Here is a 72,089-nt window from a genome sequence, read left to right as displayed (position 1 = left end):
CCACTCATTTAGGAATGTTTCTTTTAATCTTTAGACACTAAATAATTATGCCTTTAACTGCATTTCATGACATGACAAATTAAATTCTATCTGCATTTCATATTATGTGCTTACTAAGTTATGTCTAATTATCAATTCAATGTACATAAAAACTGTTAAGGGCCTTAATTCTTTGGGATAAACTGTTTTAGATAATTTATCAATTTATACTCCCAGAACTAGTGAACGAGAGTTTAGTGGGTTTTTTTGGTTTTTTTTTTTTGCGGTACGTGGGCCTCTCACTGTCACGGCCTCTCCCGTTGCGGAGCACAGGCTCCGGACGCATAGGCTCAGCGGCCATGGCTCACGGGCCCAGCCACTCCGCGGCATGTGGGATCTTCGCAGACCAGGGCACGAACCCGTGTCCGCTGCATCGGCAGGCGGACTCCCAACCACTGCGCCACCAGGGAAGCCCGGGAGTTTAGTTTTAATAACTCTGGCTGGGCTTGGATATTCTCTTTCCTTCTTTAACTTTTTAAGATGAGATGTAACTGATATATCCTTTATAACTTCATTTGGACTTTTTTTTATTCTTTTTTTTTTTTTTTGGCTGCGCTGCATGGCATGTGGCATCTTAGTTCACTGACCAGGGATCGAACACTTGCCCCCTGCAGTGGAAGCGTGGAGCCCTTACCACTGGACCGCCAGGGAATTCCCTGGACTTCTTTAATTACTAAGGTTGATTTTTTTTTTAAGCCATTTGTACCTTTTCTTAGAAATGTACGTTTCTGTTGTTCACATTATTTTGGACTATAGCAAATACATTTTTTCTTTAAAAAAGAAAAAGGAAGGACTTCCCTGGCAGTCCAGTGGTTAAGACTGCACTCCCAATGCAGGGGGCATTGGTTTGATCCCTGGTCAGGGAACTGACATCTTGCATGCCACCTGGTGTGGTCAAATAATTAATAAATAAATAAAAGAAAAAGGAACATTTTCAGTAATGGTCAGAATCAGGTAGTCAGAAACTCCTAGTGCAGCGTTTTGCACCTCCTGTGTGATGATCACAAATTGAGGTCTAGATGTTCTGCTGAGATCTCTAGGCAGTGTCACCTCAAATGTACACTATTCAATATTAAAGCCTCCTGATCCAAAATCTACTCCAAGTGTGGGCTGTAAACCTATGCCTATCTGCAAATTGTTACTTGAGGACACCAGTACAGAAAACAAGAGTAAATATTAAGGAATGTTTAGAGCAATTTGACAAAGTAATGTTAGGCCACATGAATCCATTATTTTTCAGTGGGGCTTGATTTTGTATGTTTTTAAATTTTAATTTCTAGTAATCTTTCAATGTTACCTTGTAAGTATTTTGGTCTGTGATTGGAGATTAAAACAACAAGCTAAATCCTCACCATAGACAGGTTGAGAAGCACTATTCTAAATTGTTTTCTTTTGACTCAGGGTATTAGTTTCTTATTGCCGCTGTAAAAAATTACCACAAGGGCTTCCCTGGTGGCGCAGTGGTTGAGAGTCCGCCTGCCGATGCACGGGACACGGGTTCGTGCCCCGGTCCGGGAAGATCCCACATGCCGCAGAGTGGCTGGGCCCGTGAGCCATGGCCGCTGGGCCTCTGCGTCCGGAGCCTGTGCTCCGCAACGGGAGAGGCCGCGACAGTGAGAGGCCCGCGTAACCACAAAAAAAAAAAAAAAAAAAAAATTACCACAAATTTAGCGTCTTAAAGCAACACAAATTATTATCTTACTGTTCTGGAGGTTAGAAGTCTGAAACAGGTTTTAATGGGTTAAAATCAAGGTATAGCTTAGAGCTGTGTTCTTTCTGGAGGCTCTAGGGGAGAATCTGTTTCCTTGCCTTTTCCAGCTTCTAGTGTCTGTCTACATTCCTTGGCTAGTGACCTCTTTTTCCATTTTCAAAGCCAGCAGAGTAACATCCTCACATAGCTCTGACTCTGATCTCCTTTATCACTTGTAAGTACTTTTGTGATTACATCACCTCAATTGAGGATAATCTTCCCATCTCAAGATCCTTAACTTAATTGAATTGATAAGGTCCCTTTGGCATATAAGGTAACATATTCACAGGTTTGGGGGTTTAGGATATGGACATCTATGGGGGGGTTAGCTATTCAGCCTACTAGTTTTAGCCTCCAAAGCCACATTCTTAAATCCACCTTCAGAGAGCAATAGGGGTTCTTGGTTACACCAGACAGACTTGCTTTCCACAAATACACACGTCAGACCATATGGTCCAAGTGGTAAGTAATTAAGTGCTTTGGTTCTGGATGTAAACACACAAATAAGATCTCTGTTGATTTTCATGAATTTTACTGTCTTAGGTGCTACCCATCAAATCATCTAAAATCACTTTATCTATTTGCCTGTCTGGGAAAAGTTAACAAGTAATACCACAGAAAGATATCACGTTACTACAATGTAACCCAAAGTCAAACAGTTGTGAAACTCTATCAGAATGTACCAAATTTTATCACCAGTTTCAAGGGGTTTTGTGTGTGTATGTGTGTCAATTATTAAAGACAACTTTTTGTGTTTTATCAGCTACCACCATTTGTTATCAGCAGCAAGACCTCTCTGCAGCAGTCGGTATCCACACCACTCAAGTTCTTTCCGACAGAGCTACAGTCAGCTCTGTCCTTAGCATTGTTCTCTCCATTCATTGCAATTCCTTTAGTTTGAAGTTTTTTCTTTTTCCAGGACCAGCAGCCCTAAATAAGGTAGTAATTATCAGCTGACGTTTAGATTTTGGGTTTTTTTTTTTAAGCAATTTTCACAATTATGAACAATGCTGGAGTAAACCACCTTTTACACATCATTGCATGTGTTTGACTTTAGTGTAAATGCCTAGAAGTAGGATTTTCATGGGAATACTTGAAGTCGTTTTATAAATCCTGTATAAGGCTAATATTCTGCCATATAACCTAAAAGGTTTTTCGAGGGAATTCCTTGGCAGTCCCCTGGTTAGGACTCCGCGCTTTCACTGCTGAGGGCTAAGGTTCAATCCCTGGTCGGGGAACTAAGATACCGGAAGCCACGCGGCTTGGTCAAAAAAATAATCAATCAATTAATTAATTAAAAAAATTAATAGATGTTCTTCTAAAAGGTTGTACAACTTACATCCTGTGGTGGGGGGGTATTAACTAGATGCAATGGTAGCCTCCAAACACACTACCAGTCATGCCATCCAAGAGGCTGTAGAAATGAAAGGCTCACAAGCCAAATGAAGATGCTCAAACGGCATTTCTCAAATCAATGTGAAACACAGTGAGAATCAAGGGAAAAGAGATAGAGTGGGTTAACATACTTAAAATGAGGTGTAAAGTAGAGTGGAAGGACCATGCTACCTGACGCCTGGGTTATTCAACGTTCGTGTCTTGTCTCTCACTGCCCCTCTCGGCCACATCAGCATTTTCCACTGATGTATATTCATGAGGACCAGAGTTGAGTTTTGAACAAGGGGGCAGAGCAGATGCCTGGAACGTCATATACCTGCTCTGTCAGGGAGATACAGGAGCAAGTACATCTGCCCACAGCTATGATTGCCACTTAGTCTGCTAGGGTAGAGCACAAGTGGGAACAGGATGGAAACATAATGAGTGTCACCAATGGGTTACCAACTGGGGGATGACATAGCTGTCAGCCTAGAGTTGCCATGACTTCTATTCATACTTGGTCTTTCCATCCCCTTCAACTGTAAGTACCATTTTTGGTTTTTATTTTTCTTTTTTTTTCTTTTTGGCCACACCGTGAGGCATGGGATCTTAGTTCCCTGACCAGGAATCAAATCCATGCCCCCTGCTGGGGAAGCGTGGAGTCCTAACCACTGAACCACCAGGGAATTCCCTATAAGGACCACTTTTGTTTGTTCCATCATATATTCCATTTTTCCATCACCTTTAGTATGTCTTATAGGTTACTAACTTACTCGTATTTAGTGTACCTAATGAATTCTGGGTCTCAGGAGCCTCTTACTTATTCATTAGGTATATTAACACTTCCAATGAGTGTTGTCCACATCTCATCAGTTTCTATAAGTCATATACATATACTTAAGTTATACACTATATACTATTTATAAGTTGCTATCTGGTGATGAGTTTCATGACACAGTACCCCAAAATATGTCACCTTGGCCATATTGAATGTTGTAAGCTAAAGAAATTTGAGAAAAGAGCAGGGAATTTCCTGGTGGTCCAGTGGTTAGGACGCCACACTCCCGGGTTGAATCCCTGGCTGGGGAACTAAGATCCCACTAGCCGTGTGCCATGGCAAAAAAAAAAAGCAAAGGGCAGAAGCAGGAAGGTCACTCTGACCTTCCCCCACCCTTCTTCCCTGAAATAGGTCATAAGACCCTCATGTTAGAAATGCCCTCTCTAGACCCAGAGGAGAGGGGCATCCTTATTTCCTATGACAAAGGAACACCCAGAAGAATCCTAACAGATCTTGTTAAATTCCCCCAGTTTCCTACGTTGACCTCATACTCCTTAAATTATCTTATTTCTACTGGACTGCCCTCAAACTTAGCATAAAAATACTCAGGTCTAACTGTTTCTTTGGGTCTTCATTTCCTTATGAAGACTTCTGTGTCCCATGAAACGTTTTTTTTTTTTTTTTGGTCTCCTTGTGAGGCATGCAGGGATCCCCCATCCAGGGATCCAACCCGTGTTCCCTGCAGCAGAAGTGCAGAGCTCTAACTACTGGACTGCCAGGGAGTCCCCTCACATGAAACATTGATTTATAAATTTGTATGCTTTTCTCCTGTTAATCTTTGTCAGTTTAATTTTAAGACACAGCCAGAGACCATAAGAGTTTCAAGGAAAACTTTTCCTCCCCTATACTGTGCTTAAGACTCTTATCAGTTCTGTTTGTCTTTATTTTGTAATATGACACGTCAATATTCTCAAACAATACAGCACTCATTGCAGAGCCCTCTAACACTACACTAAATACCATTTTTCCCCACCACACAAAATGATGTTTCACCAGTATCATTTTTGTTTTTCCTAATCCATTAGGGAGAAATGCATAATTGTTTTTACTTAATATACTGTACTTTTAACATAATTCACCATTTTTCATATGCTTCATGGCTATTTAAACTTCTTTTAGAAATATTTTTGCCCATTTTTCACTTGGATTATTCATCCGTTAAAATTTAAATTGAGGGGCTTTCCTGGTGGCGCAGTGGTTGAGAGTCCCAGGGCACACGGGTTCGAGCCCTAGTCCGGTAGGATCCCACATGCCGCGGAGCAACTAAGCCCGTGCACCACAACTACTGAGCCTGCGCTCTGGAGCCCGCGAGCCACAACTACTGAGCCCACGTGCCTAGAGGCCATGCTCCAAATGCAGCCAAAAATAAATAAATAAATTTATTTTTAAAAATAAAAATAAAAGTTTATATTGTCCAAAATAGAATTTCTCATCTACATACTTTATCCTGCATCACCACCTGCAGGCTTGTCTACCTCAGCTAATGCCAACCCTGTTCTTCCAGTTCTTCAGGCTGAAGCCTTGGAATTATCCTTGACTCCTGTCTTTCCCTTCTAACTCATATTCAAGTCATCAGGAAATTCTGTTCGTTCTATCTATAAAATATATTCAGAATCCGTCCTTCGCTGCTACCACCCTAATCGGAGACACTATTATTTCTCACCTGAATTATGCCATAACCTTTAAAATGATCTCTGCTTCCAGCCTTGGCCCATCCTCATCCCCACCCATCTGTTCTCAACACATCAGTCCAATTCCTTTTTTTTTTTAAGCTGTGTAGCATGCGGGAACTTCCCCCATCAGGGATCAAGCCCGCACACCCCCTGCAGTGAAAGTGCGGAGTCTTTCCACCGGACCACCAGGGAAGTCCCAACAATGCGTTAAGAAGATCAGTTAACTCATTCACTCATTTGCTCAAAACACTTCCCCGGCTCTCTGTCTCACTCAGAGGAAAAGTCACTGTCAAGGAGATCATATCAGTTACATCAGCTACTAATTTTGCCACTTGTTCACTCTGCTCCAACCAGACTGGTTTTGCTGCTACTCCAATCCTTCACGTGCTTACTGTTCCCTCTGCTGGGGAAATTCTCGCTAGATATCCTCACCTCCTTCAAGTTTTTACACCGTCCTCACCCTCTCCTTAGAGCTTCTCCCTAACATTCTATCATTCTATTTTAATTTCTAACTTGTTCCTGTCTCCCACAACTTGCAGTCTCCTTTACCCTGTTCTATTTTGTCCATAGCATATATCTTCCAACATGCTAATAATTTCATTCATCTGTTGAACAAATATTTGTGCAGGCATTGTCTTAAGCATTTGAAATATATAAGTGAACATATAAAAACTCCTGACCTTGGGACTTCCCTGGTGGCACAGTGGTTGGGAGTCTGCCTGCCGATGCAGGGGACACGGGTTCAAGCCCTGATCCGGGAGGATCACACATGCTGTGGAGCAACTAAGCCCATGCGCCACAACTACTGAGCCTGTGCTCTAGAGCTCACAAGCCACAACGACTGAGCCCCCGCCTGCCACAACTATTGAAGCCCACATGCCTAGAGCCTGTGCTCCGCAACAAAGACAAGCCATCGTTATGGGAGGCCCGCGCACCACAAGGAGGAGCAGCCCCCGCTCGCCGCAACTAGAGAAACCCACGCGCAGCAACAAAGACCCAACGCAGCCAAAATAAATAAATACATAAATAAATAAATGTATAACTAAATACATAAATAAATAATACTTTAAAAAAAAAACATCCTGACCTCAAACTTACGTTCTATTGGTGTAAGACAGTCAGTACGCAATAAATATAATAAAGAATGAATAATATAATAAAATAATATAATATAATAAAAAATGAATAAAGAAACGGATATATCTTTGGGCACTTATCTGAGTACTTCTATAGAAAAATTGTTAGGAATGGAACTGTTGGGTCAAAGATTATGCACATTTTAAGGTTTTTTATAATATGGCCAAATTTTTAATCAATAGTCAACAGGAAAAGATTGGTCTAGTACACCTATGTATATAAACACACATGCATATGTTCATATGTAAATATTTATCATATGACTACCAACTGTCTTTTCCGATCTGACCTATAACTTAATTTGAGAACATCTTTATTTTTTTTTAATAAATTTACTTATTTATTTATTTTGGCTGCATTGGGTCTTTGTTGTTACGCGTGAGCTTTCTCTAGTTGCGGCGAGTGGGGGCTACTCTTCATTGCGGTATGCGGGCTTCTCATTGCGGTGGTTTCTCTTGTTTGTGGAGAACAGCGGGCTCTAGGCGCGTGGGATTCAGTAGCCCATGTGGCTCATGGGCTCTAGAGCACAGGCTCAATGGCTGTGGTGCACGGGCTTAGTTGCTCCGCGGCATGTGCGATCTTCCCAGACCAGGGCTCGAACCCATGTCCCCCGCATTGGCAGGCAGATTCTCAACCACTGCGCCACAAGGAAAGTCCTCATGTCTTTCTCTTTTTTTTGAGGTACGCGGGCCTCTCACTGTGTGGCCTCTCCCGTTGCGGAGCACAGGCTCCGGACGCACAGGCTCAGCGGCCATGGCTCACAGGCCCAGCCGCTCCGCGGCATGTGGCATCTTCCCGGACCGGGGCACGAACTCATGTCCCCTGCATCAGCAGGCGGACTCTCAACCACTGCGCCACCAGGGAAGCCCCCCATGTCTTTTTTTTATGCTTTATAAAATGATAGTGAGCATAAGTGGTGGTATTTTTTCATTAATGTTTTTACTGGGAAAAAATATTTGGAATTTTTTGGGGGGAGGGAAATGGGAGATGAAGTTTTTTTTTATTCAAAGAGTCTGACAGCCACTGACTTAGAACACTTGGTGTTATCAATGTTTCTCTTTCATAATTAAAATGGATTTGAAGAATTAAGACTTCTTAATCTTATCAAGGAAACTGACTTTTAATCTATAAATTATATACTCAGATTTCCATAATCAGAATAGCTTACCTCAAAGTATTAGGCATTCGTAAAAACTAATCTAGGGGGACTTCCCTGGCAGTCCAGTGGTTAAGACTCCGCGCTTCCACTGCAAGGGGGCACGGTTTCAATCTCTGGTCAGGGAACTAAGATCCCACATGCTGCCTGGCACGGCCAATAAATAAATTAATTTAATTAAATAAGAAAAAAAAAACTAATCTAGGAATAAATATAAGCACATAGCAATAGTCAATTATATATTTAGAAAGGGTAAATCTAATTATAAAAATTTTTAAGAGTTGAATAACTTTGTAAATTAAAATTAGGTGAAAGAAAATAATATTACTTATAAAAACTTATACTTAATATTTTGTAAATTATGATTAAGAAACATGTTCTTGTTTGGCAGTTTAAAATTTAAGTAAATGTTCATGAACAACTTCTCTTCTGGATAATAGATTGATGAATCTTTTTGTTTTCTCCAAAGGCAATGAAAATAAAATATTAATGCTTAAATGTCTAAATCGTCTATCTTATCTAAAAGACTGCCCTTAATATCTGGGCTTCGGGAAAGAAAACAAGCACTAGTTCTCCATCCCTCCAAGGCTATAAATTTGCAGTTGAAAAGGATTGGCAGTGTCATTTTTATCACCTTGGATAACAGTGTTTCTTAAGCCTTGCATTCTTAGATAACAAATTCTTAAAAGTGTTCTTGCCTAGAGGTTCAGAAGACAATAGAAAAGATGTTGCTCACGACCTTTACTTTTAGGATTAACTTCTTTGACCTCTTTTGGGATTTAGGAACACCAAGTTTATCTTTGCTGTTTCAAAATTAGAGGGAGAATTTACAAGTTTTAGGGGAGAGGAAAAAAGAACAAAAATCAAAAAAACTTGAAAACTAATGTACTCATTATTTTTGAATACTCTGACTTTTTATATATGAGTATGAAATATACATGCCCATGTGACTTAAGAATGAATGAATGATTAAGCAGATATTATGATGCACCAACTTTGCTCCAGGCAATGCACTTGGTTGGTGCTTTTCAAGCTTTGTCTTGACTCATTAATGAAGCGTGAAGTAAATTGTCTGTCTCCAGGAGCATTTAAAAAAACAAACAAAAAAAACCCCCAATTGTGTTGAAAATACCAGAATGCATTGTGCAATAGCTAGTAATTCTTTCCTGAAACTTTTTAGCTATTAATATTTATCTGGACATGTTACTAGGTGTATTTCCTAATGTGGGTCCCAGGCAAGACAAAGTAAATGCTACCACACTAATGACACTCTTGAACAACAGAGGTTCCCCTTTCTTTCACGGAGTTTACATTCTGGTCAGGTGACTGATAAGAAAACCAACAACGACATTGTGATAGGGTAAGCCCAAATCCTGAGGCAGCAATGTGAAAGACATTTCACCTAGAACTAAGGGATCAGGGCTGCTCCCTGGAAAAATGACATTTCCGTGAAGACCACAGGAGTGACTAAAAGGTGGACTTTGAAGACAGACTCCCTGGCTCCTACCAGGGCTCCACCACGGTTGCACATGTGGCTCTGTGCAAGTTACTTTTAAGCTCTGTGCCTTAATTTCCCTACCTGTAAAAGAAAAAAATGAAGGTACCTACCCCATAGGGTTGTTCGGATTAACTGGCATAATGAAGGTAAAATGCTCGGTCTGACACATCCTTAATATTTGCTGTTACCATCATAGGAGTTGGGGGAGAGTTGGGCCTAGAGGGAGAGGGGGGTACATGCTCCCTCTCGTGGGGCCTGGAGGTACACAGGAATTGGGATGAGGTTGAGAATAGAGCAAAGCATAAGCAAAACCCTGAGAGAATGATAAGGTGGAAAAGTAAAATATAGGCTAGAACATAAAAGGCCTTGTAAATTGTATGGAAATTTAGATTTTAATCTGTGGACAACTGGGGGGCTTTCAAGAGTTTTAAGTGGACTGACCTTATGTGGCCAGGATCTGTGTAATAGCACACAGTAGCTTTTGTACATATTTTTTCAAGGGTGTCCTCTCTGGACTGTTGAATTTTTTATTTCTTTTTTTTTTTTTTTGGCCATACCACATGGCAGGCATGCGGGATCTTAGTTCCCCAACCAGGGATCAAACCTGCGCCCCTTGCATCGGAAGGCAGAGTCTTAACCACTGGACTGCCAGGGAAGTCCCAGTTGTCTATATTATATATAGTAGTGTGTGTGTGTATGTTCAGCTCAAGCTCCTGAGTTATTCCTCCTAAACTAAATAAACTCTTACAATTTTTAATATTTAGTTTATTTTTTTCACAATAAATGTGAAAGGGCCAAACTCATTTATTATGAGACAGAGACTATTAAAATCTGACCAAAGCAAATACTTCAGTTTTAAAAAATTTTTGTACAATTTTTAAAAGTTACTTTCCATTTACAGTTATTACAAAATATTGGCTATATTCCTCATGTTGTATAATACAACCTTGAGCCTATCTTATACTCAATAGTTTGTACCTCCCACTAGTTTATCTTTTAACAGAACAAAATACAAGGAAAAACTGACTTTCCTTTGGGTAAAAGAGAAACCTGAAAAATGTGGTGTTGTGGAAGCCAATGTCTTAAGAAAGGCTTTTTGAACAGGGTCAAATATTCCTGAGACAGACACACACACAATTATGAGGACTACAAGGCTAAGAGGCTAAGAGGGAAAAGCACTCGAAATCTATTTGACTCCACGCAACACTAACAATTCTAATACAAACATATTAGCACTATTAGAAAAATATATAAAATTCCTAACAAAGGTAAAAGCAGCTTGATGAAAGGGAACTCAGAGAGGGCTGAAGCTGCTGACTTTATATAGAGGATAAAATGCAAAAGTCAAACTACCAAGAGCTGGAACCTGGAGGGAATAGGCATTACATACTTTGCTATTGGATGCTTTTACTCAGTGGTGCAAAGCATTATGTTAATAGCCCGGAGATGGAAACAACCTAAGGGTCCATCATCAGATGAATGGATAAAGAAGATGTGGCACATATATACAATGGAATATTACTCAGCCATCAAAAGAAACGAAATTGAGCTATTTGTAATGAGGTGGATAGACCTAGAGTCTGTCATACAGAGTGAAGTAAGTCAGAAAGAAAAAGACAAATACCGTATGCTAACACATATATATGGAATTTAAGAAAAAAAAATGTCATGAAGAACCTAGGGGTAAGACAGGAATAAAGACAGAGACCTACTAGAGAATGGACTTGAGGATACGGGGAGGGGGAAAGGTAAGCTGTGACAAAGCGAGAGAGTGGCATGGATATATAGACACTACCAAATGTAAAATAGATAGCTAGTGGGAAGCAGCCGCATAGCACAGGGAGATCAGCTCGGTGCTTTGTGACCGCCTGGAGGGGTGGGATAGGTAGGGTGGGAGGTAGGGAGACGCAAAAGATATGGGAACATATGTATATATATAACTGATTCACTTTTTTATAAAGCAGAAACTAACACACCATTGTAAAGCAATTATACTCCAATAAAGATGTAAAACAAACAAACAAAAAAAACATTATGTTAGGAAAAAACTGTATATGAAGCAACAATGATTTATATTTTAGTCTGACACCACTCCTTATCTGTTATTTACATATGAGCTTATCTTCCTTTATTTTTTTGTGGCTTTTATTCCAACCTTTTCTCTTTTTTTTGGCGGTATGCGGGCCTCTCACTGTTGTGGCCTCTCCCGTTGCGGAGCACAGGCTCCGGACACGCAGGCTCAGCGGCCATGGCTCACGGGCCCAGTCGCTCCACGGCATGCGGGATCTTCCCTAACTGGGGCACAAACCCGTGTCCCCTGCATCGGCAGGCAGACTCTCAACCACTGCGCCACCAGGGAAGCCCTATTCCAACCTTTTTAATAGACTTTATTTTTTATTTTATTTTATTTTATTTTGGCCACACCACACGGCATGTGGGATCTTAGTTCCCCAACCAAGGATCGAACCTACATCCCCTGCAGTGGAAGTGTGGAGTCTTAACCACTGGACTGCCAGCGAAGTCCTTAGACTTTATTTTTTAGAACTGCTTTAGAGTTACAGAAAAATTGAGAGGATAATACAGAATTTGCATATGCCCCACATCAAATTTCCCCTACTATTATCTTAACTTAGTCTGATACATTTATTAATATTAATAGACCAATATCAGTACATTATTATTAAATAAAGTCACAGTTTATTTAGATTCCCCTAGTTTTTAACCTATGTCTTTTTTTTCTGTTGCAGGATCCCATGAAGGATATCACGTTACACAGAGTTGTCATGTTTCCTTTGGCTTCTCTTGGCCATGGCAACTTCTCAGACTTTTCTTCTTTTTAACAACCTTGATTTTGAGGAGTCCTGTGGAGGTATTTTGTTGGATACTGCATTATTGGAATTTGTCTTCGTTTTTCTCGTAATGAGACAAGGGTTACAGGTTATTGAAAGGAAGCCAACAGAAGTAAAGTGTTATTTTCATCATATCATATCAAAGGTACATACCACTGGGACTTCCCTGGTGGTCCAGTGGTTGAGAATCTGCCTTCCAGGACAGGGGATGCAGGTTCAATCCCTAGTCAGGGAACTAAGATCCCACATGCTGCCGAACAACTAAGCCCGTGCGCCACAACTACTGAGCCTGTGCTCTAGAGCTCCCGAGCCACAACTACTGAAGCCCGCCTGCCACAACTACTGAAGCCCACGTGCCTAGAGCCTGTGATCCACAGCAAGAGAAGCCACCACAACGAGCAGCCCGCGCACTGCAACAAAGAGTAGCCCCTGCTTGCCACAACTAGAGAAAGCCTGCGTGCAGCAACGAAGACCCAACTCAGCCGAAATAAATAAATAAAAATTTAAAATATATAAAATTTAAAAAGGGGTACATACCATCAAGATTGATCACTGTTGATGCTCGCCTTGATCACCTGGCTGAGGTAGTGTTTGTTAAGTTTCTCACTAAAAAGTTACTCCCTTTTTCCTGCTTCCCATACTATGTACTTTGAAATGCAGTCACCATGTGTAGCCCAAACATAAGGAGTATGGACTTAAGTTTCCTCCTCCTTGATGGAGAAGAATCTACATAAATTATTTGGAAATCTTCTGCATGGGAGGTTTGTCTCTTCTCCTCCATTTATGAATTTACTCAATCATTGATTTATATCTTTATAGACTCATGGATATTTATTTTATACTTTGATATTTATTTTACTTTTTAATTTTTTAAACCATTTTTAATTTTTAAAATTATTTGTGTATGTATTTATTTATTTATTTGGCCTTGCCACATGGCATGCAGGATCTTAGTTCCCCAGCCAGGGATTGAACCCACACCCTCAGCAGTGAAAGCACAGAGTCCTAACCACTGAACCACCAAGGAATTCCCTTTGGTATTTATTTTGCAATCCAATACTACTTATTTATTGGTGCTCAGATTGTTGCACCTTTCAGTTGGGTCCTGTACTCCTTTTACATACCTCTAGTGATGTGTGTGTTATGGATTTTTTTTTTAACACTTCCTTACTTTCTGGCCCTACAAAGTGCTCTGAATTTATCCTGTACATTCCCTGCCCCAGTCCTAGAATCAGCCATTTCCCAGAGGAGCTCTGGTTCCTTTTACTGGAAAAGGGCACTATAAACAAAGATCCAGGCGCAAGGCATGATCATTTGTACTGGGAGAGGGGGGTAATGTTTTTTAGGCCCTGTCGTCTGTCAGAGCAAACAAAGTATGTGTTTATACTAATATATGTATATATCCTCGCAGGACATTTGGTCCTTTCCAAAACATCCATTGAGACATTTGGTCCATGATTCGTTAAATAATACAAATATTTAACTTTGTTAAAATTTTACTTACATTATTTTTATTATAAATCATGACGCATTTTGGATTTCACATTTATTCTTGTTCCTCCTTGTCATTAAATTTGGTATGATTACTTTTTTTTTTTTTTGGTATGATTACTTTTAAGTGGAAGATCAATTGCTCTCAAGTATATATTGACCTGTTTATTGGCTTTATATTAATTATACCTGTTAACAATTTTAGTTACACAAATTTGATTTTGTCAATATTATTGTGAAGTTGGTAGCAGTATTGGAGTGTGACCACCAATAACCTGGGTGATAACTGTTCATTGCTTTGCTGTTCATCTTTTAACGTGTCAATAAATCTCCAAGTTGAAGTATGATGTATTACCATCAGCTCCCAAAATTTGCTATGTCAACCTTCCACCATGTTGTTTGTCCTGTGATCACTATTAAGTACTGATGTATAAACATTCCGTGTTTCTGGTGGAAATCTTGGAGCTTCTGGTCTTCTGCCTCTGCCCACCTTCCACAGACAAACACTCTCTCAACATAATCTATTAGGTCATTTAAATTTTCTTCTGCAGGTTCCACAATGTACTCAAAAGTTTAATTTATAGCTTCCAAAGGCACAGATTGAAGTCCCAACAACATGGTGTATATTTATGGGTGTTACTTTCCATTGTCATATATCAATACTTGAGTGTCAGACCCAAAGAAGATATTTCTTTTGGCCACAGTGATTGTGAAAGTGAAACAAGCATCTTTTTACTTGTTCATTTGTTAGAAGTAATTGAATCTCGAATTCACATTTGCAATCTCGAAATCCATCATGCACAAGGAAGGGTTAATGTCAAGATTGCTTTTTCATGCAGATGCAAGTACTTTCTCATTTATATCTGTGTCTTCTTACCTTTTCTTTTGTTTTTTTTTCACTCTCCCTCTTTTCATCTTTTCATTGTTAGTGCATGAATCAATGGCATAGGATAACCCGATACTACACGGTGCACAGTGAATTACTGAACTGTTTTGGTGTCATCTTGAAGGTGCCATCACTGAACAATGCGGTATTAGCACTGGAAGATCAAATACTGTCACACATTGTGTAAATAAGAGTACTCTCATCATTTTGACAGACTCTCCTTCTTCACAGCACCAGTTCATTTTACTCCTATCTCTGTTAAAGGAAGGGAAATGGTAACAAAAACTACTATAATGTAGCATTGGTTTTTCTTTTTTGTGAGTATACTATTTCTGCCATATTCAGCTGAGAATTTTCAAATAAAGATGTCATTCTGCCAAGCAACAGAAGGGTTACTTTTTTCTTTTGTAGCTCTCTGACTAATGGTTGCTGGTTTCCTGGTAGGGAAAAACCTTACTAATGTCTCATGGACATGAGTTTGGCTGGGCTGGATCAGCAAACAAGTAGGTTCCAGACAAAAGCATGGTAGTCCATGCCTAATGGCAGGTAAGCGTAGGAACCACACCCACTAAAACCTTTACAAATAGTGGCAGACAGTTCTTGCAGTCTACTGCCATCATACCTCCATAGGACAAGGGAAACACTGCCCATTAACCCTGAGCAATGAGATAATTGTAGGGGGGTTAATTAGATGCCCAGTATTCCTCTCATGGTAGCTATTACACCTTACTTCTTTGTGGTAGAAGAGCCACACCCATTCTTACTCCTCCCGAACTAATGAGATGCACGTAAAATGTCTACATCAATGCCTTTGCCGCTATGTTACATAGTGGCTGGACCAAACTGCTCCTTTCAAATTCTGCCCTTATTGAATGACCCAGACACATCCAACCAAATGCCCAGTGACATATTAATGCACCACACACTGAGAGATCCCATCCTCAACTTGTCATTCTCTGCATTTCTCTATCCGTAAGACTCTTCCTTGGCGCTCATAGCTAATATAATATAAACTCCACTCTTCTGCAAGATTTGAAACTCCACTCTTCTACCTAACCCCGTGTGCCAGCTGGGCTACCAAGGCAAAAAGGATTATTATTGGCAATACAGTTATACAAAATTATTAGACTAATAAAGCATGATAATATATATATATATTTTTAATCGTAAACCAAAAGTATAAATAAAACTTATGGGCTATTTGAACCCAGGTACATGTTTGAAGCATGGACGTTTTGCACAGGACCAAATATCTGCTAATCATATATATATATAAAATTTGAAATTAGGTTATTTTATGTCTTTTCAGTCTTTAGGGGTAGAAGATCAGAGGAAAAACAATGCATAGTCCCTGGATTTCCTTTCTAAAAATCAGACACCAAGGCAGAATGTCATTTGAACAATTTGTACAGGGGCATACGGCACTGCTCTGATCTCTGGCCAGGTTTTCGGAGTCCTCATTGGTTAATACCCCGATTATTATGCAACGCAATACCTCCTAGCTCTATTTTCACTTCCCTTTTCCAAACGATTTTCTATTTCAAATTGCTAATATTTTATTTCAATTTATTGACAGTAGGTGAATTCCCTGGCAGTCCAGTGGTTAGGAGGCAGCATTTTCACTGCCATGGGCCTGGGTTCGATCCCTGGTCAGGGAAATAGGGAAATAAGATCCCATAAGCCTTGTGGCGTGGCAAAAACAAAACAAAAACAAAACTCTGTGTAATTTATTGACACTAGAATTCTACAACAGTTGCATTCCACGAGACCTAGTGCTTCCTTCTGGGGCCAATAAATAAAACGGAATAAAAGCTAACGGAAATCAGAAAGGCATTCAAACTATATAGCTGGCTTATAAAATGGGGATAATGATGGAGGAAAGACAGAGAGCTGCAGGGAAAAAGACAACTGGCATCATGGAAACTGTGTTATGGAGGAGTTAAAAAGTACTGGTGTTTAATCTACTCACCCTGTTCTCCTTCTGGTGGAGGGGATGCTTGGTGGGTACCAGCCCTGAGGCCCTCTGTCAGCATGTGCAAGGAGCATAAGAGGCTGGTGGAAGAAGACAAAGTAAATAAGAACTATTAGGGGCTTCCCTGGTGGCGCAGTGGTTGAGAGTCCGCCTGCCGATGCAGGGGACACAGGTTCGTGCCCTGGTCCGGGAAGATCCCACATGCCGCAGAGCGGCTGGGCCCGTGAGCCATGGCCGCTGAGCCTGCGCGTCCGGAGCCTGTGCTCCACAGCAGGAGAGGCCCGCGTACCGCAAAAAAAAAAGAACTATCAGGATGAACTGCATGGTCTAGAAGCCCCCGCCCCTCTCTCAAATCAGAAACCTTCTTTAATAAGTGAACAAAGGGCCGAACTGGAGGTCCTTCAGGGGCAGACAAAAGAAAGACCACAATCCTGTCTCTGGATTCCCTTTCTCCTAAGGAAAAGCCAAGGCAGGTCAGTGAAACAACAGGGACAAAGGCAAAGGCACTCCTTCGCTCTCTGGACTGAATTTCCAGAACTGAAATGCAAAGTGGAAACTTAAGACAGTGCCCCACCAGCATTACCTACTGCACGTTCCGTGGAAACCTATAAAGAAAGAAAACATGTCCTTCTGGAAATCTCATACTTAAGCAAACCTGGGAATGCCGACAGTATTTGCTACTCTCTTCTGATAGGCCTAATCGACTTCATGTTTCCAGATACCTCCATTCAAACTGCGAAGTTTGGGAAATTGATCAACCATACTTCTCTCTTCCCCTCTGAACCCCAGCTGGTTGTCATATTGTAAAGTCATTAAATGTTGCCCACTAAACTGTTAAAAAATTGATAACAGAGGCAGGATTCTACCCCTGGGAGTATTCTTTTCTTTTTCTTTAAAAACTTTTTTTAAAAAATATAGTTGAGGGACGTCCCTGGTGACGCAGTGGTTGAGAGTCTGCCTGCCAGTGCAGGGGGCACGGGCTCGAGCCCTGGTCCTGGGGGAACCCACGTGCTGCAAAGCAACTAAGCCCATGCACCACAACTACTAAGCCTGCCCTCTAGAGCCCACGAACCACAACTACTGAGGCCTGCGTCCCTAGAGGCCGTGCTCCACAGGAGGGAGGCCACCGCACTGGGAGGCCCTTGCAGTGCAGTGAAGGGTGGCCCCCACTCACTGCAACTAGAGAAAGCCTGCTCCCAGCAACGAAGATCCAAGGCAGCCAAAACTAAATAAATAAATTTATTTTAAAAATATATAGTTGATTTACAACGTTGTGTTACTTTCAGGTGTACAGCAAAGTGATTCAGTTATAGGTATATTCTGTTTTTACATTCTCTTCCATTATAGGTTATTACAGATATCGAGTAGAGTTCCCTGTGCTATACAGTAGGTCCTTGTTGCTTATCTACTTTATAGATAGTAGTGTGTATATGTTAATCCCAAACCCCTAATTTATACCCCCCTGGGAGTACTGATTCTTCATTGCATAATTTCAAGAAATAAATTGGATCCAGGGAAAGGCAGGCACCCGTGGGCGGTAGGGGCCAAGCAGAGTCAAAGCGAGGGGCAGTTCTGGGCCACAGTGTGTCGGGCTGCAGCCGATGGGGGCCCCATAGCAGCGCCGGTACCGGGGTGCCCACTGCAAGCCCGCACCCCGCCCTGGGCCTCAGCGATTGGGATCCAGGGCGGATGCCTTGGAAAACTGGTGGAAACAGGCTTCCCTACACAAGGGGGGGTGGAGAGTGAGCGCAAAGAGAGCCCAGGGACAGGGTGGGCCTGAGGTTGGAAGGACCCAGGCCACAGGGGGCGGGGCGGCATGGGGAACCCAACAGGGCCCGAGAGAGTGCAGTAATTCATCAACTGTGTGTCTGGGAGACTTTTCCCAAACCGCAGCCCTGGACTCTCCCTTAACCAGGCCACACCTCTCTTTGGAATACATTTCACTACCCCACCCTATATTTTGGATTCATGATTCATTGTCTGCTCCCTGAGGGCAAAAAGTTTATTTTGCCTGGGCTCTCTGGCCCGCCTGAAACCAGCTGGGCACAGCTGCATGGGAGGAAAAAAAAAATCATTCAACTGGAGAGAAAAGGTGGGCTCAACAGATAAGAGAGAAAGTGGAGCCGAGATTATCATCTGTATCCATCCTAGAGGCAGATTCGAATTTTAAAAGTATTCAATACTGTCTCGGGTCTGAAAGACTTTGCCCCTCCTCCAGCCTCTGGCAGATGAAGCCATTTCACTGTTTAACATTCCTAAAGGGTTAATTTGGTTATAAAGTCAATCTCACAGAGGCGAGTGAGACGTTAAGACGACTTCTAAATTCAGTTGAAGTTTTTTTGGGGTTTTGTTTGTTTTTGTTTTGGCCACAGCTGAGTGGCACGCGGGACCTCACTTTCCTGGACGGGGGATGGAACCCGCACCCCCTGCATTGGAAGCGAGGACTCTTAACCACTGGACCGCCAGGGAAGTCCCTCAGCTGAAGTTTTAAACTTGTATTTTGTTCCTTTCTCTCAACCTTGACGTTTTTTGATGCAAAAAAATTGATGCAAAACTGGTGCAGTCTCCCAGGCCATCCTAGGTGGATTCTGAATGCCCCTTCCCGGAAATGAATGAGTCTGGAGACTCCAGGATTCCGTGCTAGTAAAGGATAAACTGAGGCATGTTAAAATGTTTGAGTTTATCTGAGCAAAAATCGATCTGAATAGGGCTGCATCCAATCTAGCAGGTAGGAAGAAATTTCACGGAGTTGTTTGGTTACGGCCAAAACGGAATGGGAACAAGGAACTTATACTAGGCAAGAAAGTGGGCTGGTTAGTACAAAGTTACATTCCTTTAGCGGGTGGCAGATCACCGAACTAGTGCCGATAAGGCGACTCCTGATTGACTGGTTCAAGATTTTATTTCCAGGAGAGCCAAAATTAATAGTCGCAGTTTGGTGACGTGGGGATTAGCCCAACCAATTCCATTTTGGACCTGTTGTCATGTTTTTAACACTCTAAATCTGTTACTTTGCATTCCTTTTGCCTTGCTTTTTGCTGTGCATTTTAAATTTACTTTAAAAACTGAGTGAGATGAGCTTTTAAATATGGTCTGTTGGCCTTTCCTTTCAGAAACTTTGGAATAGCTTACCTGGTCATGTTCTTGTAATCAAGTTAATTTCCCACAAGACAAAGGAATCTATATGGGTGGCGATGTTTTTGACAAATTGAAAATGTTCTACACTTGCTCAATAATTTGGTTGAATACAGGATTCTAGGTTGGAAATAATTTTCCTTCAGAATTTGGAAGCTCCCTTATCTTCCAGCATCCGGTATTGTTGAAGAATCTGAAGCCATCATATTTCCTGATCTTAGATTTTCATTATCTTATATTTTCTCTTCTATTTTATATCTGCTTCTGGCTTTGCCTTACTTACTAAGGGAATAGCTTTGATTTTATCTCCAGACCCTTCTTTTCTGGTTTCTGATATCAAACTTCTGAATTCCAGGTAGTCTTGTTTTTTTATTCTCTTGAGTTTTCCTTTTATTAAAAGAGCATACTGTTTGTTTCAAAAATATTATATCTTCCCAGAAAAAAAAAAAGGTATTATATGATTATTTTATCTCTGGAGAAATCAGTGATAGTTTTCATTATGAGTTCTTTTATAGTCTTTTTTCTAATTGCCTCATTCCACTTGGCTTTTTAATCTCATATATCATACTATAAAGATGTTAACTAAAATGGTGTTATAATTTTAAAACACGGATTGTGTTTTCTGAATGCTCAGCTTCCGTCAAGTTTAAGCAAAGAGAAACTCCACCATCATCTACATCCCATACCGCCCTTGAGCTCCGGTTCTCTCACCATTTTCTTTTTTTTAACTTTCTATTTTATGTTGGAGTAGAGCCGATTAACAATGTTGTGATAGTTTCAGGTGCACAGCAAAGTGACTCAGCCATACACATACAGGTATCCATTCTAACCCCAAACTCCCCTCCCATCCAGGCTGCCACGTAACATTGAGCAGAGTTCCCTGTGCTATACAGTAGATCCTTGTTGGTTATCCATTTTAAATACAGCAGTGTCTCACCTTTTTCTTAAACCTGGATTTCTTGAGCGAGAGTCTATGTTGGCCCTTTTCACAATCTCACCTCTTAATCTGATTTTTGCCCTCACTTCTCCAAGGGCTCTCTGAGACTGCTGTAGGAGAGGTCCCCTGCCCCAAAGGGCATACAGCTGAGAGCAGAACCAAAGGAGTAGAACTTGCAGTCAGGAGTGCCAGGAAGAGTTGCTGCTACCGTTTTGAGCACAGGTGGAATCACTGGGGGTGGCGAGGACTTGTTAAGACAAGGGCGGCTGGGTCCCAGTCTTTAATTCACTAGGCCTGGGTTAGAGCTCAACCGTTTCTAATCATATCTAACAAGTTACCAGGTGCCGCTGATGCTGCCTGTCTGCAGGGCACACCTTTGACAACCCCTTAAAGTGTTGTGACCTGACACGCATCTACAGCTACCCCTCATCCCCTACAAAAGTAGTTATTGATCCACACTTCAACTTTTGCTCTTTACTACAAACAAACAAGATTGCTTTTGGTATTTCTTCATAGTTTCCAGCTATGGGGGAGACAGGGAGGTTGCACATTGAATAGGAGACAGTAAAAAAGAAGAGTGGGGCTGCTGAGGACCTTCTCTCCCACCCTCAGCAGTTAATGTTAGGGCTCTTTGCCAGAATTCAATACAAGTTTATTTTGGGGGGTGGAGGAGGGGTGGGGGGTAGCAATTTATAGATGTAGTTAATTTCAGCTGCTCACCAATCTTAAAGGCAATGAAATTGATAGTCTAGAAAACAAACTAAAATTACAGATCCAAAATACACATTCATAAAATACCAAGCTATTAAACTGTTTATAACGGATCCTTTATTTCTCCTCTCCTTTGCCTTACTAGCATCCAAAGGTTTAAGATGAGTCAGGCAAAGAAAACTAAGGAAACTTGCCATTAACTTAATTGGCAGTTAATTTGCAGTTGGAGGGAAACTGCCCTCTCCTCCCTGTACTAGAACACTTAAAGCCCAGTTCACAAACCAGTAGCCATCTCCAGAAGGAGAGTTGGGGGGAAAAAAAGGATTTTTAAGGCAACCTCAGGAAGACACAACCACAGAGGCTCTTTATAAAATTTCCAGCCTACTTGACAGAGGGCATGATTATTTTAATACAGAGCAGATGAAGGATTATCCTATTAGTCCACTAATTGGACTACGCCCACCAACTAGCCTTATCCTTTTACTCCTTAGTCATTTACATTACAACAGGCTGGCTGATTGGCTTATCTGTAGTTTTAAAGAGGAAACACGACCTAGACTTTTAGGTTGGATTCTTCTCTCACCACTGTGTTAGCTTGGATTTTTCTCCCTCTTTCTTAGCCCTATAGTTCTTCCAAGCTACTTTGTAGCAATTTGAGTCTAAAGCATCACCTTCCACTGGAACCCAAAGGTCTAGGAGGAGCTTCAAGCTGTGACAAGACTCCCAATGGATTCATCTGAGGTTAACCCAACCTGGACCCTGGAGTCTTCTCAAACGTCCATTGATGAAAATTCCCAGGCAATTCCAGGTAAGCCAGACTTACCTGGGGTTCAGAAAGGTAAGAGGCTGCCTTCCTTTCTGTTATACTGACTTCAGTCTTTTACAGAGAAATGCAGTTAAGTAAACCTCTTCAGAGCAGAGGAGAGCCAGGGAGTGTAGGGCCCTCCTCTAAAGAAAGAGAGAGGAGAAAGAGAGACAGAGAAAGAAAAAAGAAAGGCAGGAAAAGAGGAGAAAAGTGGGAGGGGTGTGGAGCTGCATTGTTTGCTTACTATGCTCAGGAGTCTGTCAACCTTTTAAGGATATTTTCTGGGGAAGAGCAATCAGTTCTAGACGGTGGCTCACAGTGTCTTGTGCGATCAGTATTTCCATCAGCGATAGACTCCAATCAGGAGTTGTAAAGGGAAAAGAATACAGGCAACCTAAACTTCAATTTGACCTAAAGGTTTTCTTAATTTCACCAACATTTCTGGGATTGGCTTTCCAGCTGAATTTACGCTTTGGGAATGTTAATAAAGAGGGAAATGGCTTTTCAGAAGAAATTGGAGGAAGGGGCGGGTTTATAAAAGCCAGTGATTGTGCTCTGTAATGTAAATAAGTAGTAGTAAAATTTACGATGGAGAGCTTAGAAACCGTGCTCCAGGAATACTGCTAATTAGGTTCCCTGCCTTCCAGGGTTCTTCCCAAATCATCTCTCCTCAGAGCCGCACACGATCCCAGGCGTGGCCTCCCAGGCTTGGCCTCCCAGGCTTGGCCTCGCATGAAATCTTATTACCCTAACCTCGGGCGGGGAATGGATGGTGTAGGGTGGCCGCAGATGACCTGGAGCCAACCAACACCCTCTGGGCAGCTAGGAAGTTGGGTGGGTCCTCACTGGCATTATATTCTGCCCTCTGCCTCCGAGATCTAAACTGCCTCCCCTGCATCTTGAGGATAAGAACCCTGGTCAAAGGGAAAAACATTAATGAAGAGTATATAATACCGCCAGTTTCTCCCATTCCTGGAATCTGCCTTAGTGCCTGACAGTTCCACAACTTGGAATCTTTATTTCCATATGCACAAGTCCCTAGAAGTTGAATGGATCCTGACTCAATATCTAATACTCTCACGTACAGGGAAAATTACTGCTAACTGCCTTGTTGTATGAGATGTTTATGAAATTTACATGATTGTTCGGATGGGAAGAGGCAAGAGTGGGTGGCTGTTTTTGTTTTTGTTTTCGTTGGCTGCGCAGTGCAGAGGAGGGACCTTAGTTCCCCGACAGGGATGGAACTGGTGTCCCCTGCACTGGGAGCGCAGCGCTTTCATCACTGGACCCCCCCACCCCACCCTGGGGAAGCCCCAAGAGTGAATGATTTCTCAAAATACTGCATTTGAGTGGAAAGCTCTAGCAGCACGAAAAAGCTGGGTAGAACTGGTGAGGGTAACAGCCACTTTGACATACTAGTTAAGGATAGGGGATTTCGCGAGAGGCTGTTATATTTGGGGTTTCTTTGTCTATTTCATAGATGTTCATTTTCTAGAAGAAAAAAGGTTTGTTTATAATTGTTATAAAGGTGAACTGCTGAAACTCGCTACACTGAAACATTTTGACTTGCATTAGTGCTTTATGTCCCTGCATTTATATTAAAAATCACACAAATGAAAATGGAAAAACTGTCAATACCTGGTTTCTGTTCCATGTTTTTCCACTTGGAATCATACTTAAGTACCTTTTGACCCCATGGGAAAACATCTACCATTCAGAACTACCCATAACGGAAAGAAACCACTTTTTTTTCCCCCTTTTGACACACCCCAGGGCATGTGGGATTTTAGTTCCCTGACCAGGGCTCTAACTGCGTCCCCTGCATTGGAAACCCGGAGTCTTAACCACTGGACCACCGGGGAAGTCCCATAAAGAAAACAACTTTTTATTGTGAGAAGTGTTTCCCATTACAGTGGATTCTTAGGCTGCTCTCAAGGCATGCGGCATGCTGGTTAATGCCCGAGGTATCTGGGATCTTCACCCTGAGGAAACTTCCAGGGTCCGTTGTTGAGCTGCTTAAGAGCAGACCTAGTCTGAGCAAGAGATAAGTGGCTTCTGGATATTGCACTTCACACTAATGGATCTTAAACTTTCTTTCTTTCAGTTGCCTCTGAACCTATGTCTGAAGTGTTAATAAAGAACCTCAGTAAATTGACGCTCAACCCTAGTATCAAATTGCCATTCATTCTACCAGAATGTCTACCTCAACCAACTGGGCGGTTACTTGGTGAAAACATACCCTATAGGAGAGGGGTGAGGACCGTGTTAACCGATCGGAGGGATAAGATGGAACGGTTGATTCAATCCATTAAAAAACGCTACGGCAAAGGAGTTCCTCGGGTGAGTTTATGTGGTCTGGGTAGGCAGCACTGCCCCACTCTAGGGGTTGGGGGGCACTCACGTAAGTCAAGATGTAAATAGTGATGGGGTGGCAGGGAGGATTCCCCGGTGGTCCAGTGGTTAAGACTCCAAGCGCCCGCTTCCACTGCAGGGGGCAAGGGTTCGATCCCCGGTGGGGGACCGCGGCCCCTCCAAAACATTAAATAATATAAATAGCAACGAGCAGCAGTGGTCACTCATCCACTGTACTCATGAGTGCGGGGTGTGAATAACACTTAGGGTTTTAAGACTCACCAACTCTTCTTATGTTAGATGGGTAGCATTAGTAATCCAAATTTTCCTTGATAGTTTGTAATATATGTATTTTTTTCTTCCCACGAAGTCGGACTCTGAAAGAGAACCATGGCAGAATGATGATGAGGTAACTAGAAGTTCCCTTACTATACAAGTGGGTGGGTGTGTGGTTTGGGGGGGGAGGAGGAAAGGCAAATTGGCTTGGACTTTCTCAATCCTCAGAAACCTTGGAGCAATCAGTTCATATTTGTGCTTTTTTAAAAAAATATATAAAGTCATATTTTTCAAGCAGTTATAGGTCTCCAGCAAAATTAAGCAGAAAGGACATATACTTCCTGAACCCAGACATTCATAGCCTACTCTGCTGTCAACATCCTCCAGTTACGCGGTGTTAAAGCGATGAACCTGCATTGACACGTTATCGCCTAAAGTCTGTAGTTTCCATTGAAGGTTCACTCTTGATGCTGTGCTGTATTCAATACCATGTAGTAAGAGGGCAAACACCTGAGCACAGAGTGTCCAGCAGCTGGTTGAGTGTCTCACGTTTAAGGCATTCAGAGAACTGACACTAGGTATATATTGATATATATGCATGTATGTGTGTGTGTGTGTGTGTGTAATTTTCCTTTTAAATTGAAGTATAGTTGATATATAGTATTATAAATTACAGGTGCATGACAGAGTGATTCCGTTTTTAAAAGTTATACTCCATTTATAGTTGTACAGGAATATATTATTGACAATCAGTAGCTGTTAGCATTACAAAATGGCAATCTGGTATTCTTTGGCAGCCATACATTTCGATCCATTTTTCGCAAAGTTTTTTGGTTTTGGCCTTTTTTTTAGTGTTCCATATTCCAAAGTCTCTTCTAATAACCAACATTAGATTTGAGGGTTGTTAACATCTCTTTGGTGTACAAGTGCTTTATTATTTTAAATTATTAACCAATTAATCCAATTCATTCTTTTTTCCAGACTCAATCAAGAGGGCAAAGATTTAGATGTAGCTGTCGTTTTTGCCGGTTTCATAGAGATCCTTCTGAGGATAATTATGAGAATTATTACAACAAGAAGTATTACAGTAATTATGACACGGAGTCGAAGGAACCGTAAACCTTATTCTTGTACTATTTTTTCGTCCTGGTAATTTTAGGATCATTATGAAACTTGGGAAAGATTGTGTACCAATATTTTGATAACCTATAAGTTCTGTGTTGTCTTTTTCTCTTGCATCTCTTTTCTACCTTAATACAGTAACTTATAAGGAATCTATGTAGCTTGCATTTGAATGACTTGAATATATTTTAGTTCCACTCTGTGAAACAAATTAATTTGTGTGGAAGGAAAGTGAAGAATATAACATTGGGTGGCTTGGCCACAGCATTGTTAGAACAGCACGTTGAATTGCAATAAAAATTTTTGTGCTGTTTCAATTTTCAGTAGCAAATAAATGTCTTTATAGAGGATCTTATTAAAATTTGAGACTTATTTGAGTACCTTTTAAAAAATTCTTATTTTAGACTTGTTTTTGCTGGCGATGTATTAAATGAGTAATACTTATCCCCATCACATTCCCAGGGTGTAAATATCTGGCATTCTAATATTTTGTGATATTGTCCTGTTGGGAAGGAAGTTTATACATTTGGGTAAGGTTAGAAAACAAGGGCACAGATATTTGCACATATTAACCTCCTGTAAGAAGTTATCAGTTGGTCTTGGTTGGAGGGAATTGAAAGAATGATAGTGGTATATAATACTAAGGGAAGATGCAGCTCCAATGGTGTTTTAGTTCAGTTATTTTCTTTCATAACCTAAGTGTACACAGACCTGGATTTATTTGTGGGATAAAAGAGATACATAAAACTCATCTTCTGCCCTCCAACTATCTTTTGTTCACTTTAGAAGGATATTAAAGAATTGGGTACATGGGACTTCCCTGGCGGTCCAGCGGTTAGGACTCGTGCGCTTTCACTGCCCAGGGCCTGGGTTCGATCCCTGATTGGGGAACTAAGATCCCACAAGCTGCGTGGTGTGGCCAAAAAAAGAAAGAATCCAGTTGCAAAGCAACTAGAGACCTGGTGGTATTCAGAATGATGTAGAAACAGAACGAGCCCAAATCTGGAGGACTGTGCAAACAAATGGCAAAGAAGTTCAACAGTGATGTTAAAAAGGAATATTAAATATTAATATCCACCGAAGTAGGTCTTCAGAGGTTGTCCTACTTAGAACTACTCAAATCATCATGGTCTACAGCATGGGTGAATGTGGGTGGTCTTGAGGTTTTGTTAAACTTGCAAGATGTTCCTAGAGGCAAGGCCCTCTTGAGTACTGTATGCATTTGAAAATCACTGACCAGTGAGAAAACTTATTTGTTGCAATCGCGTTTATACGCTTGTGAGGTCTAATAATGCGAAAACATGGGTGAACAAAATACATTCTACTTTAGCGTCCTTTTAAAGTTTTCATACTTTAAATCCTATGCAATGTTCTAAGTTTGTTTTATATGTATTAACCCTAATCCTCAAACAAATGAGGCATGTTATTTTTAATACCTTCGCTTTTTTTTTTTTAACTTTTTAAAAATAAATTTATTTTTTGGCTGCGTTGTGTCTTCATTGCTGCACGCAGGCCTTCTCTGGTTGTGAGCAGGGGATACTCTTCATTGTGGTGTGTGGGCTTCTCGTTGCAATGGCTTCTTGTTGCAGAGCACGGGCTCTAGGCGAGAGGGCTCAGTAGTTGTGGTGCACGGGCTTAGTTGCTCTGCGGCATGTGGGATCTTCCTGGACCAGGGCTCGAACTCGCACTGGCAGGGAGATTCTTAACCACTGCACTACCAGGGAAGCCCTGAAGGCCTCATTTTAACTTAGTCACCTCTTTAAAGGCCCTATTCCCAATACAGTTACATTGTGAGGTACTGGGGGTCAGGGCTTCAACATATGAGTTTTGGGGGACACAAGGCCGCCCATAACAAGTACCTAACTCCTTCATAGAAATTAAGCATTGGAGGCCCATGACCCTTCCATCTGTCTGCAGAAGGACCTCTCCAGGACAGTTCCTGGCACATGGAAATAAACTTCCATTTTATGAATGAAACGATGAATGAGTGTGTGAACTGATTCTAGCATCAGTGGAATAGGTGACAGCCTCCTGAAAACGTTCTGCTGGCATCTCTTATGCAAGATTTACCCATAATGCAAAGAACTCACTTCTGTGGAGACTTCCATTCAGAAGTAGATTTTCATCACCTTGCAAATTGATTTGTGAGGAACATGACAAAAAGTATCGTTCCAGCCCCAGCTTCCTGGTGCAGGACGAAAACCTAGTGAAACACACCCACATTACTGGGTTCACCTGAGTGCCAAAATCTGTGAGGGAGAAAAATGATGAGGGAGTTTTTCCGGTGTTTTGGGAAGGGTTAGAGGCTGTGAAGGGGCTAGGGTTGGACAGTGTAAAAGTCAAAGTCACATGGACCCAAATTATCCCGTCCCCACTTCACCGAATGCAGGGGGTGCTGGTTCGATCCCTGGTCAGGGACCTAATATCTCACATGCTGTGGCACAGCCAAAAAATTTTAAAACAAAACCTGTGGATCTGCTGCTTACTCCCTGTTGTTTCGGGCAAGTAATTTATTCTCCCTGGTTCTGTTTTCCTATCTAAAAAAAAAGGAAAAAAAAAAGGGACTTCCCTGGAGGTCCAGTGGTTAAGACTCTGTGTTTCCAATGCAAGGGGTGCTGGTCGGGGAACTAGATCCCGTGCAGTGCACCCAAAAAAACAAAAATGGGGATCAATTTCCCCATATAGCTTACAGTTATATGTAAGTCAAAGGTGGTAATGTATATGAAAATGATTTAAGGTTTTTAAGTAACCACGTAAGTAATAGTTATAAGACCATCAGAATTTAGCATTTTTGTTTTATGAAAAATATTGTTTTATTGGTTGATTATAGTCTTAATTGATGTGATTCCTTGTTTTGTTTTGAGATATAAATGTGCTTAAAAGCACAGACTCTGGCGTCAAAAAAATTTTTTTAAGAGCTGTGGGGTGTTTTTGGTTTAATAGCTGGTAACTGGAACATCCTGCAGGATCCAGGACCCAGGGTTCCTTAGTCTAATTCTATACTCACGTGGCACTTCCGCTGTATGGTGTCTGGTCAACCTATTGCCAATATCTTTTCCCCTGTGGGTCTGACAGCCCCACATAATATACAGTATCTTTTTTTTTTTTTGGCCGCACCATGTGGCATGTGGGATCTCAGTACCCCGACCAGGAACTGAACCCGCATCCCCTGCAGTGGCAGCAAGGAGTAACTTAACCACTGGACTGCCAGGGAAGTCCCAAGTCCAGAATATTTTACTCCTTCATGTTCCCTGGAGAAACAAAGTCTAACTCTCCCAGTACTCTATTTTTACACATTTAATACTATGATTAGAATGTGAACAGATAATCACCGAGGAGTAGATTTAGGAGAGATAAGGAAAAAAAGAAAGCATGTTTTTATTAGGAAAGGGTTGGGGAGACTCAGGGATATTGACACACGGTTAAGCTCATATACGCTCCAGAATTGCTTTCAGGTATTTGTCGTGAGTTTATGGTAGCACAGAAATTAAAATCTCCTCGAGAGCAGAGGAATAGGAATTATCACATATTTATATCCTGGTTTATTCACTGATTTGGGGAAAACAGACATAATTTCAGAATCCTTAAAGCAAACAAACAAACAAAAATCCCAAGAGAATGGAATCCAGAATTCGAGCACTGGAAGTGGCTTGGCAAGAAGTGGACACTCCCTCCAAAGTCACAGAGGGAAGATGAGGTGACTTGATTGCTTTCATTTTCAATCAATGGCACGTTTCCATAATATGGTTTTTGAGTACTGTAGCTGGGTTATCTGATAGGATGATCGGAAACTACCCTGTGATAGGTGACAACAAATATACCAGGACTCTGCCAGCCACTCTCTGTCACACTGATGCCAAATCAGGCCTAGCACCAAATTTAATCTTGGAGACAAGAGTTCTGGGTGAAGTGGAAAAAAATAGTTTTATTGCTTTGCCAGGCAAGGAGGGCCACAGCGGGCTGATGCCCTCAAAACTGAGTGTCCCAACCAGGGGGAGCCTGTGAGGAGTCTTATAGTCCAGGGGCCGGGTGCTGATAAGGATCAGTGTGTGTGCAAGGCCTGCATTCTTTCAATCCAGAGATCATCTGGCATCAGGTGGTGATGGGCAAACTGTGACCTTCTCTCTGGAATGAAGGGTGTGCTTCATCAAGCAGTTAACATCTCCCATTTGGTGGGAGTTTTAGTTCTGCAGAAGAGCTCAAAGATATTATTATGTATATCCCTTGAGGAGGAATCAGGACCCTGCCCCAAGGCTTGCACCATTGTTTCTTGACTCTTCCTCCCTTGTCTCTGCATCCCCTCCTTTCCCTAATTAGCAACTGTTTGAACCTGCCCTTTGGAACTCAGGGAAGGTCATGCAGGCTGAATGAAGCCTACTGCTTACACACAAGAAGTGGGGGACACAGAATGGCTTTTGTGCCCAGGAGCCCCACAGGGTCCTGCTCAGTTTCAATATCAAGAGTTCTGGGGCTTCCCTGATGGAGCAGTGGTTGAGAGTCCGCCTGCCGATGCAGGGGACACGGGTTCGTGCCCCGGTCCGGGAAGATCCCACATGCCGCGGAGCGGCTGGGCCCGTGAGCCATGGCCGCTGAGCCTGCGCGTCCGGAGCCTGTGCTCCGCAACGGGAGAGGCCACGACAGTGAGAGGCCCGCGTACCGCAAAAAAAAAAAAAAAAAAAAAGAGTTCTGCATCTGGCTTCTGTAAATCTGGAACACTATCTGACACTTCGGGAAAATCTAGCTTCATCTTCCGGTTCAATGCGTTTGGAGAGACCTCCCTGGAGCCATAGCAGAGTTCTGATCCGACTTTGATTTGGGAGTTTCTCTGGGTTCCGATTTGAAAACATTCACAGCAAGATTTAGTAAAGCCTAATGCCCACCTTGAAAGCTCTACCCCAGCGCTCCTCAAATTTTAACCTGCACACAAATCACCTGGGGATATTGTTAAAATGTCGATTCCGATTCAATAGGTTTGACAGTGGGTCTGCTTCCACATGACGCTAAATGCTGCGGGTCAGTGGACCACATTTGGGCTGACCTAGAGAAAAAATGTTAGGGCTGGAAAGAAAGGAAACCTGCTGAGTCACTGTTTTGACAATAATTCAAAAAAAAAAAAAATCTGGAGGACTCATTAAAAGATTACCTCTGAGACCATTCTGTACTAGAGTGTAGGGTCTTCCAGTGGGAACACGCTGAGGGACAAAAGGAAAGAAACCGAGGTGAGGATGCGCCACCTGCTGGGGCGAAGACTCCATTACTCCTAGAACATCTCTGGGAAGAGCAATCTCTATCCCCGACGTTGGTGTTGAGGCAAATCCTCCGTCTCCTGAAACTTCCCTTATCATCAATAAAACTCTAGGATGGTGGAAATGTTCAAATTTCAAGGTATGCAAAATTCTAACTAGCCTCGAAGTCCTATTTAAGTTTTTAGCCAACATTTTATTTCCTGTCCCAAACTCTCCTTAGCTGCCTCAGGTGCCGAAGAATAGTGAAATGGCTTAAATCACCCAAGGAAAGAGAGGAGGGAAGGATCTGGAAAACAGGATCCTGGTAAAGTGCTTTGAAAATGTCACTTCCTTCAGGAATGTAAAATGTAAATGTAAATGTAAATCAAATAATTATAGATGGTATTACTATAACTCCTGCCAAATTGCCTCTTTGGGTACTTGTGCTAACTTCTGATGCTTCGTTCCATTGTTCTCAATGTCTGCTACTGGGGATCCTATTGTCTTAAGAACTTTACCAAGTATTATGCTGTTAATATTGAACAATGGTATCTTTCAGTTTCAAAGCAAATTATATTGAAATTCTTTCCTGTTTTGAATTTATTTTTTTTTTTGGCGGTACGCGGGCCTCTCACCGTTGTGGCCTCTCCTGTTGCGGAGCACAGGCTCCGGACGCGCAGGCTCAGTGGCCATGGCTCAAGGGCCCAGCCGCTCCGCGGCATGTGGGATCTTCCCGGACCGGGGCACGAACCCGTGTCTCCTGCATCGGCAGGCGGACTCTCAACCACTGCGCCACCAAGGAAGCCCGGAATCGCAAAGTCTTAATTAACCACTGGACCACGAGGGAAGTCCCTCTATCAGTTCTAACTAAACAAGAGTCGTATAACTGAGCAGGACCCAATGGGGTCTTCCTGGGGACAGGTCCTCCCCCCATATCCTCTGCTTTAGCTCCTCTCTGAAGTACCTAGATAACAGTATTTGATACACATTTTCTGAGTTGTTTTATAGATGTGAACATCCCCCACCAAATGGAAGGTGTTAACTACTGGATGATCTGAGCACATCCCCCCAGGCCTCCTGGAGCCTAAGGACTGATCATGTGAACTCCTGTGACACCACCCTGTTACCTCACCATCAGCCAATCAGAGAACTGTACATGAGCTCATCACATACCCTGCAACACCCCTCCCTCACCTGGCTTTTTTTTTTTTTTTTTTTGCCTCGCCTCGAGGCTTGCAGGATCTTAGTTCCCTGACCAGAGATTGAACCCAGGCCCTCAGCAGTGAAAGTCCTAACCACTGGACCGCCAGGGCACTCCCTCACCTGGCTTTTAAAAATGCTTGCCGATTCATCTGTACCAATTTTCCTAGACTGCACATATATGCATTAATATACGATATTTGTTTTTGCACCTATTTGCAACGCAGAAATAGAGACATGGATATAGAGGACAAACGTATGGACACCACGGGGGAAAAGCGGGGGCCGGGGTGGGGTGGGATGAACTGGGAGATCGGGATTGACATGTATACACTAATATGTATAAAATAGATAACTAATAAGAACCTGCTGTATAGCACAGGGAACTCCACTTTGCTGTACAGTAGAGACTAACACAACATTGTAAAACAACTATATCCCAATAAAAAAAAAAGAAAGAAAATGGTGAAAAAGAAAACGCTTTGCCGAAACCCTTCAGAGCGCTTGGGGGTTTTTTAGAGCGTGAGCCACCTGTCTCCTTGCACGGCCCTGCAATAAACCTTTCTCTGCTTCAAACTCCAATGTTTTGGCTTGTTTGGTCTCACTGGGTGTTGGGCACACAAACTTGTGCTAACGGGGGGGGGATATACTTTGGATTCTAGCAGTCAGTCATTCGTCCAGGGTGCGAGGTTTGCTAGGCAGATGGAATGGAAAGAATGGAATGCAAAATCTTTTTAAGCACTGATGAAAAATACAAAGAAGGGGTGTCTCTGGACCTCTTCAGCATCAAAGGAAAATCTTGCCAAAATGCTAATACCCAATTTTCTGAATTTTCTCTGAAACACATTGGTTCAGGGAACTAATCTGCTCAATACCTATCTAGTAAGTGTGTCAGGTGAGTGAGCAGACATAGAGGTTTTTGAGTATGTTTTCCTTCCTTTGTCTTTCTTTTATTAGAGAAGACAGAGTAATATGGGAAGAGCCTAGTAACATGCCCTCTGGTAATACACATGCTCTTCCAGACCACTTCTCCACTTTACATGCCTGATAGGAGTTATATAAACGGATAGGCTGATTGTTTAGGGAGAGTGAGTCATGCTTTATTCAGAAGGTTCTACTTAGGCGAGCTGACTTCAGCTCCCAATAAGGCGCCATGGAGAGCTTGTCTGTGGCTTGAAGGCCATAGAATTATAACCTCTAGGGAACACAGAGGTTTTTCTGCATATGAACGTTCTAAAAAAGACACAGCACTCTGCTACAATTAGACAAATCTAATGAAAGATTTTAAAGGTCTGCACGTTAGTGACCTTCTCTGAAACATCCTGGTAAGCTCCTTAAATTCCGGTAAAAGTTGTTTGGTTCCGATCCATCCCCACCCTCAAGCTGCCTCCTTCTCCCAGTAGCAAGCAGAAATACCAGGTGATGTATTTTCACAGGGTGGTGAAAAGTGCCTAGTGAGATCTTACGGCAAAACACAAACAAGCTTTTGGGCCAACTCAATATTACCGATGCCGTTAGCTTCTGTTTGAGGAAGTACTACAACATGATCCTCCCTGAGATCACTTTATAGAGAGATGACGCCATGAGCTCTTTGATGACAGTGAGTGAGCTGTTTCCAATGGAAAAGGAAAACTTTGTAATAGCTTCAATCTCAGGTCTGAACGAGAAAAAGAGAAATTCTTTTAAAAACTTCATTCACTACAAAAAGCTCTTCATCTAGTTTCCTGAGAAAATGTCCTGATTTAGTAACGGAAAGGCACTGGGTTACCAGGCTGAGTGCAAACTATATACAAAACCCTGAGTACAAATGCATAATCTTACTTGACTCTGGAACGCACCCTTTTCGGTTAGAGGTGGATGGTGCAGCTCTATGGGTCAGCAGTGGTCCCTAGACCAGCAGCATCGCTCAACTTGGGAACTTGTCAGATGTGCAGATTCTCCTACTAAATCAGAACTCTGGGGAGGGTGGTGGAGGGAGCGTGGAGTCCAGCAATCTGTATTTTAACAAGCCTTCCAGGTGACTCTGATGCCCCCTGAAGTTTGGGAACTGCTGGTACAAAGCAGATCCTTTGGATGCACCTGGCAGAGTCTCTGCAATTTCTCTAAAGTTCCCACAATGTCTCTAAAGGGCATGTGGTCACGCAAGCATCGTTTACATATATTGAGAGGAAATGGTTTTGTTTTCCCTTTTTTTTAAATACATTTATTTATTTGTTTGTTTGTTTATTTATGGCTGCGTTGGATCTTCTTTGCTACGTGCGGGCTTTCTGTAGTTGTTGCAAGCAGGGGCTACTCTTCATTGCGGTGCATGGGCTTCTCATTGCGGTGGCTTCTCTTTTTGCACAGCATGGGCTCTAGGCACATGGGCTTCAGTAGTTGTGGCTCGCGGGCTCTAGAGCGCAGGCTCAGTAGTTGTGGTGCATGGGCTTAGTTGCTCTGTGGCATGTGGGATCTTCCCAGACCAGGGCTTGAACCCATGTCCCTTACATTGGCAGGTGGATTCTTAACCACTGTGCCACCAGGGAAGGCATTGTTTTCTTTTTTATAAGAAAATTTTTTTTTGCTTGTTCCAGTCCAAGAATTTCACCTCTGGAGATGCAAGACAGATGCCCCCCTAGGGACATTTAGAGGGATGCCACTTAATCATGGCCTCAGTTCCCAAAACCAACAAAATAGATTCCTGGTCCTATTGCATTATTCCCAGAGGTCGTACCCAGGTGGTTCAGGCCTGCTTTGAACAGTCTTTTTTATTTTCTCCAAAGTAAATGCTTTGGGACATTCAGCTAAGAGTATGGAGGCAGGATGGAGAGGCAAGGGGTGGGACAGGCGGCCCCTCTGCCTCACTGCCCTACTCCCCACCCTGCCACTCCCAAGATCCAACTGCAGCAACTTTAATATATGCTGTTGGAGCTGGAATTACCTCGGCTGCAGTCACCAGACTTGCCCTCCAAAGGATTCTCGTTAAAGGATTTAACATGGGCTCATTTCAATTACAAGGTCTCTAAAAGAGTCCTGTATTGTTATTTTTTCTCACTACCTCCCTTCTACGAGGAGTGGGTAATTTGCCCACTGGCTCCTTCCTTGGATGTGGCATCCATTTCTCAGTTCTCCTGTCCCCAAACAAAACCTGATTTCCTATCACCTATGGTCTCCAGCGTAGGAGAGAACATTTTAAAAGGCCGGAGGGAAAGAAAACCTTCATGGTAACTCATTTCGTGTGGTTGGATATTTGTTTGTTTGTTTGTTTATTTATCTATTTTCTTCATTCTTTTTATATTTTTCAAACTTTCTACAAGGAAATAAAATACATTTACTTAAAAGGGAATGCAGGGCTTCCCTGCTGGTACAGTGGTTAAGAATCCGCCTGCCAATGCAGGGGACACAGGTTCAAGCCTTGGTCCGGGAAGATCCCACATGCCCCAGAGCAACTAAGCCCATGCGCCACAACTACTGAGCCCGCATACCACTACTACTGAAGCCCACGTGCCTATGCTCCACAATAAGAGAGGCCACTGCAATGAAAAGCCCGCGCATCACAATGAAGAGTAGCCCCTGCTCGTGGCAACTAGAGAAAGCCAGCGTGCAGCAATGAAGACCCAACGCAGCCAAAAATGAACAAATAAATTAGGGGAAAAAAAAAGAAACAGAGTAGAGCAGTGCTGCCAGGGGCTGAGGGGGTGGGGAATATGGTGAGATGTTGGTCAAGGGTGCAAACTGTACGTTATAAGTTAAGTCCTGGGGATCTAATGTGCAGCATGGTGACTATAGTTAACAATACTCTGCTGTATACCTAAAGGTTGCTACAAGGATAGAGCTTAATGTTCTCGCCATAACAACAAGGGAATTCCTGGTGGTTCAGTGGCTAGGACTCTGCGGTCTCACTGCCAAGGGCCCAGGGAAACTAAGATCTCGTAAGCCATGTGGCGAGGCCAAAAAGCTAAAAATAAATAATTTTTCTGAAAAAAAAAAACAAAAAACGGTAATTTTGTGAGGTGAAGGATGTAACTAACCTTATTGTGGTAAACATTTTGCAATATGTACACGTATTGAATCATCACACTTTAAACTTACACAACGTTATATGTCAATTATACCTCAGAAAAAGCTGGGAAAAAAAGAATTGAAAGCCCATATAAAAATGAAAAAATTCCTAGGAAATCACAACATACCAATAGTGTCTGAAGCAAAATATCTGAAGTTATGTATGTATTTTTCAGAACCATTTATTCCTTTAATAACAAATTCATTCATTAATGCATTCATTCAATAAATTCAGTGAATATGAACCGAGGATCTATTATATGTCAGACACTGTGCATTGTAATGGGGACCCACAAATGAACAAAACACCATCGCTGATTGCCGTAGACTGAATGAGTTCCCCCCAAGTTCATAGGTTGAAATCTAATTCCCCATGTGATGGTATTTGGAGGTGGGGCCTTTGGGAGGTGATTGGGTCATGAGGATGGAGCCTCATCAATTAGATTAGTGCACTTATAAAAGAGACCCCAGCGAGCTCCCTTGCCCCTTCTGCTACGAGAGGATGAAGTGAGAGGATAACTGTCTAGCAGACTCTCATCAGACACTGAATCTGCTGGCATCTTGATCTTGAATTTCTCAGCCTCCATAGCTGCTGGTCTCAGAGAGTCTCCTGGGGGCAAGGGTGGTTGGTGGTGGCTGACTTCGGCTCAACCTGGGGACATAGACACTGGTGGCAGACACACTTAGGAACAGTCAACCGTGCAAACACTGCTGCAGGCTGCTGCCATCCTGGCCCATTAGCCTACGTATGGTATTTTTGTGTGTCTGAGGAGGGCCGCGCCCCGCGGCATGCGGAATCTTAGTTCCCCGACCAGGGATGGAACCCGTGCCCCCTGTAGTGGAAGCGCAGATTCCTAACCACTGGACCACCAGGGAATTCCTACATATGTATTTCTAACTGACTCTAAGTAAAACCTTGTCATGAGGGAAAAAGAAAATAGGTTGGAGTACCATTGATATAACAGCAGCTGCAGACTCAAAGTATAAACAAACAAACACTGAGCCACAAATGCTACTCACTCAGTCCTCAATCCAGGAGGATTCTGATTGAACAGCAGCAGAAGGAGGCAGGTAGCTCTTAATCATCACTGACTTTGCCCCGCCCCTCTGTCTAAAATGTGAAGGAAGAAGTGCTGTTCCTCTTCCTGGCAGCAGATGGCGCCATTGGGACATGTACAACTTGTTAAAGGTAAAACGCTAAATGCATCTCAGAGATTCTTCTACGATCGATTTAAAAGAGGAAGGCAAGGGGTCCTTCGTGATCGAAACTGGCAATCCTGACTCTAAGGCATCAAACCTGGTAGGAATTGTAAATCCTGGTATGTCCAGATCCCAGGCACACGAAAGCTTGGCTCAGCTGTGCGTACTGCGGAGAAGCAGGGATTTTATTTAGGTTTCAGGATTTGCACCCCAAGAGAACTTAAAAGTGAAGCCTTCTTCATGCCTGAGACATCTGTGACTAGAGATCATCTTTCACTCCTATCCAAGAGAAACACAAAGATGTTTACCAGGGAGCCTGTCCACAGGCAGGAAATGAGTTAGCCAAGAGGCTCAAACAACCTAGTGAAAATATGATTTTTAGGACTTCCTGGTGGTGCAGTGGTTAAGAATCCAGTTCTTCCTTGAGGCTTCCCTGGTGGCGCAGTGGTTGAGAACCCGCCTGCCAATGCAGGGGACACGGGTTCGATCCCTGGTCCGGGAAGATCCCACATGCCACAGAGCAACTAAGCCCATGTGCCACAACTACTGAGCCTGCACTCTAGAGCCCGCGAGCTACAACTACTGAGGCCGCGTGCCACAACTACTGAAGCCCGCGCACCTAGAGCCCGTGCTCTGCAACAAGAGAGGCCGCGATAGTGAGAGGCCCGCGCACCGCGATGAAGAGCGGCCCCCCGCTTGCTGCAACTAGAGAAAGCCCTCGCACAGAAACGAAGACCCAACACAGCCAAAAAATAAAAAATAAATAGAGAAAGCCCACACACAGAAGCGAAGACCCTATGCAGCCAAAAATAAATATTTTTTAAATATGATTTTTAATTAAGGAGAAATGTTTCCACCACTACTTCCACCAGTGCTGCAAACCATCCTTGGGATGAGGGCTACTTTGTGCAGAAGAGAATGAAAATATCTGCTTTAAGAGAAGGAAAATCATCCTCTGATCAAAATACCTGTGTTTGAATTGGGTAAGAATGCAAGACATGGGTCACTAAAGGTGTCATTCAGGTTTCGTTCTATGTTGTTGTTTCCCTTTTTATGAACCATCTCGTCACTTCACTCATTATTAACAAAATATGTGATCTGATTATAGAACACCCTTACCCAACACACACACACTACTGACAAAGCAAAGTACAAAGTGATGGCCATGGGTGGTAATCATGATTCTCTGGTGCTAACTGTCCGGAAACAAAACATCCACAGCTTTATGATTTTTTTTTAAGTATAAGAGTCATTTGATAATGAACACGTTCTAGTGGAGTGGTGAGTCTAGAAAAGGTTTTTTTTTTTTTTTTTTTTGCGGTACGCGGGCCTCTCACTGCTGTGGCCTCTCCCGTTGCGGAGCACAGGCTCCGGACGCGCAGGCTCAGCGGCCATGGCTCACGGGCCCAGCCACTCCGCGCCATGTGGGATCCTCCCGGACCGGGCACGAACCCGCGTTCCCCCCATCGCAAGCGGACCCTCAACCACTGCGCCACCAGGGAAGCCCTAGAAAAGGTTAAAAAAAAAATTAAATGGCTTTTTCATATGTAACACTTTGTGCAGTAAATATTATGTTGCCTGTTACACAGAGGTAGAAATGAAGTCTTAGAAAAACTACAGTTTTGACTAAGTCACACAACGAGAGAGTGGAGAAACCGAAACCAGATCTGACTGTTAAGAATTATGCTGTATAGACTCATTCTCTGGGCCAACTCCTAAAGTACATGTTTGGAAGTCAGGAGATGGGGTGTGCAGGCAGGCACTCTCTTATCTAGGATGGGTACCTGCTGACATCGCCAGAGCTCTCATCTCATCCATTCCTGCAATTAGGAGGCTCTGCCAACAATCCTCTTTCTCAGAAGTTAAAAGGCTTTGTCCGTTATTCATCCTCCACCAGCTGAGAAATACATTCACTTTTTCTACTCCTGGGACCAAATAGAGAAGCAATTTATGGTGCTAAAAACCTGGTTGATCTGGTTGAAAGGGAGTAGAGGGGATGGTTGAGGGAATCAGAATTCCAGACAGAGATTCAGTTGCTGTGTGAACCAAGAAAGCAACATTTAATACCATTAGAGCAGTGGTTCTCAACTAAGGGCAATTTTCCCCCAGGGCATATTCAGCAATGTCTGGAGACATTTTTGGTAGTTATTGGGGGAGGGGTTGCTGCTACTGGGTATCTAGAGGGTAGAGGAAGGACAAGGAGTAGCACGGGGCAAGTAAGACCAGGGCAAATGGAGGAAGAACTTTAATTTTCAAAAAAGATTTTTTTGGATAAATTTATTTATTTATTTAGGCTGCATTGGGTCTTTGTTGCTGCGTGCGGGCTTTCTCTAGTTGTGGTGAGTGGGGGCTATTCTTTATTGTAGGTTGCAGAGCATGGGCTCCAGTAGTTGTGGCTCACGGGCTCTAGAGCGCAGGCTCAGTAGTCGTGGTTCATGGACTTAGTTGCTCTGTTGCATGTGGGATCTTCCCGGACCAGGGCTCGAACCCCTGTCCCCTGCATTGGCAAGCGGATTCTCAACCACTGCGCCACCAGAGAAGTCCCAAGGAAGAACTTTAAAACCTCAGTATTCAAGATAAATGTTTTCAAACTTTATTTTTCTTCCACATTGATATAATCCACTAGCTTTATTCAGATTTCACCAGTGTTACATGTATTCAACTTGTGTTTATGTCTTTGCATGTGTGTTTAGTTATATGCAATTTTTTCCATGTGTGTAGATTCAGATTCAATCACAGTCAAGATTCAGAGTGATTCCATCACAAGCTTCCATTTTATTTCATTTAAATTTTTTTTAAATTTTATTTTATTTGGCTGCACGGATCTTAGTTGCCTGACCAGCCATCAAACCCATGTCCCCTGCATTGGGAGTGCGAAGTCTTAACCACTGGACCACCAGGGAAGTCCTTAATCTTTATTTTATATTGGAGTATAGTTGATTAACACAAGCATTTATTATTATTATTTTATTTGGCTGCACCAGGTCTTAGTTGCAGCACACGAGCTTCTCTCTAGTTGTGGTGAGCAGGCTCTAGAATGCACAGGCTTAGGTGCTCCGCAGCACGTGGGATCTTAGTTCCCTGACCAGGGATCGAACCCGTGTCCACTGCATTGGATGGCAGATTCTTAACCACTGGACCACCAGGGAAGTCCCACAAGCATTATTTTTAAAAATCTAAATTAATGCAAAAAAATCCATGATGGACAAAATATCAAAATTTTAAATAAAGGCAGGATCAGTAAAAATGTTGAGCATTGGGTTAAATGGAGAGCACGTGTTGAAGAGGGGTGGGAGGTGTTGTGAGTAGATCAGTTAGGAGGATTTTAGAGCATTCCTTGCAAGAAGTAATGGTAGACTGGACCAGGGACGGGGTGGACATGGAGCAATGTGGGCAAATTCAAGAGATGTTCACGAGGTTAAGTCCACATGACCTGGTGATAGACTGGCAATGGAAGATTGGGGGAAGTGAGGTTTCTAGGACAACTTCCAGGTTTCTGAATGCATGACCAGATGGCAGGGTTTGCCTTTTATAACAGAGAACACAAAATTGGGTAAATGACATATACAGTGGACACTAGAGTGTACAGTGAGAAGAAGAAAAGTTCAATGCTTTTATGTCGTTTTTTGGTTTTGGCCATGTCATGCAGCTTGCGGGCTCTTAGTTCCCTGACCGGCTATTGAGCCCGGGCCCTGGCAGTGAAAGGTCCTAACCACTGGACCACCAGGGAATTCCCAAAAAAGTTCAATGTTTAATTTTTAAAATTCCGACCTTAAATATATTGTTTTAGGAGGATTAGAGGAGACAAAACTTTCTGAGCTACATTGCAGAGGATAAGGCTACATACAAAGGAGACAAACAAGAAATGTTGAGAGAAGTAGGAGGAAAACCAAGCTTCAAGGAAGCCAAGAGCAAAACTAAGGTCTCACATCGATAAAAATGTTTCCATATTTGTATGAACAGCCATGTTCAAATATAGTAATATTTTTCAGCTAGTAAATTTTTTCTTCACTTAGGTGGTTGCCTTAAGTAAACCTGTATGCTGTGTTTCACAAAGAGCACCAAGACTTACAGATCTCTGCCATCCAAAACTATGCACATATAGTTTTTGTCTTAATGAAAATGAAATTTTATAATAAAGCATCATTAGTCTAATATACATATGCTGGTGGATATAATTACAGCATCTATTATTTTATAACTTAGAGAGGATTAATTAATGATGTCTTTTGGTGTTCCTGGACCAGATTCCAATGTCGGGGTGTACAGGATGCATTTCCTCACACCCACAACAAGCAAGTCTCAGGACATCCACTGGGTGTCTGACAATTCACCTCAGTTCTGACGCTATCCACCCCAATTCCACGATTTAAGAGCTCAGTCCTACAAGATCGCTCCCATGCCCCCGACTCTCCAATTTCAGAAGCCAGTTGTTACCTGGGCTTCTGATGGACCTGCTGTAGATTGGAGGTTCCCACAACCCCCTCCTTCGGTTTGATTAATTTGCTAGAGCAGCTCACAGAGCTCAGAGAGACATTTTAGTTACTAGATTGCTGCTTTATTACAAAGGATATACCTCAGGACCAACCAGGTGGAAGAGAGGCACAGGGCAAGGTCTGTGGGAAGAGGCTCCAAGCTTCTGCACCCTCTTCATGTGGCGATGCTCCCTGTGTTTCCACTTATTTACCAACCTGGAAGCTCTCAGAACCCCTTTCTTTGGGACTTTTGGCGGGGCTTCATAGCAGACATGATTAAATCCTTGGCCACTGGTGAGTAATTCATCCTCCAGCCCCTCTCCCCTCCCCAGAGTGTATGCATGTTCAGTGTGTGTGTGTGTGTGTGTAAATCATAATACACACACACACGGCCCATATCATAAATACAGGCTATTATTATAGGAGAATTTTTAGTAAATATTTTCCTCCTTTTAAGTGATGAGCAAACACAAGGAATATGGTTTCCATAGGAAAGAAGTAATAACATTCATATAATATGGAAGAAATATATTTCGATGTTTTTTTTCTAATAAATTTATTTATTTTATTTTTGACTGTGTGGGGTCTTTGTTGCTGCAAGTGGGCTTTCTCTAGTTGTGGCGAGTGGGTTTCTCATTGTGCTGGCTTCTCTTGTTGTGGAGCACAGGCTCAGTAGTTGTGGCACACGGGCTTAGTTGCTCCATGGCATGTGGGATCTTCCCAGACCAGGGCTCGAACCCGTTGTCCCCTGAATTGGCAGGCGGATTCTTAACCACTGAGCCACCAGGGAAGCCTATTTTGATGTTTTTGTTTTACGTTTCTTTGTGTGTCTCTAAAATGGGAATAGAAGAAAGAAGGAACATATTTCCAGGATTTTTATAACTAGTTGACCCCAGAGAAGAACTCTGCAGAAAGAATGTTTTTCTTTACACTTTTCAAAGTATTTGAACCCAATATCTTCCTAAGTGCTCCACATGTTAGAGGGAGCAGATACTACTAATCTTGTTTGAACACATGGGGTTAACAAAGAAAAAGTAATTGACTTCTTTTGGACCAGTTTGACTAAGTGAAAGGGATAGACAATATGTTCAGAGAACCTTTTCTCTGATATCTATTTTACCGCTATTTTGATTATAAGACACCAATCTGTCCCTTCTTAATTTAGTATAAAAGTGAGAGAAGGGCTTCCCTGGTGGCGCAGCGGTTGAGAGTCCGCCTGCCGATGCAGGGGACACGGGTTCGTGCCCCGGTCCGGGAAGATCCCACATGCCACGGAGCGGCTGGGCCTGTGAGCCATGGCCGCTGAGCCTGCGCGTCCGGAGCCTGTGCTCCGCAACGGGAGAGGCCACAACAGTGAGAGGCCCGCGTACCGCAAAAAAAAAAAAAAAAAGAGAGAGAGAAGATTACACAAAAAAGTTCTGAGAATAGTGCCAGACCCATAATAAACAATAAATGTTAACTAATACTATATAATTTAATATCTTATATGTTATTAATTATCATTTAATGGATCACTAAGAAAATAAAGATGAAAATAAACTCTGATGCTCCATCCAATTTCTGAGTTACTAAAACATGAAATATAGTACTATTTTTAATATTATTACTCACAAACTAAGTTACTTTGTTTAAAATATTGCTTTAAAGTTGTCTTATTTTGGACTTCCCTGGCGGTCAAGTGGTTAAGACTCCACGCTGCCACTGCAGGGGTCACAGGTTCGATCCCTGGTCAGGGAACGAAGATCCCATACGCCGCGCGGTGCGGCCAAAAAAACAAAAAAAATTGTCTTATTTTCCTCCTTTTTTTCCCTTGCCATATATTTCCTGTCTAAAGGAAACCCACCCAATGGCAGTTGGTTCCAAAACTGTCATAACCAAATTGAAACCTAATAAACAAATTAATCCACATGTCTCTTTTCCAGAATGGATCAATAAATAAAGGAATAAAATGTGAAAACGTATGTTGCCAATATAAGATGAATAATCCTGAAAGCAATGAAGAGGGAAACACTAAAAACTATGACTGATGGAATTAGAGAAAGTAAACACATCTGTGTTAGTTCTCATTTTAGTACTTTGTTTTCCTGCTCATACAGTTAGGATCATTATGGGATATGCCGAAAGGAATTTACTCTATCAGAATAAGTAGACTAGATACCAGTGCTTTTTTCCTTTCCCGTAATGTGATTTCGGTCACGTCATTTGTCTTTTTCCTATTTGGCTCTCTAACTGCTCCCTACCTAGTTCTTTATCATTTTTAGCATCTATGTAATTTTTTAATCTGATTGATGTTTAAAACGCTACCACTCAATTATTGGCTGGCCCTAAGGAGAAGCCCTGGGACTCGTGGAAAGCGTGAGTATTTCAGAATTTTGAAATCAATGAGGAATGGAAGGCAAATTCAAAAATGAGAAGCAGAAGCTTCAGGCTAAGATGAAGATGAGTTGCTGTGTCAGGCCAATCATCTGCTGAGGACAACTAGGAAAGCTGGATAAAATATAAAGACAACTATTTGAAAGCATCAGAGAGCTTTCACTGGAGCAAGGAATGTAAGGGACCGAGACCTCAGAGACAAGGGAAGTCTGAACATGGCATCTGCTGACTCTTAAACAGTGCCTGAGAGTCTGGATATCTGCAAAGAAAGGGGCAACCAGGAGACTGATAAACTGTCTTCAGAAGTCTCACGGGGCAACAGGGAAAAACTGGAGTTTCGGACCCAACAAACAGCACCCTAGGAATAAAAGAGAACTGAAAATAGACTCTTACTTCCTAAGGACTGACAGAAGCAAAAGTAAGTCTTTCTCTGGAAAAAGGTGAGACCATCTAGCACCTCATTTCTGCAATTTTTAAAAAGAAACTTAATTTTTTAGAATGGTTTTAGATTTACAGAAAAATTGAGAAGGTAGCACAGAGGATCCCCTGTATATATTATACATGCAGTTCCCCTTGTTATTAAGATCATATATTAGTGTGGTACATTTGCCACAGTGAATGAACCAATAGGGACACATTTTTATTAACTAAGGCCAAATTGTATTCAAACTTCTTCAGTTTTGCCTAACGTTCTTTTTCTCTTCCAGGATTTAAGCAGGTCACGTCTAGTCCCCTTAGACTTCTCCAGATGATGACAGTTGATCAGACTTTCCTTGTTTCTGATGACCTTGACGGAGAGACATTGGGCATGTATTCCATAGAATGTCCCTCTGTTGGAATCTGTTTGATGTTTTTCTCATGATAAATTGGGCTGTAGATTTTGGAAAGGAAAACCAGAGGTAACATGACATTTTCATCGCAACACATGAAGGGTACATATTATCCACTTGCTCATTGCTGTTAATGGTGACCTTGATCACCTGGCTGAGGAAGTGATGGTCAGGTTTCTCCACCATAAAGTTACTCTTTTCCTCATTTTTACTGCACCCTTGGAAGTAAGTCCCTATGCACAACCCACATTATTTTTTTTTAAGATATACAATTTTGGGGGGGCTTCCCTGGTGGTGCAGTGGTTGAGAATCTGCCTGCCAATGCAGGGGACACGGGTTCGCGCCCTGGTCTGGGAGGATCCCACATGCCATGGAGCAACTGGGCCCGTGAGCCACAACTACTGAGCCTGCACGTCTGGAGCCTGTGCTCCACAACAAGAGAGGCCACGATAGTGAGAGGCCCGCGCACCGCGATGAAGAGTGGCCCCCACTAGCCGCAACTAGAGAAAGCCTTCGCACAGAAACAAAGACCCAACACAGCCAAAATAAATAAATAAAATTTTAAAAAAGAAATACAAATTTTTTCTCTTTTTTTTGGCTGTGCCACGCACGGCATGTGGGATCTTAGTTCCCCGACCAGGGATCGAAACCATGCCCCCTGCAGTGGAAATGCGGAGTCCTAACCACTGGAGCGCCAGGGAAGGCCCGGATTTGGAGCTCTTGATGTTCCTTTGACAGATTTCTGTGGCCCTCTCACCCCTCCCCAACCACCACCTGTTGCCCCTGGGCAGAGACTATAAAAACCGCATATGAATAAAGAGAAAAAGACACATACAGGTAATATCAATGAATCATTCCATGAACAAAACAGTTATCACTTCTGCCAGTGTACTGACTAGATTGCATTTACTATTTTCCCCTTGTATAGGGCATTTCGAATTTTGATTCCCATCCTTAAAGAGACATGTCAAGAATGGAGGTAGTTGAAGAGGATTATGATTTGAACCCCTCGGGGAAAGCTACTGATGGGCGGGGAAATAGACAACAACATGGGAGAGGCTTGAAACATGGTCCAGGAGTGTTATACTCAAATTATTAAGTATGTGTTTATTACCCAGAACCACTGTTTCTATGTGGGATAATAAGTATTCTGAGATATTTGTCCTCAACAATCTTTCATTATCATGCAAAAGCTTTTAGCATTATCTTGAGACTAGCTCTGTCTTGATAGATTAGGAATATTTCCCAGAAGTGGAAAAGGGGAAAAGTGTGTGTGGTTGAGCCTTGAAGATCATTAACTGAGAGGCAATAATATTTTACTCAGGAAAAGTATGAGAATTTTTGGATATGTTGGAAATACCCCTATTGATCTTCCTTGATGATGAATTTGATGATGAAGTAAATAACTATTAGGCTTGAGCTGAAAGCTTTGCTGGTGGTATTGAGGACTGACTAGTTACAGAGGAATAAACCCTTTCAGACACCTAACCTTGACACCTAACATAACCCCAACCCAATCCCATCAAAGCCAAATACCTGGGCAACTGTGGTTCACACAGCGAGTGTTAGTTACTCTTCAAACAAAACTATTTTGGAGGACAGCTATACCTATCAAAATGTAAAACATGCCTGTCATTTGAGGAAATTATGCTCCTTCCATAAAACTATCTTAAACATGTGCAAAAAGGACTCATTTCAAGTATTTTCGTTTCAGCATACTTTGTAATAGGAGTATTATAAAGTGAATGTTTTAACAAGGTAAAGTATTTTTATATTGTGGAGTTACCTTCTGAACTTGTAGAAATGAGTTAGACTTTCCAGAACGAATTGGGCAGCGTACCCGTAACATTTGTATTTCTATTTTTTTAAAGTTATATATAAATGCTTTTAAGAAGTAAATCAAGCTGATTTACTTCTCTCTTTTTTTTATTTTATTATAATTTTTTTTGGCTGTGCCATGTGGCATGTGAGATCTTAATTCCCCTGCACTGGGAGCACGAAGTCTTAACCACTGGACCTCCAGGGAAGTCCCTCACATCTATCTATTGAATGGAGAAGACTCTTACAACCTAACTTATCAGCACTTCTACTGTACTTGTACTCTGACTTTTCTCCTGTTACAACAGACAACCTCTCTGGGCTCTTAATGCTAAATTCAGCATCTGTGCATTGGATCCCATCGCCTCCTGCTCAGTCAAGTATGTGGCTCTAACAGTCCTCCCCTATCTCCTTCTTTATCAGTTTTTTCCTCTCTGTGGATTATAATCTATGAACATCAATTTTGTTCTCATTTCTTCCATTCTAAATAGGCCTTCTCTTAAAACTCTTTCATCATCAGCTACTGCCCTATGTCCTTGCTCCTTTTCACAGTAAATTCCTCAAAGACTTCAGTAGTCCTTGCCGCTATCACAGTCCACCAGGAGCACCCTCGGAGAGGTGGCTTTCCACATGCAAGACCTAGGCTTCTTCTAGCCTGTGTGCTGCCATTTTCTAGGTTGTAAGAGTCTTCTCCATTCAATGGATTGATGCAGAAAGAGAGAAAGGATCATGCATGGGAAGGTTTTTAGAGCCCAAAATGGAAGTGGTGTCCATCACTTCCGTTCACATTTCATTGGCCAGAATCAATCACATGATCATCTTTAACTTCAGGGAAGGCTAGGAAATGTACTGCAGCGATGTACCCCCAAAGAAGAAAACACAGATACTGGTGAAATTAGCAACAGATGTCTTATCCCTATCATCCAGGTTGCTTTAAAAAGGGCAAGACCCTTGTGTTAGCAACAATTTTCCATACCTTTGCACAACCTCTAATCCTCTAATCCCTCAACATTCTCTCTCTCCTTTAGGGCCATCTTGCTGCATTCCCCTCCTTAACCATGGCCTATAATTACAACCACTCTTGCAGACAGTTTAGCATCCTGGCCTTCCTCTTTCAGTCATTTCTACTGCATAAAAATCCATCCCTGGGACTTCTCTGGTTAAGACTGGTTAAGACTCCATGTTCCCAATGCAAGGGGCCTGGGTTTGATCCCTGGTCAGGGAACTAGATCCCACATGTGGCAACAAAGACCCTGCCACAACTAGGACCTGGCACAGCCAAATAAATGAATAAATAAATATTTTAAAAAATCCATCCCTCCAGATCAGTCTGTAATCCCACCAACCCAGGGGTCAACCTTAGCCATATTTATTGTGGGATGACTAGAAATTCCACTTGTCCTGATATGAAGCTATATAACACTGGCATCCATGATTTTATATTGTTGTCAATAAGATTATAATATTACCAAGCTTATTTAACTTCCAGTTTATAGAAAACATAGGGAATATAAGAATAAGCTATATGATATCAGGAGGAAATGACCAGAAAAAATCCAAACTATGAGACATTAAAGAGTATCCAGTCTCTTCAGCATGTCAGTGTCATACAAACACACTGTCCTAGATGACAAGAGACTTAAAAAGGATGTTACAGACAAATGTAATGCCTGGTTTTAGATGGGATACTGGATTGGATGGTGGAGCTGCTGGACCAGGGATTCTGAACGAGATCAAACTCCAAGAAATGGATGGAGATAACAATCTTCGTCAAGACTGAGGAGAAGTGGTCTGATTTCCATTGTTTCCTGACTCACTAAAACCAAATATTTCAGATGAGGTAGAAGCAGTAACTAGAATGATTGTTGAAAAACCACTGGACTCCTGCGGCTCCCATGAAGCACTTCATTTCTTGGTCAACTGAAACAGACATGGGCAGAACTGTCAACTATTAACCATTAAAAACGACCCTAGGAGATAGGTAGGTACTCATTTCCCTCTGCCAACCCCCTAGCCACCATCTACCCCAAGGTCTTTTTTTTTTCTTCCTCATCTGGTCATTTGTATCCCTGAATATTTCTTCCTTATTGTTGCTGTATACTTAGGTGTTATGACTGCATATAGCAGTTAGTGTGGTTTGGTTTTTCAGCTTCTCATTCTTGAAATGAAGCCTCATTGGCCCTCCTCTGGGCCAATCTTAAGAAATATGTCTTGAAAGTCAGGACATATCTTTTTTGTTTTTTTAATATTATTTATTAATTTTGCTGCACCGGTTCTTAGTTGTGGCATGCGGGATCTTCATTGCCACGTGCAGGATCTTTAGTTGCGGCACGCAGGATCTAGTTCCCTGACCAGGAATCGAACGCAGGCCCCCTGCATTGGGAGCATGAAGTCTTAACCACTGGACCACCAGGGAAGTCCCGGAAGTCAGGACAGACCTTGTCTAGCCAATGCTGATACCATGTAAGATACCAGCAAGTGTCTCTATCTTTTCCTGGGGTCAACATGACTTCAATCTTCTTTCTCTAGAGAGATTGCACAAATAGTCAGTCAGTGACACAGGAAAAGAAGGTCTATCTAGTCCAGTGGTACTCAAATTTGGCTACACATTGGTGTCATCAGAAGGAGCTTTAAAAAACACAGACCCCTGGGATCTACACACACCCCCAAATTCTGATTTAATTGGTCTCTGGACATCAGGATTTCTTAAAGTTACTCAAGTGATTCTGGTGTTGAGAACCACTGATCTAGTCTAGTGCTTTTCAAACTTTTATGAATCACCCAGGGATCTTGTTAAAATGCAGACGCTGATTCACTAGGCATGGGGTGGGACCCAATTTTGAGATTGTCTCATATGAACACAATTACATCAAGAATTTCAATTCTCTCATTTTCTAGAGCAACTGGGAAAAAAATTAACAGCGTAAGGAATTTTAATGCCTACTATCAGATATCCCCAGAGGGCTCAAGAATTCTGCGTTAATAGCTTGTTTGTATGCTGACGGGAAAGATCAAGTTCTGAGGGAAATAGTGATGATGCAACCGAGAGCAATGAGAATTCCCAGAGTTATGACCTTGAGCAGTTAGGGAGGATGAGATTAAGTGCAAAACACGAGGTTCTGGCCTTCCAAAGGAGTGTGGACATGTCATGCAAGGACCGTTTTATGATGCAGAACTGTACCGGCTTTTTAAAAATGTTTTATCAATAGATCAATCTATCAGTTGATCGGATAAATAGGTATATCAGAGAGTTTTTTTAACAGTTGGACTGGAGAAAGAAAATTTTTGATTCTCCAACTGAGAAATGAGCAAATGGTTGCTCTGCATTTTGTACTGAATGCTGAGATTCATAGATAATTGCTTGAGAAAAAAGATGATCCTGCACCTCTGTGTACAGAACTCTCCTTGACGCCATCGGTGCCTCTCTGCTAAAACAAGAACCCAGGCAGGGGGCTGCTTAGAACTGATCAATAGCCACAGATCTATTTGCTTACAGTTTGCTTCTCAGATACACTCATTGTTTCTGTTAACGGTATTTCTGGGAAGATCTTAAATTTAATTCATGTCAGTTAATAAAAACATGACCTTGGGCTTCCCTGGTGGCGCAGTGGTTGAGAGTCCGCCTGCTGATGCAGGGGACACGGGTTCATGCCCCGGTCCGGGAAGATCCCACGTGCCGCAGAGCGGCTGGGCCCGTGAGCCATGGCTGCTGAGCCTGCGCGTCCGGAGCCTGTGCTCCGCAACGGGAGAGACCACAACAGTGAGAGGCCCGCGTACCGCAAAAAAAAAAAAAAAAAAAAAATGGTACCAGTTTCCAGAAAAAAAATCCTGCCTATGAATTTTTTTTTTTCTGCCTATGAATTTAAAAAGTATTTAGAAAATTCTCACCCATTCTAAAGGTTAACTGTGATTCCTATGCTTCTTGTTTTCTGGAGAAAGTTCACCAGTCTTGCAAGTATCTCTCTTTTCTCACTACAGTGTAAGCTCTACCAGTTCTGGTCCCTGTCTTCCTTGTTCACTAATGTATCCCAAAGACCTAGAAGATTGCCAAGCACATAATGGGCCTTTAGCAAGGACTTGATGAATGAATTAATCAATAATGACTTCTAATGCAGTCCTGTCCTCTTGCCAGATTTAGGAATTTGCAATAGTGACAGTATCGACCAATAGGTTTTCCCTGGAAGTTTCCTTCATTTTTTAGTGTCAGTATCATGTACATAAAAGCTCTCTTTTTCCTTTTACTTCTCTTTTTGATCCCTGGCTCCCCAAGGCTGAAATGAGCTTGGACTACTCCCCTCTCTCTTATGAGCAATTATACTGCATTGAAAAACGCAAAGCTTCCAAGCTTTGCTTCCAAGCAAAGTCCTGCATGTGTGTTGCTCACAGGCCCGATGGTCCTTCCACACACGTGTTCATTTCCCTGCCTCACTGCTTCCTGTGTCCGTCTCCTATCCTGTCATTTCTTTTTTTAAATTAAATTTATAATTTAATTTAATTTTCCACTCTTTTTTAGATTCTTTTCCCATGTAGGTCATTGCAGAGTATCGAGTAGAGTTCCCTGTGCTGTACAGTAGGTCCTTATTAGTTATCTATTTTATATACAGTAGTGTGTATATGTCAATCCCAGTCTCCCAGTTTATCCCTCCCCACTATCCTGCGGTTTCTTAGGAGAGTGACCCCCACCTGTCAGAGAGACATCCCCAACCTGTTCCCAAATGTACTCTGAGCAGAAAATCTTCCCCCAAACTATCAGAAAGGTACCTTGAATTGTTGGAATCTGTCCAGTAAATTCGCAGCTGAAGGAAATGTCTCCGAGTTGAAGCCAAAGAACTGAGTTAGACTAAGAAGTTGTTTTTTTTTTTTTGGTAAGCGGGCCTCTCACTGCTGTGGCCTCTCCCGTTGCGGAGCACAGGCTCCAGACGCGCAGGCTCAGCGGCCATGGCTCACGGGCCCAGCCGCTCCGCGGCATGTGGGGTCCTCCCGGACCGGGGCACGAACCTGCATCCCCTGCATCGGCAGGCGGACTCTCAACCACTGCGCCACCAGGGAAGCCCAATTTTTTTTAAAATTTCAATAAAAATGCTTATTAGAACAAACATAATTACAAAATATACGATAGTATTTTAAATTGAAAAAGCATTAATGACTGCAATGGATTGAAAAATATCAAATATATAAAATTCTTTTTTTCTTTTTGGTTGAAATAGTAAGTTTACTGTATATTTTACCACAATTTTTTAAAAAAGTTTTTAAAATAAGGCATTTGTTGAGTGTAAGGCCATCTCTAATTACCTTAGAAAGGACCTGGTATAGGTTTGTTTCAAATACATAAAATTCTTATAATGATAACACTAGTAACAAAGCCCACTGATTGTTACTAGGGCACCAATATACTTTTAATGATTTGGATTAAATGAGGCAGACTTTCTACCACTTACCACTGTGACACTCCTACTATGTGTTAGGGTCAGGCCAGGTCCAGGGGGCTCACTATGTCCATCTTCTTAAGTTAGTTCAGCTTGGCAGCCTGCATAATATCTAGCTTTGGGGATCGCGATTCCTTGAAAGCTAGACTTTTTGGCTGGTGACTTCACCTCTTTTAGCCCTTCATCTAGGATTGCTGGACAGTTACCTTTTCTAATCTAACTAAAGCCAGTGAAGTTTGTAATTCACTGGACGTGTGAAATGACTTGTCACCTTTGAATACCCCACTGTAGATCCAATTTTAGGAATTCCTCAAGCCACTAATCACTGGCAGAGATGAAGGACTTCCATGGTAATTTGGTAACTTCCGTGGTCAGTTAGCAGTGGGGCTGTCCATGGTGGCACAATTGATGCCCCTCACCCTTTAGTCTGTCCTTGTAACTCCTAGGAAGTGACATAAAGAAAGAAAGAGAAGAACAAGTTTTGAAGATGTGTGAAAAATTCTTGAGATGATTCATGAGGGCATTATGCTAAGTGAACTAAAAGTTAGACAGAGAAAGACAAACACTGTATGATGTCACTTTTATGTGGAATCTAAAAAATACAACAAACTAGTGAATACAACAAAAAAGAAACAGACTTACAGATATAAAGGACAAACTAGTGGTCACCAGTGGGGGGATGGGGGAGGGGTAATATAGGGTTGGGGGAATGAGAGGTACAAATACTGGGTGTCAGATAGGCTCAAGGATGTATTGTACAACACGGGGAATATAGCGAATATTTTGTCATAACTATAAATGGAAAGTAACCTTTCAAAATTGTGTAAATGTTTTTAATTTTTTAAAAAAATAAAGGGGGGTTTGATAGGTCTAACCCCCCGACACACACAGTTCAGGTATTACTATACAATTTATACATGAGAAGACAAACAGATGGCATAAACTTATCCAAATTCACAAAAGTAAGTCAATAATATTTGAATCCATGGCTTTACCTCTTGACTGGGTTCTGGGCCATTATATAAATGGTAGAGTTTTTAAATTGTTAGAGGGTTGTTTGAAAGGACTAATAAAAATTAAGTAAGATTCTTCCTCTGAAAAACAAGTGAACAAAAAACCTAATCAAAAAATGGGCAGAAGATTTAAATAGATATTTCTCCAAAGAAGACATATAGATGGCCAAAATGCACATGAAAAGATGATCAACATGGCTAATTATTAGAGAAATGCAAATCAAAACTACAATGCAGTATCACCTCACACCAGTTAGAATGGCCATTATCAAAAAGCCTACAGGGACTTCCCTGGTGGCACAGTGGTTAAGACTGCGCTCCCACTGAAGGGACCCAGGTTCTATCTCTGGCCTGGGAACTAGATCCCACATGCATGCCACAACTAAGAGTTCACATGCCACAACTAAGGAGTCTGCCTGCTGCAACTAAGAACCTGTGCAACCAAATAAATAAATAATTTTTTAAAAAGTCTACAAACAATGAATGCGGGAGAGGGCATGGTGAAAAAGGAACCCTCCTACACTGTTGGTGGAAATGTAAATTGGTACAGCCACGATGGAAAACAGTATGGAGGCTCCTCAGAAAACTAAAAATAGGGCTACCATATGATCCTACAATCCACTCCTGGGCATATATCCAAAGAAAACCATAATTCGAAAAGAGACATGCACCCCAATGTTCATTGCAGCAGCATTTACAATAGCTAAGACATGGCAGCAACCTAAATGTCCATATGTCCATTGACAGAGGAATGGATAAAGAAGATGTGATACACACACACACACACACACACACACACACACACACACACACAATGGAATATTACTCAGCCATAATAAAGAATGAAAAATGCCATTTGCAACATGGATGTACCTAGAGATTATCATACTGAGTGAAGTAAGCCAAACAGAAAGACAAATATCATATGATATTACTTATATTTGAAATCTAAAAAAAAGATACAAATGAACTTATTTACAAAACAAATAGAGTCACAGACGTAGAAAACAAACATATGGTTACCAAAGGGAAATGGAAGGAGGGATAAATTGGGAGTATGAGATTAACAGACGAACACTACAACAAGGTCCTTCTGTACAGCACAGGGAACTATATTCAGTATCTTGTAATAATGCATAATGGAAAAGAATCTGAAAAGGAATGTGTATATATAGTGTGGATCACTTTACTGTTGACCTGAAACAAACATTCTAACCCTCCCCCGCACCCCAGCTTCTGATTAAATGGCTCTAAGATGTAGCCCAGGTGCCCACGGGCGACTCTAATGTGCATCAATGGTGGAGAACCACCGGTGTAAGGATGCTCTGTTGCTGTAGGTGTGGGTGTCTGGGGGTGGGGAGGATATGAGGGAGTGTCTGCTGCTCACGTTACCTAGGGAGTCATTAGATCCCTTGCACAATGCACACTAGATAATCTGTACAGTAGCTGCATGTCCAATCAATACACTTTCATAATCATCTGAGACAGAGATCAAATCATAAAGAGAATTTTCATACCACATTACAAAAACGATTTATAGTCTTTGTTTGCTGGGAACTTTTCTACTTAGCTGAGGAAAAATCTAACCCTTAATATTACCCTCATTTCTTCCTTTAAAATTCTCCCAGAATTGGGTAACTGGGTGTGCCAGATGCACCATACGCATAGCCTATGTTTTCCTATTTATTTGTACTACCCCAGTGGTCCTGTACATTACAAGCAAAACAATAAAAATTAAAAGAATCACTTCCAGGGCTTCCATTTTCATATTAAAAGTTAACTTGTGGGCTTCCCTGGTGGCGCAGTGGTTGAGAGTCCGCCTGCCGATGCAGGGGACACGGGTTCGTGCCCCGGTCCGGGAAGATCCCACATGCCGCGGAGCGGCTGGGCCCATGAGCCATGGCCGCTGAGCTTGCGCGTCCGGAGCCTGTGCTCCGCAACGGGAGAGGCCACAACGGCGAGGGGCCCGCGTACCGCAAAAAAAAAAATCACTTCCTGCAGAGACTTCCGGCTGTGTGTGTCTGAGGATCTGCTGTCGCCGGAGCTGCAGCCAGTTTGCCCGGGGGATAGTGTCCCTGCTGAGACTCATGCTGCAGTCATGTCCCGGTACCTGGGCCCCTCTCCCTCTCCCCCCCAACAAGTCTCTCTTTGTAAGGAACATGGCTGATGATACCAGGTCTGAAGATTTACAACATGAATTCGGTCGTTATGGTCCTGTAGTTGCCGTGTACGTTCCACTTGATTTCTACGCTCACCCCCAAGAGGATTTGCATATGTTCAATTTGAGGATGTTCGTGATGCCGAAGATGCTTTACATAATTTGGACAGAAAATGGATTTGTGGACACCAAATTGAAATACGGTATGCACAGGGGGATGGGAAGACTCCAAATCGGATGAAAGCCCGGGAAGGGAGGAAATGTGTATAGTTCATCACTCTATGATAATTATGACAGATACAGACGTTCTAGAAGCCAAAGTTAGAAAAGAAGGCGATCAAGAAGTCAGTCCTTTGATTCCAACCATAGAAGATCTTATAGTCCTAGAAACAGACCGATTGGAAGACCACGGCGTAGCAGAATCTACTCCAACAGTGATAGAGGCCAAACTGCAGCAGGAGTACCCAGTACAGTTCTGCTTCAAGAAAGAGCTGAGAAAGCAGAAACAGAACCAAAAAAGAGCAGTTCAGGCGACCAAAGGGTGGGTGGAAAGTGTTCAGTATGAATACTGTGCGGATATTTGGACTCTGGTCTGGAAAGATAAAAGAATGTTATCGAAACTACATGGAATCATTGAAAATAAGCATTTTAGGACAAATAAAAGGTAATTTGGGGTGGTGGTGGTGGTGGTGGGATGAATTGGGAGATTGGGATTGACATATATACACTAATATGTATAAAATAGATAACAAATAAGAAGCTGCTGTATAAAAAATAAATAAATAAAATTCAAATTAAAAAAAAAAAGGTAATTCAACTTTGTACTTGTGGAAACTAATCCTAAATCTGATTTGGTTTATATTGATTCATGGGTAGCAGGTCCATGTTAAATTATTGGAAACTAGGACGTCTGGGACTTCCCTGGTGGTCTAGTGGTTAAGACTCTGTACTTCCAATGCAAGGGGTGCGTGTTGGATCCCTGGTCAGGGAACTAAGATGCCACATGCCATTCCACATGCCATACAGCATGGCCAAAAAATTAAAAAAAAAAAAAAAAAAAGAAGGAGACTAGGATGTCTGAAAATCAAGGAAGACATCCATAGTCTCTCACAGTGCCTCTACTGGTTTGTCTCAAACTGAATGCAGTGAGAAAAGGTATGGTCCAACATAAACTTTTCCTTGGGTATCTCTTAAAGTCAGTTCTACTTTCACTATTGGCAAATCTTGCCTTTGCTTATTCCAGTGCCAGTGTTTTCTGCTTAATGGTTTGCTTTGTTGGCATTTGTTTCCTTACTTGTGTGGCACATGTGGTTTACATCTTAAACATTCTCCCACTGTAAATTCCAATTATAATACTTGACATCCAGCTAAGAGGGTCCATCTCTTCTCCCCTCTCTCCTAGTCAGCATGTTCAGCAAACATTTACTGAGCCCTTACTGTGGGCAAAAATTGTACTGGGTAATTAGGGAGAAAAATAGATAAAATTCAGTTATTCAATAACTGTCGACAGAGCACAGTCTAGTGAATCATTACACTGTGGCCTCATTGCTTCGTTTGAGATATATTATTCATAACAATATTTTACACCATTTATATCCTATGTAATTATGAAACCCAATATATTATCACAGAAAAGTCACTTTGTGGTTATTTACCATTTAAAAGTATCCAGTATTTGCATCCCATTAATACAAATAATGAAAAAATGATCTGTTTTAATCTGTAATAAACTGATTTATTGTACAGTGACTGTAATATACTAGAGTTATATTAAATTGTTAACTCTGCCTCAAACACACATTAGGAAACAATTCTCACAATAAGTATTTAAGGACTTCCCTGGCGATCCAGTGGTTAAGACTCCGTGTCCCCAATGCAAGGGGCACGGGTTCAATCCCATGTCGGGGGACTAAGATCCTGTGTGCTGCATAGCACAGCCAAAAAAAAAAAAAGGTCCCTGAGTCATCATTCTCATTTATTGATTCACTCAGCAATACTCCCATTAATTCAGTATTCTTTTTTTTTTTTTCTTTTTAAGTATTTAGGGACTTCCCTGGTGGCGCTGTAGTTAAGAATCCGCCTGTCAGCGCAGGGGACATGGGTTCGAGCCCCGGTCCGGGAAGATCCCACATGCTGCGGAGCAAGTAAGCCTATGCGCCACAACTACTGAGCCCACGTGCCACTGCTGAAGCCTGCATGCCTAGAGCCTGTGCTCCGCAACAAGAGAAGCCACCGCAATGAGAGGCCCGTGCACCGCAACGAAGAGTAGCCCCTGCTCGCCGCAACTAGAGAAAGCCCGCGCACAGCAACAAAGACCCAACGCAGCCAAAAATAAATAAATAAATAAAGTATTTAATTTTGCATCAGATATAAAAGATACTCTGGGTACTATAATTAGATTATTTCGAGGCAGACAGAGAGCTGTTATCCCAACTGATTTAGTATGTTCTGTAATCAAGAAAATGTTCACCAAATTATAATTTTAGTGTTTTTTATGTACATTTTATAGGGGACATGTTCTGTGTATAGTGAATAAATAACTTTTATAGTATCACACACACACAAAAAGAATCACTTCCATATCTATCTGCCAGAAAAAGACCCTATTTTAATATTTTGGTATATAACCTAGACTTCCCAACACAGTTTGCTGATTACCTAAGTGGTAAATAAATATTTATGGAATTAATATATTTTTAAATAAAATTGCATCATAATGCAAATAATTTTTTTGTATATGTACATCTCATTATTTAAGATTTTGTTTCTTTGCACCTTAATTAAATTGAACATTTTTCATGTACCAGTTGGAAACGTGTTCTTTTTGTGTTTTTTGTTGTTTATACACTTTGCCCACTTTACCACTGGGGCTCATTTTTGTGGCCCATTGACATCCAAGATTTGAATGACAGTTACCTTAGTTCTAGTCGCCATCATTTCTGTAACCTCCCCACCAGCAAATTATTGGTCTTTCCATCTCCTTCACCCAATCTGTCTCTACCCTAGAGTTCTCCCCATCACTTCCAGCCCTTTTAGTACAAAATCCATAGCCTGAATTGGAAAGTCTTCCGGCTGGTCTCCAGTATAGAAGAACTCTCATCAATTCTCAAATCTAAATTTTACCTAATCAGGGCTTCCCTGGTGGCACAGTGGTTGAGTCCGCCTGCCGATGCAGGGGACGCGGGTCCCTGCTCCGGTCCGGGAAGATCCCACGTGCCGTGGAGCAGCTGGGCCCGTGAGCCATGGCCGCTGAGCCTGTGCGTCCGGAGCCTGTGCGTCCGGAGCCTGTGCTCCGCAACGGAAGAGGCCACAGCAGTGAGAGGCCCGCGTACCGAAAAAAAAAAAAAAAAAATTTACCTAATCACAACCCAGAATAAACCCCCCAGGAGGTTCCATTAACTCTCATACTCTAATCCCAAATCCCTAACTGTCTTCTCTAACACTGACTGCAGCCTCATTTTTGGTCACTGCCTTGTCAATAAGTGTACTGGAAAAGAAACCAGAAGAAGGTAAGAGAACAAGTCTTACTTTTATCTGGAGAAATAACTTTCTAGGCAGAGCAAACAGCAAGTGCAAAGGGCTCAGTTGGGACCATGCTTGGCTTGTTAACTGAAAAGCAAGGTAACCAGAGGGGACGGAACAAAATGAGTGAAGGAAAGTGTTAATAGGAGTCAGAAACGTAGCAAGGGATCAAGCCAGATTTTTTTGACAGGTTGAGTTTAGACCAAGAGTAAAGAAGCAGAGTCATGATGTGAGGTTCTTGACTCAATCAACGGGACTAATGGAATTGGCTTTACTTGAATGGTGAGGAGTGAGAGTGGGGCAGGGGTCAGTGCAGGGCATCATGGTTGGGGTTGGGAGTTTTAAGCTTGACTTATGACCTATCAGACGTCCAAGTAGGGATACTGAACTGGGAGTTTGGATATGTATAAACCTGGAGATTAAAATCCAGACCTAATCACTGTGTGGGTGGTAGCAAAATCCTTGTGATTAGATTTCCGTGCTTGGACAGTATATATAGGAGCTCAGAGCTCTCGGGCTTTAGCTTTGAGAGACATAGTAGGTCCAAAGTCAGGGAGAGGTAGAGAGAAGGAGAAGGAAGAAGCAAAGAAAACTCCCAAGGAGCAGCCATTGACATAGAAGGAATCTCGGGAAAGGATTGGGTCCTGGGAGCCACGAGAAAGCCTTTAAAGTGGAGAGATCTCCGGATACTTCAAGTAAGAGAGGGCTGGGAAATGATCACTAGAGTTTTGTAATGTTAAGATCATTAACTGGTGACTCTGACAAGAGGGGTGTCCATGGGATGTAAAAGCCTGACTGGAGTAAGTTCAAGAGACAATGAGCGAAATAAATCACCAACATGCAAACAGCAAAGAGAGAGAATGCTTTAAAAGGGTTTTCCTGTAAAAGAAAACTTAAAAATGGGGTGATAGCAATAGAGCCTTGTGGGATTCAAGGGACTTTTTTCTTTCCTAACCTGGTAATAATTACAGTATGTTTATATTGTGGATGGAAATGACAGAGGAGAGAGGGGGGGAAAGGATGTAACTAATGATTTGAACCTCACACATCTGAAGTTGCAAATTTTAAAATAGAATTAGTAACCTTGAATTTAAATTTTTTAAATTAGTTTATTTATTTTTGGCTGTGTTGGGTCTTCATTGCTGCCCGCAGGCTTTCTCTAGCTGTGGCGAGCGGGGGCTACTCTTCGTTGCAGTGCGTGGGCTTCTCATTGCAGTGGCTTCTCTTGTTGTGGAGCACGGGCTCTAGGCGAGCAGGCTTCAGTAGTTGTGGCACATGGGCTCCGGTAGTTGTGGCGCATGGGCTTAGTTGCTCCGCGGCATGTGGGATCTTCCCAGACCAGGGCTCAAACCCGTGTCCCCCGAATTGGCAGGTAGATTCTTAACCACTGCACCACCAGGGAAGTCCCTTAAGGTACTTTTTGATGTAATTAAAATCCATATCAATTGACTTGAAGTAATAAGATTATCCTAGATAATCCAATAAGCCTGATCTAATTAACTAAGGCTTTAAGAGTAGAGTTGAGGCTTCTCTGAAGAGAACAAATTCTGTCTGTGGAAAGCAGCTTCATCGGTGCCAAAGAGTGCCAGCCTGCCTTTTCTGACGGCTGCCCCAAGGACTTCAGACTTGCCTAGACAGTTCCCACAATCCTGTAAGCCAATTCCTTGCTGTAAATCTCTAATACACATCTCCTACTGGCTCAGTTTCTCTAGTTGATCCCTGATTGATAACACAGGGTAATTAATACTGGCCTCTTAGAGTGAGCTGGAAATGTTCCTTTCTCTTGTGTATTTGGGAAGGGTTTAATTATTATTTTCATGTTAGTAGAATTTCCCAGCGAAGCCGTCTGCTTATGTGAACACTTATCAGATATGCTTTCCAATCTAAGAAATTTATTCTGCTGTTAAGTGTTCATTTGATTTATCTCAAATATATCTGGGATGTCAGTTCACATCAGTATTTATTGACCTACTTCATAGTGTTTTCATTGCTGCCTTATATTCCATGGCATAATACATGAAGTTTTTTAGCTTGGCAGAGCTGAGTGTAGATTCTAACGACAAATCTTACCAGCAGTGTGAGCGTGGGCTGCTCTTTTTCTTGTTTTTCAGGGACTGGGATAGACTGGATAAACCCAGGACTGAGGAGCTTGGGTTCTCTCTGTGGCCCTCCTGTTCTCCAAGGGCCACATCCCCTTGTAAGTTCTCAAGCCTCCTGTTTTTCCTTGGTTTTCTTCACTCTGTCTCACGTTATGTAAACCTTGACCTTTGGAATTTTGTTGAGGAAAAGCAAATGAAACAAACAAAACACAAATGCCCGGGACTGGAGTTGCCTGACCCTATTGCAGTCAGTTACCACAGGCATCCTCAGTGAACAGTAAATTTTCTCTGCTAACACTTACGGATTTCAGTGATAACAGAGTAGGTTCAGCTGCAGCAGAACTGAACAGCTGAAGAGGAAGAGAGGCTTTATTATACAGAGAATATGTAATCTTCTGAGTCACAAATGGGGAATGAGCCTGTGTGTGTGTTATATATTTTTTTCTGTCTGCCAGCGCTTGGTAGGTGAAGTTAAGCAGGCTGTGTAGACTGTAGCTGATTCGGGAAACCAGATTCCATCTAAAGGGGGCAAGTCCTCCTCAGGTCCAGACAATGGCTGTTCACCTGGGGATTTAGGATCACTCATAACAGATTTTATTTTTCACATCAAAATTTGAATTTTAACATTGAGCCTCTCGATTTTTTTTTTTTTTTTTTTTGCGGTACGCGGGCCTCTCACTGTTGTGGCCTCTCCCGTTGCGGAGCACAGGCTCCAGACGCGCAGGCTCAGTAGTTGTGGCTCACAGGTCCAGCCGCTCCGCGGCATGTGGGATCTTCACGGACCGAGGCACGAACCCGTGTCCCCTGCATCGGCAGGCGGACTCTCAACCACTGCACCACCAGGGAAGCCCAAGCCTCTTGATTTTTAAATGTTGGCTGTAATTCAAGATTTTGCTTGAAAAAGAACATTTTACAATATAAACAAACTATGTGTTTGCTGCCTTCTGCCCACAATGGCCAATTTTCAGCCTCTCACTTAGTGATCTCATTAATTTCCTGGCTTCAGTGGTCTTCAAAGGGCAGTAGATTCATCTCGTCCAGAGTACACTTGGGATCTTCTCCACTAAATCACTGTCTGCAGGGGACACTGCTCTGTCTCCCTGGATGGAGCCAGAAACCTGGTGGTCAGTGGCCTCACACCCTCCCTCCCCACCAGCCCCCAACCTTCAATGGACCCTCAGTATCTCTCGGTGATGCTCACTCCTCCACCCCTCCCCCTCCCTCCCCCTACAGCCCACATCCACCATCAGCCTAATACCTGTCTTCCTACTGCCCCCTTGTCCCCAGTGGCTCCCTTCTCAGCCATTCTCCCTCGGCAGCCACAATCTCTTTCAAAGAAAATCATTTTATGTTAATTCTCTGCTTAAACTATTAGAAAAACTGACCTTTGTTCTTAGCTCAAAAACCAAAACCTGTCACTGTACCTAGAGACAACTGCTTGGCCCATGTATAAGTGCTGAGATTATAGTTAAATGAATAAATATGTAGCAGGAAAAAAATTAATAAAATCAAGAAAGAGAAAATTCTAACTTGAATGGAAGATTCAATGAATGAAGAGGCATAGCAATAGCATATAAAAATACAAGGCATTTGATCTTAGTCACTAATTTTGAGTCAAGATTTGTGTCAGAATTATTGCTTTTGATCTCTTGAGTGCCAAAGGTTAAAGGGACATGTGATTAGATTTTGACAGAATATATTAGTTGTCTGGAGAAAGTATAGTTTTTCCTGATTTTTAAAAAGAGTAATAATTTTATCTGAGTATACATGCAGCATGTGATCATTATAGAGAAGCATCTCAATTGGCCAATGAAATCACCTCTGGGACATAAGACTCAAATTACAACAAAAGTAGACAGTAGAACTGTCCTATTATCTACGCAGGAAAATGCATATTCCTATCAAGAAAGATCAGTTTTAAGTACTAAAGCTTTGAAAAGAAGGGGGAACAGATCATAATCCTGTTTCTCTTCCTAAACAGGCAGTCAGGGTAGAGGACGGCGAGGGCCCTGACGGGCGTCAGCATGGACCTGGACCAGGTCGACTTCGGGAGCGCGGCAGAGTTGGGCGGCCAGCAGGAGGGGGGCGATGCACAGGGAGAAGAGGACGCCCAGGTCCAGCAAGAATGCCTGCAGAAATTTTCTACCAGGGATTATATCATGGAACCCTCCATCTTTAACACTCTGATGAGGTATTTTCAGGCAGGAGGGTCTCCGGAGGAGGTGATCCGGCTCTTATCAGACAACTACACAGCTGTGGCCCAGACAGTCAACTTGCTGGCCCAGTGGCTCATTCAGACAGGGGTTGAACAAGTGCAGGTTCAGCAAACCGTGGAAAACCACTTGAAGACTTTACTGATGAAACAGTTCGACCCCCACAAAGCAGATTCTATCTTTACTGAAGAAGGAGAGACCCCCACTTGGCTTGAACAAATGATTGCACATTCCACGTGGAGAGATCTTGTTTACCAACTGACTGAAGCGCACCCAGACTGTTTGATGCTGAACTTCACGGTCAAGCTGATTTCCGACGCAGGATACCACGGGGAGATCACCGGCGTGGCGGCAGCCTGCCAGCAGCTGGAAGTGTTTTCTAGAGTTCTCTGTACCTCTCTGGCTACACTTTTGGATGGAGGAGAAGACAACCTTGCAGAAAATCTCCCTCAGTTTGCTAAGATGGTGTGCCACGGGGAGCACACGTACGTGGTGGCCCAGGTCCTGATGTCCGTGCTGGCCCAGGAAGGGCAGGGGGGCTGGGCCGTGCGCAGGATAGCACAGGAGGTGCAGCGGTTCGCCCAGGAGAGAGGCCGCGATGCCAGTCGGATCTCTCTCGCACTGGGCACAGCTGCCTCCTACCCCCGGCTGTGTCAGGCCCTTGGGGCAATGTTGTCCAAGGGGGCCCTGAATCCGGCCGACGTCACTGTCCTTTTCAACCTGTTTACCAGCGTGGACCCGCCTCCTGTTGAACTCATCCGGGTGCCGGCCTTCCTGGACCTCTTCGTGGACTCACTCTTTAAACCAGGGGCCAGGATCAACCCGGACCACAAGCACAAGTACATCCACATCTTGGCTTATGCAGTGAGCGTGGTGGAGACCTGGAAGAAGCACAGGCGTGTGAGCGTCAATCAAGGCGAGCTGAAGTCAACGGCCAAAGCTGTTGAAACTGTTCACAGTTTGTGTTGCGCTGAGAACAAAGGGGCTTCTGAACTCGTGGCTGAGCTGAGCACCCTCTACAAGTGTATCAGGTTTCCAGTGGTGGCCATGGGTGTGCTCAAGTGGGTGCACTGGAGCGTATCAGAGCCGAAGTACTTCCAGCTGCAGACCCACTGCACCCCCGTGCACCTGGCGCTGCTGGACCAGATCAGCACCTGCCACCAGCTCCTGCACCCCCAGGTCCTGCAGCTGCTGGTGAAGCTCTTGGAGACGCAGCATTCCCAGCTGGACGTGATGGAGCAGCTCAAGCTGAAGAAGACTCTCCTGGACAGGATGGTGCACCTGCTGAGCCAAGGCTACGTACTCCCTGTGGTCACTTACATCCGCAGGTGTCTGGAGAAGGGGGACACCGACATTTCCCTCATTCGCTACTTTGTGACCGAGGTGCTGGATGTGATCGCGCCTCCCTACACCTCTGACTTTGTGCAGCTTTTCCTCCCCATCCTGGAAAACGACAGCATCGCTGGCACCATTAAAACAGAAGGTGAACAGCACCCTGTGACGGAGTTTGTAGCTCACTGCCGCTCTAACTTCATGCTGGTGGACTGATACACAGCGTCCTCCAGAGCTGGAGCAGAACATTCCAGGAGACCCATTGTGGAAAAACCCTTTCCAGAAGCTATCGATGAAGAGGCCCAGTCAGCATCCTGGCAATGGGCTCTGGAGGGAGGAGGTGGAGAACTTTTGTAAAAAGGAAAATGTTAGCAGTGCAAGCGGAGAACTGCAATTAGGAACAGTCCCCTTTCCTTGTAAATCCAGGGCTACCCCTAAAATCCTGTTTTCGGTATTCATTTCCCCCAATATTGGAAATAGGTTCCCGTTATCCTTCGTGATGTAGCCAACGGGCAGCCCCAGGGTGGTGGAAATTCAGAAAATGGGGCACTTAGGTGAACTATTTTCAAAGTTGACTTAAGTTTTCTCACAAGACCTGAACAGTCAGTTCGTATTGCTGTGAATGCTTTAATTCTCCAAGAACAGATAAAAGCCTTTCTGTGGGTGAAACATGTAGATTCCAGCGTTATGTTGTTCTCGTAAATTAGACACTCGTCCTCAAAATAAAAAAATAAATAACTAAACATTTTAAAGGCATATGACTTTCTAAGTTTTTATGGAATAGATGCCGTCACCCCAGAGTCAAGAGGCAGGATTAAGCGTAAGTCCATCACCAGCATGAGGAATTTTTCTGCGTGCGTAACTGAGCACACACCACTGAACCCACAAATGTACCCACACAGGCAAGTCTAAGTGTGAGACAGGCTGGGACCTGGGACCCTTTGCTGCAGGGCTCGCACCTGGACACACCTCTCCTCCAGCAACAAAATACAAAGAAACTATAAGGGGCTAAAAATCACTGCATGCGTGTATCGTTGGGGCAAATTATGGACAACAAGATACAAAAAGACCGAAACCCCAACTGCCACTTCTGAAGAGCTGGGAGCAAAAACGGTGTCCGGAGCAAAAGCGGGGTACTGCGCATGCTCCCTGCACTCAGCACCACCAAAGGGGCGAGCATACCCCTAAAGCAGCCCTCTGGCCTGACCCCTGGACACACCTCTACCTTCGCCCCATAGAAGGAACCATCTCGCCCCCTTGCGGAGCAAGCCAGTGAGCAGGGGAAACTTACTTGTTCTCACTCCCTCCTGCTGCAGCAGGGGCCCCCATAAAGCCTTGCCTGAATTTCTTGTTTAGGCTTATTCTCAGTGTCTATTGATTAAGGAAACCAAGAACCCCGGTCGGTAACAAGGGCAGGTGAACAAAGACTTTCAAGGAAATATTTACTGTCTCTATTGTGAATTATCAGGAGACAATTACTCTATTTGATACTTGGAGAGATCTAGATGATGGGAAACAATGACACATTGAAATTAGAGTCATTGTAACTAATCCAGTGCTGGACAGTGGTCATCGAAATTTTAGTAATAAACATATTCCTGGTACTTTACATTATTTATTTATTTTGCTGTAAGCATGTTACTTGGTAACATTTTTATTATAAATAATACTTATTATACTTGGAACTTCAGTAACTTTAATGTCCTTTTTTTTCAAATCAGAGACTTTCTAGAAAATAGAAAATTCAGTCATTTATTTATAAGAGCTTTTGAATGTGTTTCTATAACAATAAACTATATTTTCAGGACTTTTCTTAGGTAAAACTGTCTGGTGCTGAGAAGTTTATCTCTGAAATTCAAGCAGAGCATCTGGGAGAGAAGACCTAGAGAAAGACAACCATGGACCTATGTCAACAAGGGCTGGAAGCTGGTGACAACATCACAAAGTCTGAAAGTTGGAGTCAGGGTGAATTAAGTAGAAATCAAATAATAAGCAAATTCAATGCCTCTTATCTTAGACTCTATTCTTACACCTATAACCAAATCACAGAAACTCATTACTAATTCACTCTTAATTTTTAGGCCACACAGGCACATCTAGTTCACCGAATAACTGGATTCCCCTGAACTACAATGCAAATCAGTCTTCGGAGGATGGTATCAAAGACCTGAGCTTGGAAGAAATCATGAATTCAATACTACAAATTTTCGCCCAAGATGCAGAATATATGGGCCATCTGCTACATCTTCAGGGCACAAAGAGGCATGAAAAAGGCTTCCTAAACAACTCAGATGCTTCTCAGTCTGCAGGTATTCCATGGAATCATTAATATGATACTTTTCACTAATGTATTTAAACATGCACTGCTATTGCATGAGGGTCAAAGAACATGGAAATATACAGCATAAAATGCAAAAGTCACACCCCCCCCTTCATGAGACATTTTATTTCATTCCCCTTTTGTAACCACAGTCACATTGTATGAGTGTCATTCAAACTCTCCTTCCATACCTGCACAATCATTTAAGTACATAATATTTTTTTCTTTTTTTAAGAAACTACATCTTGGGCTTCCCTGGTGGCACAGTGGTTGAGAGTCCGCCTGCCGATGCAGGGGACACGGGTTCGTGCCCCGGTCCGGGAAGATCCCACATGCTGTGGAGCGGCTGGGCCCGTGAGCCATGGCCGCTGAGCCTGCGCGTCCGGAGCCTGTGCTCCTGAAAACCTGCGCACAGCAATGAAAACCCAAGGCAGCCATAAATTAATTAATTAAATTAAAAAAAAATTTTAAATCACAGAGAAAATAGGGCTTTCTGGTTGTCTGTATTGATGCCTCAGGAATGGGAGAGAGTCAAATGAGGTCAGGGTTTCTATTGTACATATAAATTGGTAATTTAGAAGAGTACTTTTGCAGTATATATGAAAGGCTCTATCAAGGTTATGAATACATTATTCTTCCATCCCTTGGTTTCTATCCCATCTTACATCCTTTTATCAACTTATGCCTTCAAGTCAGGCTTCACCAAGGCATTTCTACTCATTCTTTCCTCTCAGTCTACAAATATATTCAAGTCTCTCTGGTCCTAAGAACAAAAACTCCTTGTCTTGCCTTGCCTGCTACCCTAACTCCTTGTATTCTCATATGACCTTCTTTTCCTTTTCACCTTTTTGTTCTTTAAATATATAAGTAAGACACTCCTTGTGGGGGGAAAAACATGAAGGTAGAGAAAACTCACCTGTGTGCATGTCATCCAGCTATAATCCCATTAAAGTTTGGTTGCATTTCCTTCTAGGCTACTTTTGGTGACTATTTCAAACAACTTACATACATAGTCTACATATACTTTGTTTCTTTTCTTTCAGATAAACTACAAATGTGGGACATTTTCGAATCACATAGTGCTTAAGACATTTTTATGGCTGCATAATATATCACCTATAAATGCATATTTTTAACCTTTGTTTAAATCTCTAGATGGGATTTACTGAGCTCAAGAATAAATTGTTTAAAATTATTTTTCATGTAGCATTATAGAAAGAGTTTAAAAATTTGTCCTCTAACTAGTAATATATGAAATCAGTCTTTTGTTTACTTTGTTATAATTTTAATAATCATTGACAATAACAGCCAAACTTCTTAAAAGATCTTCCGCCAAATGTTTCCAACAATTAGGCAATAGGTACTTGTCTGGTTGCATCAAAATCACCTGAAAGGGGCCTCTTGCCTTCCAAGATGGCCCACACTCTGTCTATGGAGTGTGTACCTCCCTGAATAAACCTTCTTTCACTTTACTACGTCTTGCTCTTGAATTCTTGCCTGCACAAAGCCAAGAACCCACGCTTGGCGGCCATCCCAGGGACGCAGACATGACTTGGGATGTGACCATCCTCTCGCACCCCACTCTCTTTCCTGCAACATCTTTTCTGGCACCCAATGCGGGGCCTCAAAGGCCATAATCTCGATCCGCGTACTGGGCTATGGCTCCCCTCTGAAGGGTGGCTGGGCCTTATCCTGAGCCATGTAGATTCGAGTAGCCCGTTAAGTGGCAGCTGACGTCGTCTGCAGGATCTGGCAAAGACCGGTTCTCTGGCCGTGAAGAAGCGCACTGAGGCCAAGGCTTTTCCCCCCAGGTCTTTCTCATTCTCCTATTGCTCTATCTCTTTGGACTTGAAAAGATCCACGCAGACGACCACCAAACATCCAAATTAAGACTGCGCGGCAAATAACTGACAACTTGGTTGGGTCTAAAGAACTCCTGCCAGGGGGCTTATCTGGTGGCGTAGTGGTTGAGAATCTGCCTGCCAATGCAGAGGACACGGGTTCGAGCCCTGGTCCGGGAGGATCCCACATGCCGCGGAGCGGCTGGGCCCGTGAGCCATGGCCGCTGAGCCTGCGCGTCTGGAGCCTGTGCTCCGCAACAGGAGAGGCCGCGATAGTGAGAGGCCCGCGGACCGCGATGAAGAGTGGCCCCCGCTTGCCGCAACTAGAGAAAGCCCTCGCAGAGAAACGAAGACCCAGCACAGCCAAAAATAAAAAAATAAAATAAATTAAAAAAAAAAATCACCTGAGAGGGAATTCCCTGGTGGTCCAGTGGTTAGGATTCTGCGTTTTCACTGCTGAGGGCCCGGGAACTAAGATCCCCGCAAGCCGTGGGCGTGGCCCCCCAAAAATCACCCCAACTGAGTATGACGTGCAACAAGGTTGGGGAGCACCAGGTGACATTTACAATCCCTCCTTTCTCTTATCCCATTTACTCCAATCTACTGAAGACCCATGTTGACTGCACTTCTGTTCTGAAATTGCAGCGGCACAGACACTCATTGACTTTCACATTGTCAGATCCAATGGACTCTTCCGTCCTTAACTTTGCAGCTCACTACCTCTAGTATTCCCACTCCGACAATTCTTCAGTCCTCCTCTCACCTTCCATTCCCCGTGACACAAGTTTATATTCCATGCTCTCCTAACAGGACAATCATTTCCTTCCTTAGAGCTCCTTTTCATACTCACCTTGCAAAGCCACCACTCTCTAAGTCCTCCATTCATTTCATATTGCATCTGAGCAGCTGAAAAGCACAGCCACACTGGTTGGTCTCGTTTCAAAGTTATGATCATAATGCTTAAGTGAACTCTCGCTACTACACTACAAACCTACTATATTTCCCCAATCCATTCATCGTTCCATTCTCCTAGACACTGTCACCTCTTTTTTCTATCTTCCAACCACCAGCATCTCTTCCCTTTCTTCACTAGTGGCTAATGACCCTTTTAAAATCCTTTATAGAATAGAAGCAAAGAGAGGAAAAACTCTTCATTCTCCCGGCACCAATTATACCAACCTACCCACGTGTGTACCTGAATATCCTGCCTGCTTAAAGCAACCCCCCTCCCTTCCAGCTACTGCACATTTCTTGGCTTCACAGACCTCACATGACTTGATTTCTCAGTGTCATTGGAAAAACTGATCATTGCTTCTTTCTTGACATATTTTTTTCACTTACTTCTAGGAACCACTCTCTCCTAATTTGTTTCTTACTTCATTGCCCACACCTTGGTCCTCCTTAATCCTTCTCCTTCTTTCTCCAAGTCTATGGCTGGCACAACTCAGGCTCCTCCCTGGCTCTCTCGCTCTCTCTCTCTCTCTTTTTTTTTTTGGCCGTGTGGCATGGCATGCAAGATCTTAGTTCCCCAACCTGCGCCTCCTGCAGTGGAAGCGTGGAGTCTTTTTTTGTTTGTTTGTTTTCATTTTTGTTTTCTATTTGCAGTACGCGGGCCTCTCACTGCTGTGGCCTCTCCCGTTGCGGGGCACAGGCTCCGGACGCGCAGGCTCAGCGGCCATGGCTCACGGGCCCAGCCGCTCCGCGGCATGTGGGATCTTCCCGGACCGGGGCACGAACCCGTGTCCCCTGCATCGGCAGGCGGACTCTCAACCACTGTGCCACCAGGGAAGCCCAAGGAAGCGTGGAGTCTTAACCACTGGACCACTAGGGAAGTCCCTGGCTCTCTTCTTAACATGCACTCACACCTATGATTTTGGCTCTAAATACTACACATGAAAAGGAGGGATGATTTTATTTTTTTCAGATGATTGTTTACTGGAAGACCAAAAGAATCACTAGAAAAACTACTACAAAAATTTTTTTAATTCAGTAAGTATAATAAAAAAAAAATTCAGTAAGTAAAAAGGATAAAATTATTATTCAATTTATTATTCCCTATATACAAAAAACTAGTTTGGTAAAACATTAAAAGCTTTCACTTTTAGACCGAGAATAATTCATAGCTCCCCATTATTCCCACTTCTAGTTAACACTGTACTGGAGATCTTAGCAAGTACAATAATACAAGAAAAATAAATACGAGGTATAAGAATTCAGAAAGGAAGAAATATTGTTCTTATTAAGTTATGAGCACTTCTCATTTAAGGATCTTCAACCTCTGTCATACATGTTGCAAATCCTTTTTCCAGTCTATTATTTATCTTCTGACCTTTGCCATACAAAGGTAGTCAAATCTTTCAATCTTTTCCATTATGGATTCTGAGTTTCTGTTTTGAAGGAAAAAGTTACTTCTACCTGTTTCAAATGTTTTTTTTTAAAAATACTTTTATTGTTCTATAGATTGTATGTTGAATATAAACCCATCCAGAATTTAGTGTCTCACTGAGATTTTTTTTTTCAGATGATTTTCCACGTATGTTAGTATCATTTTGGAAATAAATCATTTTTCCACTTTGGATTGTCTAGTAGGAAGTAGATAAATCAAAATTAAAACACATTGATAGGAACTTCCCTGGAGGTCCAGCAGTCAAGACTCCACGCTTCCACTGCAGGGGGCACGGGTTCAATCCCTGGTTCGGGAACTAAGATCCCACCTCCTGCTTGGTACGGCCAAGATAAAAGAAGTAAACAAATATATTACAAAAATAAGATCTTGGCATTTACGGTGTGCATTCTATTTTTCCCTACGGTTTTTTAAAATTGAGGTATAAGTAACATACAACATTATATTAGTTTCAAGTGTACAACATAATGATTCAATATTTCTATATATTGCAAAATAATCACCATAATAAGTCTAGTTAACGTCCATCACCATACATTTCCCTGATGATTAGGGATGTTGAGCATCTTTTCATGTACATGTTGATCATTTGTTCTTC

General features: G+C 42.5%; 1 protein-coding gene and 2 pseudogenes across 1 annotated transcript; all 3 read left to right on the top strand.

Annotated features, from left to right (window-relative positions):
* Positions 1-22,172: 22,172 nt before the first annotated feature.
* DPPA3 (developmental pluripotency associated 3) lies at positions 22,173-25,998 on the top strand. The gene is made up of 4 exons (XM_024733008.1): positions 22,173-22,254; positions 24,356-24,591; positions 24,974-25,012; positions 25,861-25,998. Exons 1-4 carry the CDS (start codon positions 22,173-22,175, stop codon positions 25,996-25,998), a joined length of 495 nt encoding a protein of 164 aa, XP_024588776.1.
* Positions 25,999-55,689: 29,691 nt separating this feature from the next.
* Positions 55,690-56,255, top strand: LOC112391708 (serine/arginine-rich splicing factor 10 pseudogene; annotated as a pseudogene).
* Positions 56,256-63,405: 7,150 nt separating this feature from the next.
* Positions 63,406-65,142, top strand: LOC112391707 (negative elongation factor C/D pseudogene; annotated as a pseudogene).
* The last annotated feature ends 6,947 nt before the right edge of the window (positions 65,143-72,089 follow it).

This window comes from Neophocaena asiaeorientalis, unplaced genomic scaffold (assembly GCF_003031525.2).
Source record: "Neophocaena asiaeorientalis asiaeorientalis breed wild unplaced genomic scaffold, Neophocaena_asiaeorientalis_V1.1 scaffold150, whole genome shotgun sequence".
NCBI classification, from domain to species: domain Eukaryota; kingdom Metazoa; phylum Chordata; class Mammalia; order Artiodactyla; family Phocoenidae; genus Neophocaena; species Neophocaena asiaeorientalis.
The sequence above is the reverse complement of the archived record's forward strand: the minus strand, read 5'-3'. Positions and strand labels throughout refer to the sequence as shown.

Bases quoted from the DNA above. Each gene is read 5' to 3' on its own strand.
- DPPA3 (XM_024733008.1), top strand. From the start codon at position 22,173: ATGGATTCATCTGAGGTTAACCCAACCTGGACCCTGGAGTCTTCTCAA. The intron at 22,255-24,355 runs GTAAGCCAGACT...TCTTTCTTTCAG, and splicing joins AAATTCCCAGGCAATTCCAG to TTGCCTCTGAACCTATGTCT. The intron at 24,592-24,973 runs GTGAGTTTATGT...CTTCCCACGAAG, and splicing joins ACGGCAAAGGAGTTCCTCGG to TCGGACTCTGAAAGAGAACC.